The sequence below is a fragment of the Podarcis tiliguerta genome (genome assembly GCF_965153285.1).
Source record: "Podarcis tiliguerta genome assembly, chromosome: 11".
NCBI lineage: Eukaryota > Metazoa > Chordata > Lepidosauria > Squamata > Lacertidae > Podarcis > Podarcis tiliguerta.
Window position 1 is genome coordinate 12,375,114 of NC_139544.1, and position 72,089 is coordinate 12,447,202.

Below are 72,089 nucleotides of genomic sequence, written 5' to 3' on the forward strand. Positions count from 1 at the left end.
GCACCCAAAAAAGATATATGGATGGGTGTGGGGCTTAATGGAATAAGCTAAAGCGATTCAGTTAGGTAAAGGAAATGAAGGTGCTTAAATCACTTTGCAACCTGGAAGTGCTAGAAATTTGCATCACTTTGGAGAATGGTGATTCCCATGCGAACAAATTCCACCAAAATGAGCGAGATTAAGGCTGCAATTTTATTTGGGAGGAATCCCCCTTGAGCTCAATGATGCTCACTTTTGAGTGGACTTGTATGGAACCGCCTTTTCCTATCGATAGCCTGGTTTAAATCCTGTTCTGATTTTTGCAATGAGAAACCTCCCCGCATAGCCTCTTTTCCTTCACCACCTGCACCACTGATCTTTGGAGCCTCCTGAGCTATTAACCTTAATATTCCATGCCCAAAGCAAACTTATTATTTGTGGGCATCTTGGCTTGCAAATGCTGGTTTAATAGAAGAGCTGCTTTCTCTGTATGTGTGCATGCAGACGTGTGCCCTATTTGCACATTTGTCTATGTGATGGATGGCCTCTCCCCGGTCAGCTGGGTCTCTCTCTCTCTCTCTCTCTCTCTCTCTCTCTCTCTCTCTCTCCAGACCTGCTCTTCCTGGATGTCGGCGTTGAAGCTGTTCACAGTCCAGGCGCATGGCTGCAGTCCGGCATGCAAATGAGCTGAAATGCTTTTGCCCTCTGGCCCTTGGAGCTGCTGGCTCCCGCAGAGCCATTCAGCAGGTGCTAAGCAGAGGGCAGGTGTACTGTTCACCATATGTTGCACTCGGGAGACAATTTCCTTCAAGTTCTTGAAATTACAAGCCAGGTGAAGAGGAAGCAAGTAAAAACATGTGCGCTTTGCAGAGCAGGGCAAGCCACCTGCTTTCTACAGACTGGCAAGGTTTGCTTGTTACAAGTCCTGATTAATATTGCTCCATACTGAAATGATTTCCTAAAGGGAACAGCTGTGGAAAGGAATCCTTTTTTTCATTTGCTCCCTTACCTGGTGTATGCATAAGCTACAGAGTTGTCGTGCACACTTATCTTGGGCCTGAGATTATGAAGGGCCTGTGCCTCTTCCCAAGCACTGAAACATCCCAAACAGTAGCATGCAGTGGAATACCATGGCCCCATAACACTTTCCACAGAGGCACTTAAATGGTGTGCGGGGTTTGAAGAGAGCCACACTTACACTATGTCTTAGAAGCTGAAAAAGGATTGCTTGCATCCAAGCGTTTTGCCTGTGGAGTTTGTCAAACAGCCATGCTCAAAGTCCCCAAAGGAGACTGGTTGCTGAATGGTGTGCTTACGAGCTTTTCTGAACAGAACAAAACCGAGCCACCGAGGCAAATGTGTCGGGTTTTGCGTACTTTCCACACCCTGCAAGCTGAACTGTCCCAAAGGCTCAGGGGAGTCTCCTTTGATCTTTGCGCAGCTGCTCTCAGAGGCTGCCAACCCAGAGCTTGACAGAGACAGATTGCAGAAAAGCCACATAGAGCTCTCTCTCTCTCTCTCTCTCTCTCTCTCTCTCTCTCTCTCTCTCTCTCTCTCACACACACACACACACACGGAAAAAATGCATATTAAATCCTGTATCTACTTACTTGGGAGTAAACCCTATTGAACTAAGTGGGATTACTTCTGCACTGCTAAAAGCTTCCTTTGCTTTCCTGCTTACTGCAGCTTTCAATAGATTAGGTTCCAGCCCTATACAAACTTTTACCAGGGAGTAAGTCCCACTAAACTTGGTGGCACTTGTTTCTGAATAGACATTGCTATTCTTTCTGGTATTGAAATAAATAAAATAAAATAAAAAAATTGTCCAGTAGCACCTTAGAGACCAACTAAGTTTGTTCTGGATTTTGTGTGCATGCACACTTCTTCAGATACCTGGTATCATTACTGTTGCATACCCTCCAGCATTTCTCTGACGACAATAGGGAAGTCCAATATAAAATAACAACAACAATTTTATTATTTATACCGTGTTTATCTAACTGGGTTGCCCCAGCCACTCTGGGTAGCTTCCAACATATATAAAAACATGATCAAACACAAAACACTTAAGAAAACATCCCTATGCAGGGCTGTCTTGGGATGTCTTCTAAAAGTTGTCTTATCTTATCTTATCTCCTTGGCTTGGGGGCTTCTGTAAATCTGGGACTGTCCCTGGAACATAAGGACACTTGGAGGGGCTGCTTTTGCATGTGCAGCAATTTGCAAAGGTGCGTGTGCATATGTGCATGGGACTATTTATGCAATGGCAAACCTATAGATGGTTTCGTGCTTTATAAATTACACTCCTAGCACATACAGTGGTACCTTGGGTTGCATACGCTTCAGGTTACATATGCTTCAGGTTACAGATTCCGCTAACCCAGAAATAGTGCTTCGGGTTAAGACCTTTGCTTCAGGATGAGAACAGAAATCGTGCTCCAGTGGCGCAGTGGCAGCAGGAGGCCTCATTAGGTAAAGTGGTGCTTCAGGTTAAGAACAGTTTCAGGTTAAGAACGGACCTCTGGAACAAATTAAGTACTTAACCTGAGGTACCACTGTACTTGTTTAGTTATATTTCAAATTTCTTGTATGACGGATGTCCAAAAGAGTTGGATTTTGGGACATTCCCACCACATGTGGAGGTATGTGCCTGTGGAGGTGCATCCTCTCCAGCATTTTGGTGAGGGCCCTGGGCATATCAGCGCTAGTTTCCAAGGGTGAGACTTAGTTCTTGAGTAAAAATGCTTAGGATCGCGTGCAAGGCTGCACAATCTTTATCCAGTTACCTGGGAGTAAACTCTATTGAAGATAGTGGGACTTCTCAGTAGACAGTGTAAGGCTCCATTTACAATAAAGGAATAAACACCCCACACATTTCCTTATAAAAGGGCTTTCTGCTGAAGCATTGCAAGCGGATTGGGGAAATTTTCCTTCAAAATTTAGGAAGGGCTTCACATGCCAGATTCACCATTCCCTTCATTTGGTGCAGGAATTTTATTTTCAGTATAAACAGGACTCTGTTTTTGCACCCACACCCACCCACCACTTTTAATTGTTCTCTGAGACATGGAGGGGAGGAAAAAGGAAAACTGGGGCATTCTGGGATCAAATCAAATTCTGTAATTTCGGGACTTTCTCTGGAAAATAGGGACACTGGAAGGGCATGAGGGAGCAAATTGGGTTTGAAATGGCCCCGACTCTGCAGAGTTACAAATATAAATGACCTTATATCAAACACTTGAACTTTTTTGTTGTCCTAGGCTGGATCTAGACATGTCAAAGAAGCAATTCAGTTAAACACGTTGTAAACTCATACAGGGAAATCCGGTAGGGAAAGACGGGACTCCACAGCGCCATCTGGTGTCACAGTGTTATATTGCATATACAGAGTATATAAAACGCTTTTTCTTTTCTAATCTAGCTGAGTCCCTAGGAGCCTCACCACCCAGACAAGGAGAAACTGCGAACCTTGAGATGATATTTATGCCCAGCCTCTCTCACTGCACCTAATTCTGCCACTTGTAACTGAAGAGTGTGATCGGAGGCACAGGCGAAAGGCAGAAGGAAGCACACCCCTCAATCTACTGGCTGCTTGTCTCCATCCTACCCTGTAATCTTTGCAGTTGATCATTTCGGTGGCAAAGGGATAATAGAGCCGAGCCAGGGTGCCCTGCCCTTTGAAGCCCAAAGTGTTATTCTTCCTGCTTCTTTTTCAGGGAAAGTTGAAGCGAACATGCCTGTGTGTGGCAAGGGGTGCAGGGAAAGCGAGTGCCGTGGGGGTCAGATTGCTGGACAATGCGGCGTTGCAGAGCACGTGCTGCCAACTGTTGAAAATATACATAGATGTATATATTACGTCTCCTCCGCTTTGCTCCTTCCTTCCTTCCCCATTGTGCAGCCTGAGTAGGCAGCAGGCCCCAGCTGACAGCTGTGCCCTGTGCGGTTCACGAACAGCTGCTTTTTCCTGGGGTGAAATTAAAAGATTAGGGGGATGTGGGCACGTGCTGGCTTCTGGAGCCCGAGACAATGCTTGATTTAGGGTGGAACTTGTCTGCAGCGGCTGACAAAAGGGGTAGGTTTGCGCTAGCCAAGGGGTCAAAGGGGGAGCACGCTTTGACAGAGACAAAAGGCGAGGAGGGAGAGGGGGAGAGAGAAAGAAAGAGAGGGGGAGAGAGAGAAGGGGGGCCCTTCAGTGAGCCTCTGAAAAGGCCGCTTTAGCTCCAGCAACAGCTGCTACTGCACAAGAAATCTGAGACACTCCTTTCACAAAACACAAGAGGCTGGAGAAAAGAAGCGGAGGCCACACTTTGCTCAAATGCAATTGTCTGGAGTTGAAAAGGAGGGAGTCGAGAGCTTCTAGCAGTATGAAAAGTTTTGCACCTTAGAGGGCTAAGAGGAGATCAGCAAATATAAGCCACACAACAGTGCGAAAGTGTGCCACAGACTACATGGGGGGAGGGAGGGGGGGAGAAATGATCTCCTTTCCTGCAGTGAAATGTGTTCACAGCAATGATTGTTCATTACCATAAATGTCTAACTATCTAATTTCATTTTGCCCGTGTTTATTGATGATGCAGGGCTTGTAAGCATGAAAACTGGTACCAGCATGCTAGTAGAAGCTGGCCTGAAGAAATGTGCATTCTTAGTTATCCTGCTTATATTTCCTTATGGCAAATTAGATGTTTCAGGTTCGCAATTGCATAGGTCCCTTATTTGTCATAAACACATCTAACCGTTATTTAAGCAGAGTGTTTAAGGGTCACTTCTGATATTCCTTTGTATAGTTTACTTGGAATAATAAGAATGGAATTGCCCCAAAAAGATGTTAGATTATTTTTGGATGCCACTACAGTGGCAAGACTGCTATTAGCTAAAAATTGGAAATCTCAAGAAATACCAACAGTAGAAGAATGGCAGATGAAGATGTTGGAGTTTTTGGAGCTGGCCGACCTGACTGGAAGAATCCGCGATCAGAAAGAAGAGGAATACCAAGAAGATTGGAAGAAATTTAAAGATTATCTAGCTAAATATTGTAATATAAGATAATTAGAAGATACTTGAAAGTATCTGATAGGCCTAGGACTAGAATAAGAATGTTGTAGAGTAATATGGATTTAAGTCAAAAAAGAAAACAGATGAATATAGTTAGTTGAAGGAGTTAATTGTATTAGAAAGAGGATTTTGGAGAATTGTTACAAAGGAGATACAATGAAATTCAGTTGGGGGAATCGAGGAAGTCAGACTACAATGAAAGTTAACTTGGATTTTGGAAGTAATGACTGTTTATACTCTTTTTTCTTTTTCTTTCTTTCTCTTAGTACTGTAAGATTTTTGTTTTATTTTTTTATATGTTATATTTGGTATAAATGTGGAAAATCAATATATATTTTTTTAATTTTTTTAAAATAGCGGTTGGTAAATGGGTTTGGTGTCTTGTTTCATTTTTCCATCCATTGGGAGCTTTATATTGCCCATAGCAGTGCTTATCTGATAAAGAGCTAGCAGAGGGGTGTCATTAAGCAACACACAGAATGATCGTCACCACTAAAATGTTGATAGTCATACAACCGGTCAATTTTACTCAATTTGGCCAAGCGGTTTTTTAAAAAAAACATAGCTTGCTCTAAGAGTGTCCCAGCCCTGCTCTGGCTTAGACAAAACAATGTTAAAGGTATGATAAGGGGAATGGGAACAAATAAGGAGAATGCAGCTGAAAGACTTTACAATCTACATGCATTGTGCTTTTCATAAGGCGCTGCTCAGTTATCATAGCTGCTGAGTAAAGCTGAAATGTCGCGGCAAAAGAAAGACAGATGGGCATTGTATGGGAATTCTAGTTGCTGTACAATAAACGAAATGGCAAAGAAATTAATTAGAGCTGCACTGGAAGCAGACCCTGAATTTTGACTGATTTCAAGTTCTTGGCACTGCAAATGTGATTTTATAAACTTGTAAAACACATTGCATATAATGTGTATTTTTGAATTTCTTTAACCTTGGCATTCTACCTGTCATCAGAGTGATTCAAGTAGTGGAGAAAAGGCAGGTAGAAAAGGTATATTGTTTAGATAATGCACATAGCACTCTGTGTACGGTGTTCAATCACAAAATTTTATAGTGGGCAATTGATGGGGTGTACCCTAGAAGTGATGAATGGTGTTTGTGAATAATTCTTGAGTAGTATTTTGTTATCCAGCTACAGAAAACTCACCTTGTTCAAAGGAACAGAGCTGTAGCTACAAACCTCAAATCATTTCCTTTGTGTATTTCCATGGCATTCAGTGAGATCACGAATGGCATCAAGGACAGCGGCCAGATATGAGGAATTTTATCAGGGCAGCTCAAAGGATGGCAACCATTAGGAATGTTTACAAGCTCCCAATGGACACAAATAGAATTCCTAAATGTGGATAAGCAAGGAGAAGATTAGTTAATAAAGCAACTTCCTTTCCTTTTGTATGAATTTTACGACTCAAGCTGTTCCACCGTTAAAACTGTTCCTGGCACCAACCGCCATCTTGTTTATTTTCTAAAAGCCCAACCAAAACCAGACGCGTATATTAAGTTCAGAGTGCCCTATGCCATCTTTATTATCCTATATTTGTCACTGAAAGTACTGGAGGAGTCAAGAATTTCTCTTTACTTGAGAGAGATTAAAGCAGAGCTTTCTGATGGCATGCCTTACATTTGATCTGAGATTTGCAGAAGACCCAGTGATGATATTTTCTTGCAAGCCAGAGCTAAGCAAGGTGAACAGAACCGTGCATTTATATGTCCCTTTCCTTTTTCACTCCTACCATCATTGTATTATTCCCCCTGATACAGTGGCTTTGCCCCAACGCTGGGAGACCAAGCCTACCTAAACGACCCTTTGCATGTCAACAGACTGTTGGTGGTCCCGTCTTCCTCTTTACACCCCCTCCCCACTTTCCTTTCTCCTTTCCTACCCCAAGACTTGCGCAACAGAACTGAGCCGAGCCTGGAGGAAGCACAATAGCACCAGCTGCTGCTGTGTCTGCAAATAACAGTGTGTGACCCCCACTCTGCAGAAGTTGCTCAGTGCCTTTGCATGAGGCTGGTAAGGTTGGCTTGCTAGCTTGATTTACCCGGAGCCATTTGCTCGACACCAACCTTTCTGCAGTCAGTGCAAGGCATAGTATCAGGGCCGGATTTAGGTTTGATGAGGCCTTAAGCTACTGAAGGTAATGGGGCCCTTTATATGTCCAGCTGTCCTTTGTCAACAACAAATTGTCGCTGTTTTTTTGTGTTGAATATATGCTGGATGGTAATTTACGGACCTAACAGGTATCTAAAGCCATTTGTACATAACAAAATATGTATTTTATCAAAGTAATTGTTGAACTGCAATACAATTAAGAAGAAGTATATTAACAGTGAAGTACAATTAAGAAGAAGTTTTGGAACACTTTGGTTTTGGAACAGACTTCCAGAATGGATTAAGTTTGAGAACCAAGCTACCACTGTATATACGAATGAGCAAACCAGTGATATTTTAGGAAGCAGGCTAGCAGGCCATGACTTACATCATAGGAGCCTACACAACACAAAACACTGTTGCTGTATGTACATTTTATTTTATTCATTTTTTATCTTATATTTTGGAAATATACATTCAGTTTTCCCCCTTTAGTGAGGCCCCCAAGAGAGTGGGGCCCTAAGCTATAGCTTGTTTAGCTTACACGTAATTCTGGCACTGCATAGAATGAATTGGTCTGTGCAGGGCTGATCTTTTCATCCTAAAGCAGAGGTTTTCAACCTTTCTGAGTCCATGGCTCCCTTGACCAACTGCATTCTGTCTGCGGCACCTCTGTGGGGCTCAAGAGTCCAGTTATGTCACCCCTTGCCTGCAGAGCTGGCAGCCTCTTGCCCTTTTTCGAACACCCTCCCTTGTGGAGTGTTCCCTCAGCCTCCTCTTCTCTCCCCTCTCCTTGGAGGTTCTCCAGGCAGCCGCTGCTGCCACCCCTGGTCTCTGAGCAAACCATCCCCTACCCCAAAGAGAGGTGCCTCCTCACACTGTCCATTCCCAACAGCAAGGGCTGGTGGACTGGCTGGGCTCCCTTGCCTGCTTGCTTGCTTACTCCGAGGCCGCCTCAGCTCCTGGCAACCAGCCAGTCAGCCCCAGAGGAACCATTCACCTGGGGAGCTTGTAGCCAGGGTGGCTGCAACAAACAGCTGCACAAGCCTTTGGGAGGCAGAGACACAAGAGGGCATCAGAGGAGGGAGGGAATGACAGAGGGAGAGAGGCCAGTGTTGCCTGCGGCACCCCTGACCATCATTCAAGGCACCCCAAGGTGCCATAGTGCACTGGTTGAAAACCACTGTCCCAAAGGATTCATGCGTTTCCCTCTCCCTCTGATTTGATGATGCTGCAGTTAATCAGCAAAAGCTCATCTGTAGCACAGGACAACCCTCGAACAGTAGGATTAGAGATTTAGGTCTGGTGCTGAATCAGAACTGGCATTTGCCTTTTACACTGCAATTAACTGGAGGGCTAGGATGTGGGTGTTAAGCAGTAACATCACTTGCTGTAGGAGCTGAACTGGCTGTTCCACCATTGTCAGTAATAATAGATGAGAAGCTGCGCTGGCGATCAAGCAGGCTGACGCTATGTACAAGCACCCTTTTATTGTTTCGTTACCCCAGTGCCCAGGCTTTTGGCAATTGCTGGTACTTTGGCATCACTGCTTCAAGAAGCCAAATCCACGCTGGTAATTAAGAACGGGGAGTTCTTTGCCATGTGGTAGGAGGATGCAGGGAATCCGCCACTGACAGTTGCAAATTGTGGCTTTCTCCCTTTCCAGCACAAAAGGCAGCTGCCTACATCAGTTCATCCATGTGGGAATCCCATTTGTTTCTGCCTGCCTCCTGCGTGTCTCACTGTGGAGCAGGTGACTACCAGCTGGCTAGAGCTGCTTGACCTTCATGGCTTGCCCCAAAGGGGTCTCTGTTGCCAAATGACGCTCGTACCTCTTTTGCAATCAGGTGTGGCTGAATGAAATCTGGAAGGACTCCCATTTCCTCCTGCATAGGGACCAGACTATGTTCTTAAACATCTGGAGAGATAAAATGATTATTGCTTTGGCCATCACAAGCTCACTAGTGCAATAAAGTACCCAGTGCAGTTCAGCTTGAACGGTGGTTGGGATTCCCATTTCTCTCCATTTGGTTTCAGAAAGAAAGTTGCTGATCTAGTTCTGCGAAGTACCATACTGAGCTCTCCAAATTCCCCATAAACAGGCATCATTATTTTTCAGCGTAGCCCTCGTGGGGACGTGTCTCAAAGGCAGTTTATTATGGCTTCCAGTCTCCAACAGCTACTCACAAATAATATTTGGGAAGCTTTTGATAGGCAGCTTGCCTCGAGGCAAAGGAAGACAGTGCCTAATTATAAAATGGAGGGCAAACTTTGCATCTTTAGCAAAGTACTGGCTTCCTGGACAAGAAAAAAATTAAAGCAGAGTCCTGATCGGAACCATCTTCTGGGGTGGGGAACTCAACCAACGGTCTCTGATGTTGATGTGACTTGAATTTGGATTAACACTTCCAGGGTTAATTGCACACAAATCCCAGGCCAGGTTAACTTGTTATGTCATCCGTATTTTCTCTTTAGCGGTCGCTATCTTTTATATATCAGCCTAAACCAAAGGAGGAAAGTACTTCACTTGTATTTTTATATCCATCCCTTTTTGTTTTTCTTTCATTGCTTTTGTCTCCACCTGCCAAAATATTCTGTTACCAAACAAGGCTCACAAACTATCTGATCTGAGCAAGAGAGCCCTAAATCACCAAAATATTCCAGATGGAAGGCATGCCACAAAATCTGCCGAGGCAAGGCTGAGCCTCATTGACTCCTTCACCCGCTCGTCTCTTCCCCTGTTTAGATTGGTGGCATTCTGTGCTTTGACTGACTGTTTTGTTTCCCACTGGTTGCAATGATCTGCAAGTGTCCTAACCCTTAATAACTTTTCCCTTTCACTTCTTTCAAAGCCATAATCTCTGCAAGCGGACCAGGGGGAAAGAAAAGCCCAAAGGCTGCTTTGGAGAAGGATACAGACACTGTTGTAGCAACTTGTGAGTTACTGCATGAAAACCCATCAGTGATGCCTAAACTGTTCTATCAAGTGACTAAACAGCCTTGACAGCAGCGAAGTGAAGGGGGGGGGGGGAGGAAAGAGAGAGAGCCATAATTCATCAGCAGTCCTTTAGAGCTGTGATGTTATCTCCTTCTCCCTGCACAAAAGCCACAGCTGTCCGGTGATAACATCAGAGAAAGAGGAGAGTCCCATCTGTTTCCACCTTCCTTGCTCGGGGAGCAGGTGACTGCCAGCTGACAGAATCGGCTTGACCCTCTGTGGCTAGCCCCTGGAGAGGCACAACTCACAGAACCAAACAATGCATTGCTTGCTACCCAAATATGTCTGAATGGCCAGACAAACCCCAAATGCGGAGAGTGCAAACATGAACAGGGATTGTCAGGTTCTATTCAGCAGAGCGCCCCTGTGAGTTCCCTTCCCCATACACACTCGTTATGTGCCTGGTGACAGGCAAAAGCTTATCTGGTGATTTCCCTCAAAAGTGCAGCAGTGATCACAAAAGCAACACCTAACCAACATCCCCTGGAAGGCATCCTCTGAGGAATTAGTATCCCTACGGGACTCTGAATGAGACTGTAATTTCATTTGCTTCTCTATAATCACAGGCCACATTCCCATAGGCCATACATTTAAAGCACCGTGATGCCACTTTGAACAGTCATGGCTTCCCTCAAGGAATTCTGGGAGCTTGGAAGGAAGGATTAAAATTTACTGCGTACAATGCTTTGAAAGAAAATGTGATGAAAATGATGTATAGGTGGTATATCACCCCTGTGAAATTAGCTAAAATGTATAAAATAAGTAACAAATGTTGGAAATGTACAGATAAGGAAGGAACTTTTTATCACTTGTGGCGGGAATGTAAAAAAGTGAAAGGCTTCTGGGAAATGATATATAATGAGATGAAAAAGATGTTGAAATATACATTTCTTAAGAAACCAGAAGCATTTTTACTTGGCATTGTAGGAGATGATATTAACAGACAGGACTGTAAATTGTTCTTATATGCAACGACAGCAGCAAGAATATTACTGGCACAAAAATGGAAGCAAGAAGAATTACCGACGAAAGAAGAATGGAGGATGAAGTTGATGGACTATGCAGAATTAGATAAATTAACAGGAAGGATTCGAAACCTGCAGGATCAGAGATTCTTAGAGGACTGGAGTAAATATATGAACTATTTGAAAAGTAATTGTGATGAACAGATTATGCTACTATGTTTGCAAGAAGTTTTGTAAGGTGGATTACTTGAAATATTACAAGAAAGACTATGAAAAGAATTATTAGTTAAGGACAATTAAATGCAATATGGAAATTAAAAAATGCAGAATAAGTGATAAAGAACGGAAAATCATCAGAGGTGTTGACGGAAGTCTAAAATATTGTATAAGATGAGAAGATATGTTGTATGACTGTTGGAACCGATATGTTAAAAAATCAATAAAAACGTGTATATATAAAAAAAGAAATTCTGGGAGCTGTAGTTTGTTAAGGTTGCTGAGAGTTCTCAGGAGTCCCCTAGTTCCCTCCCAGAGCTTCAGTTGCTTTAGCTTGTTTCCAATGCAAAGGCTCTATTCTATGAAAGATGAAGCAATAATGGCAGAAATGCTTGGGCCTTGCAAAACCACTGGCATTTTTTCTGAGCATTCGGTCATCAAGTCCATCTCATGTACAACTGTTTTCTGTCTGTGACAGGAGACAGAATGACCTTCTTTAGGGGTAAATCATCAGGTGTGAGTCTGGAATACTAATGTACCCTGGAGATAACTATGGGTAAATTGCTTCAATCAGCGTTGCCCTGATTGAGCAAAAAAATATTTTCCAGTTGCATTCTTAGTTGGAATTTTGTTCTTCTCAGCATGCTGATGGAGTGGAGTATAAATCTGGATTTTAAACCCAGTCAACCTGTTACATAAGGAATAGACGGAGACCTTGAGGAAACAACAGTTGCTCTGAAGCTTATTTATAGCCAGGGTAAAATTTAATATGACTACAAGGAGAACAATTCTGAGGCAGGGCTTGAAAGCAGGGAGATGGAGTAAGGGTGAAGATGGATGTTTTCTAGCATGGCGGAAGTGACACACGCACACTTTAAACCCTTTCAGACATTTGAGAGATGTCCTGTCTTAGCGGAATAGAATCCACAGGCAGGTCGAGAGGGTACAAATTGAGCAAGAAGTCTGGAGGCGAGATGGGGCTGAAAAGAAGCAGGCAAGTTAGGGTGCCTAAAGGGAAGGATCTTTCAGAACCTCAGACAGAGCTCAGGGAGCGGACAACTTGTTTGGAGCTGAGCCTTTTTATGATCTCTGAGGCTGCCTAGACTTTTCTGGCTCCACGCCATGACTGGTGAGTGGGAAGCCTTGAAGGGGCAGCTGTTTGCCTGGAGCAGGCATAGGTAAATTCCGGCCCTCCAGATGTTTGGGACTACAATTCCCATCATCCCTAGCTAACAGGACCAGTGGTCAGGGATGATGGGAATTGTAGTCGCAAACATCTGAAGGGCTGGAGATTGCCTATGCCTGGCCTGGAGCCTATTCCCATGCTTCGTTAACCTACCTAACAATGGGACTTAATATTCTGTACCAGTCTGTCACCCCCCTTTGTTTATTAACCTACACATGTGAGTCTGTAGAGGATTAAATATAATTAATATATCCTCTTACCGATTCCCATCAGTGTCTACCTGCTGAATAAATGCCCAATAGACGCAGTGTTGTTCACCACCCAGGGAGATACAATTTGTCACAGCGATAGACACATAGTGAAAAATGCTTCAGTTGTCAAACGTGGACCAGAGGTTCTCCATACTGACTCTGTCAAGTGCTCTTCACCAGAGTAACCTGACTTTTGTTTTAGAAGGCTGTATATCATTTTCCAGAAAATAAAGAGCTACGTCACACTTGTTGCTATCTTCTGCTTAATATTTTTGGTATTTGGGCGTAGAGCCAGTTTGATGCCTTTTTAGAATCTTGGCATTGATTTTATGAGGGTGTTGAGCTGTTGCTGAGCACAGAAGCTAATCCGCTTTTGAGAACTGAAATGTGTCAATCTAAACCCACTGATTTTCATGACTTTCGGCAATTATCTTAATATGGGGAAAGTATGGGCGAGACGAGGTTGCTATTAGCCATGTTAGGCAACGATGGCCTGTTGTCCTCAGTAATAAATGTCTCCTACCTCAAAGGTTTGTCAAGATGTGGTGAAAATTATTTAAGAGCAGTTTTGCTGGAGAGTCCTGCTTGCGTCAAGGCATTTTTCCCCCTGAGGGAGGTTTAGCTGTCATTGTGAAGGGAAAGCCAATAAAAATCTTAATCTAATCTAGCCCAAGGGTGGTGTTTTAAGGAGGCTAATAATTTTTTTTCTTTACTATTAAATGGACCATTTCTGAATCAAAAGCAGGAAGAACCAATGAACATTTTCAGTAAAAAGCATGTAATGACCTTGGCCTTTGAGAACCACAGTAGCTATTGGGTTGTGATCAACTGAGCCCTGCTCAGAGTAGACCCATCGAAATTAACAAAACTAAGTTAGCCATGTTCATTATCTTCAATGGGTCGGCTCTGAGTATTGGGTAGATGGGACATTTGTCATGGAAGAGGTCTCTACCACGCAGCCATACTGTTTAGGGTTGGCACCATTTTGAGTTTATATCTATTGATATATGTGGCAGCATATAGAGCCCTATATTACACCGATCTTGGTCCAACTGCACTGGCTACCAATTAGTTTCCGGGCCCACTTTATAGGTTTTGACCTATAAAGCTTTAAACGGCTCAGGACCGCAATACCTCAAGGTACCGCCTCTTTCTATATGAACCTACCTGGACCCTGAGATCATCTTCTGAGGCCCTCCTTTGTGTGCCTCTTCCTCGAGAGGTTCGGAGGGTGGCAACATGAGAACAGGGCCTTCTCTTTTGGGGAGGTGAGTGTAAACGTACTAGTTGCCACCTCGTGAGCAAGGGGACATTTAGGGGAAAGACTTCAAGAGTGCCAGGGCAATTTTGTCATTACATCCATGGGCAACCATGTGGTGGACTTGGTGGTGTTAAGGTGGAGCGAAGTGTTCCTTTTTGCTGTTTTGTTCTTCTTTGTAGAGAATTGATAAGGCCTGTTTCCTGACTAGTATGGCTTCTGAGCCTTCCATTACAAGGTTCTAGGTTCTTCCCTTCAGAGGGACAGTGGAGAAAGAAGAGCAGGTGCATTCAAGGGGTGGCTGAGGAGAAAGACACAAGTCTGAAGTAGCAGCCACCATTCCACTGATCTGCAGGTTCCTCTGGCTTCTGACAGTTGATGACACAGTCCAGATATCAGGCATTTTTTTGTTCATTTATTGACCACCTTTATCTCCCAAGGAGCTCAAGGTGGTATATGTGGTTCCTCTCCTTCTCATTTCATCCTCCCGACAACCCTGTGAGGTAGGTTAGGCTCAGAGATGTTGGCTGGCCCAAGGTCGCCCAGTGAGCTTCATGGCTGGGTGGGAATTTGTAAAATAATTTTTTTGGTTTTTCAAATTAAAGTTTTTCAACTACATATCCAAAATACAACATACAATCAAGATTCCAAAGAATCTCCTGGACTTCCCTCCTTCCCTTTGTGGGTACCATTGTTAATCATGTCCTCCTGCATCTTTTATAATAATCCAAACCTTTTACATCTCCATTATATCCAAAATTCACCATTAAACTACAAGTGTTATTCCAATCCTACTAACGATTTTAACTGTTTACAATGGTTTTTAAGATAAATTGTACAATTTCCTCATTCCTTATTAACATTTTGGTCTTCCTGATTTCTGATTCTTCCGTTCATTTTTGCCATTTCGGCACAATCCATCAACTTAACGGTAATCTGCCTTTCTTCTCTGGTCGGGACTTTATCGTCTTTCCATCTCTGGGCCAATAACATTTGTGCAGCCGTGGTCATATACAGAAACAGTCTTTTCTGCTCCCTTGGGATTTGAACCCTGGTCTCCCAGGTCATAGTCCAGCACTCTAACCATCACACCACACTGGCTCTTCCCTCTTGGTAGTGTGAGGAGGTGACAGCAGGTGCTGTAGGTCGGGCATAGGCAAACTTGGCCCTCCAGATGTTTTGAGACTACAATTCCCATCATCCCTGACCACTGGTTCTGTTAGCTAGGGATGATGGGAGTCCCAAAACATCGGGAGGGCCGAGTTTGCCTATGCCTGCTGTAGGTGGATTCAGAGACAGGTTTATGAATAAGAAGCTGGGAATTGCATGGGGGGCAAGAGTACTCTTGCTCTCAGGTCCTGTTTGTGAATAGCATCTGGTTGGCCACTGTGAGAACAGGATATTGGACTAGATGAGCCTTTCACCTGACCCAGCAGCTGGTGCAGATTCTTCTACTGCAGAGCTATAGCCTGTTTGAAAGTAGGAACTGCTACAGCAAAAATGAAAGCAATGCTCTATCTGTACGCATCTCTCTCTCTTTCCTCCATGTTGTTCATTCATTTGGACCCCAGCCTTTGCTTGGCCGTTTTAATCAAGCCAAACCATGTTGTATTTTCAAGTTAGCTTCTATCCATCTAAGGATACCTGGGATAACATTATGTAACAATCTAATCACATCACGGCTTAAAGTCCTTTCCAGATTGTTGACTCAATTGATAGATTTCCCCAGATGGCTATTATATAATTAACTCTCACTGGTATTATAATTAGCACTGTGAAAACGACAACCGGACTTTTCAGCAGATTTTCTATGGCTTTTTAAAAAGAATATTCAAACACACAAACACAAAACCCCTCAGTGGCCTCAGTGGAAGTGCATTTAGAGTCCCCACGTCCTCTGTGAGTTATTTATTTATTTATTGCTTTGGCTAAATACACACTATATCTTTGAAGCACATTCAAAGTCCATTTCCCCCCTCAAAGAATTCTGGGCGCTGCAGCTGTTTTAAGATTGTATGTGACAGGTAAACTACAAGAGCAATGGGTCTTGCACCTGAGATTTGTTCAAGGCAACATTAGGAAATATCAGTCCAAATGAAAATTGTACCACATTGAATTGGAATGTTAATGGGCAAAATGAATTAAAGCTAGTGGACATTGTTCTTCAGCTCACATAGGCAATGTCAAGCGTGAATTATCGTTTTGTTTGCTTGCAGAAGGAGAAAAGTCATATTTCTATTAAATGAAAAAAAATGCGTCAACCCGCCCCCAAACTGGCACAATTTGGCATGCATAAGTGTCCTGAGAGATGTAAAAGCAGCTTGCATACAAATCATCGTGTTTCCTAGCTCCACGTTCTGAATGAACAGAATCAATTAATGGGGAGTGGGGAGAAGCTTCTTTCCAAATAGCTGAGAAAGACACAAATAAAATGGTCACAATCTGATCTATATGGCAGTATTGGCGAACGCCCAGAACTTTGAAATAATAGTTGAACTGGCTGTCCAGCTCTGAAAGAGCCATACATTTCTAATAATGAAATGAAAAGAACACCAAATGATCACTTCACCGTGGGTGGCCTTAAATTTGGATGCCACAGCCACAGAAGGAAATTCATAGCAGTTCATGTCAGGTCAGTACCCTGCTAGAAATATATTGTTACAAAAATTGGGAGCCTCCCTTTCTTTCTGCCAAGAGGCAACAAAAAACCATTGGGTTCCAGGCACACACCAAGCCTTTGTGTTCCTTTGGAGAATTGAGACATGGTGGAGACTGTCATAGCTTTCAGAAATATGGTTAATTTACCTATTCACACTTTCAGTCTGCCTGAAGGGAGTCCAGATCTTTCAGCATGATCCTTTCTAGTGGGGCTTTCCCCCCCAGAAATGCAGCCCTGGAATCCAAGGCATCTCTCCCAGCCAGCCTTCAGCCAACCTGCCCAAAATGGATCCCAGTCTCTCCTCTTCCTTCTCCTTCTTCCCAGAACACTTTGCTAAAAAACCTCTCTTTTCCTGTCACCTCAAACACATACCCCATCACCTTGGCAACATCTGTCTCCCCAGGCCAAAGGATTCATCTCAGATGACCCATCAACCCCCTTTGGCATGCTAAGAGATTTGTTCTTTGCTAGGCCAGCCAGGCTGGCTTGCAGAAGCCAGCCCAGGGACTCGTCTGGCACAGCTCTGCAGCTTAGATTTTCATCCACACCCTAATTAATCAAAAGCCCACCATTTATTAATTTCTAGGGTTTAGCCCCCCCCAATCTATAACAATATGAAGCCCAAATGTCTGTTGACAGGCTTTTTCAAGTCTCTCAAAATTGAAGTAACTCAGCCAGCAGCAACCAGCAGGGCTGGATTTAGGTTTGATGAGGGCCTAAGCTACTGAAAGGGACGCAGGTGGCGCTGTGGTTTAAACCACAGAGCCTAGGACTTGCCGATCAGAAGGTCGGCGGTTCGAATCCCCATGAGGGGGTGAGCTCCTGTTGCTCGGTCCCTGCTTCTGCCAACCTTGCAGTTCGAAAGCACATCAAAATGCAAGTAGATAAATAGGTACTGCTCCAGTGGGAAGGTAAACGGTGTTTCCGTGCACTGCTCTGGTTTGCAGAAGCGGCTTAGTCATGCTGGCCACATGACCTGGAAGCTGTACGCCGGCTCCCTCGGCCAGTAAAGCGAGATGAGTGCCGCAACCCCAGAGTCGGCCACAACTGGACCTAATGGTCAGGGGTCTCTTTACCTTAAGCTACTGAAGGTAATAGGGCCCTTTATATGTCCAGCTGTCCTTTGTCCACAACAAAACGATGCTGTTTTTTGTGTTAAATATATGCTACAGTATATGGTAATTTGTGACGCGGGTGGCGCTGTGGGTTAAAGCCTCAGTGCCTAGGGCTTGCCGATCGAAAGGTCGGCGGTTTGAATCCCCGTGGCGGGGTGCGCTCCCGCTGTTCGGTCCCAGCGCCTGCCAACCTAGCAGTTCGAAAGCACTCTCGGGTGCAAGTAGATAAATAGGGACCGCTTACTAGCGGGAAGGTAAACGGTGTTTCCGTGTGCAGCTCTGGCTCGCCAGAGCAGCGATGTCATGCTGGCCACGTGACCCGGAAGTGTCTTCGGACAGCACTGGCCCTTGGCCTCTTTGAGTGAGATGGGCGCACAACCCTAGAGTCTGTCAAGACTGGCCCGTACGGGCAGGGGTACCTTTACCTTTTTATATGGTAATTTATGGACCTAATCGGTATCTAAAGCCATTTGCACACAATAAAATATGTATTTTATCAAAGTAATTGTTGAACTTATCTTAGATTTTGGAAATGCACATCTAGGTTTTTTTCCTTTAAATTTTTTTGGGGGCCCCAAGGGAGTGGAGCCCTAAGCTATAGCTTGTTCAGCTTATACGTAAATCTGGCATTGGCACCAGTGACCCTTAGGATTACAGTAGCTCAGCCAATGGAGATAAAAGGCTCTGTTGTAGGGTGGCCATGTGTCCTACTTTACAGAAACAGCCCTCTACTTAAAGGGCTGTCCAGTCTAAGCCTGGTTCAGAGAAAGAACGAGAAGGGTTAGGGTTAGGGCATATTAGAAAGTGCATATTAGAAAGAGAGTTGGAAACAGTTGAGGCAATTTGTCAGCTTTGCCCTACATCTATTGTGATGAAAACAGGTTCTAGTGCTAAACATTTTGTCTTTCGTACAAGTGGATGGTTTGTCCAAGGAAAGCAACAGACCAAGCAGAGTCAGGCAGGAGGCCAAACCTCCTTCCATGCATATCAGAAACAATAAATCACACTTTGTCACACTGCCATCACTGCACGTCCGAGTGCTCACTCTGAGCTTTCTTTAGCTTATAACTAGCATTGGCAGTGACTTATTTTCCACATATTGGTCAACTTCTAATGCTGGAGCTTTAAGGGAGTGGAAGCTGGACTTTGCTAGGATCAAGGTCGATATGGAGAGACGAAACCCTGCAATCAAGTGGCTGTGAATGTGTAGATTTTAACGCACATGAACGTACATTTTAGCAAACAGAAAGGAACTTGGGCTAACTCCAGAATAGTAGTAGAGAGCCCTGAGTCTTCATATCATCATAGAATTTTAGTTGTCCAACCCATTGCAATGCATCCAGTCTCTGCTTAAAAGCCTCCAGGAAAGGAGTCCACAAACTTTCAAGGGAGTCTGTTGAACTGTCAAACAGCTCTTACTGTCAGAAGGTCCTTCCTGATGTTTAGTCGGAATCTCCTTTCTTGGAACTTGAAGCCATTGGTTTGAGTCCTAACCTCCACAGCAGGACCAAACAAGCTTCTTTCCTCTTCCATGTGATACCCCTTGAGCTATTTGAAGATGGCTATCATATCATATCTTTGCTGCCAAGGAGTGTGGTGGAGTCTCCTTCTTTGGAGGTCTTTAAGCAGAGGCTTGACAACCATATGTCAGGAGTGCTCTGATGGTGTTTCCTGCTTGGCAGGGGGTTGGACTCGATGGCCCTTGTGGTCTCTTCCAACTCTATGATTCTATGATTCTCCTCTCAGTCTCCTCTTTTCTAGGCTAAACATACCCACCTCCTTCAACCATTCCTCATAAGGCTGCGTTTCCAGACCCTCACCAATCTTGGTTGCCCTCCTCTGCACACGTTCCAGCGTGTCAATATCCTTCTTAAATTGCGGCACCCGGAACTGGACACAGTATGCCAGATGCCTTGTCGACTGGGCATACAGCTTGCCTGTGCACTTATCTGTCCTTAAGTGGAAAGCCTTCTGAAAATATCGAGTATTGATTGACCTATGAATTGTAAAGGGATCTATCACAGGAATGGGGAACCTGTGGCCCTCTAAAGTGTTATTGGACTCAAACTACCATCAGGTCGAGCCAGCATGCTCAATGGTTAGGGATAATGGGAGACCAACAACACCTAGACTTGGTTCTCCATCCCTGAAGTGTTAATTTAAAGAAAAGTAAATCTATGAAAGGGACGTGGGTGGCGCTGTGGTCTAAACCACAGAGCCTAGGGCTTGCCGATCAGAAGGTGAGCAGTTTGAATCCCTGCAATGGGGTGAGCTCCCGTGGTTCGGTCCCAGCTTCTGCCCACCTAGCAGTTCAAAAGCACATCAAGTGCAAGTAGATAAATAGGTACCACTCTGGTGGGAAGGTAAATGGTGTTTCTGTGCCCTGCTCTGGTTCGTCAGAAGCAGCTTAGTCCTGCTGGCCACATGACCCGGAAGCTGTCTGTGGACAAACACCAGCTCCCTCGGCCCATAGAGCGAGATGAGCACGCAACCCCAGAGTTGTTAGCGACTGGATCTAATGGTCAGGGGTACCTTTACCTTTAAATCTTAATGAAGTGTCCAACTAAGGTGTCATCATTATTATAGATGCAATAGATGCAAGATCATTTTAAGCAAAATGTGTGATTGACACTGCTGATCCCTTTAATACAACTGTTTAAGTGCTCAGTTATCATGCATGTTATACTGTATGGGAGCATCATCTGATTTTATGCGCATATGTGGTTGTTTTCTTTTAAAAAACCTCCCCCTTCTATATTTAGTGAAAGCTGTGTGTTATCACTGATCCTTAACTACAAACCTGTTAGACAGGTTGTGCCTCTGTTACACAAGAGATCTGAAGGCTGAGAGACAGAAGCTTATTCAAAGTTATTCCACCCGGTTGTGCCATTACTGAAATTTGAATGGCGTCCTGGCATGTTTTGTACCATTAGGCCATGCTGGGGCATGGGTTGCCATGTTGTGCACTAAATCGCTGAATTTTTTTTCATGAGGGTTTTTAAAAAAAGAAAAGGAAAAACCTACAAATCTCAACAGCAATGTGGAGAACTGAATTGAAGAAACTGAGAGAAGCAAAATGGACAGATCCTTCCATCCCTTATAATAAAAAGTAATATATCAAAAAAGGAGGAAAATAAAGCAAAAGAAAAGAATGCTCATGAGGAAACGAGAGCCAGTGTGGTGTAGTGGTTAAGAGCGGTAGTCACATAATCTGGGGAACCGGGTTCGCGTCTCCGCTCCTCCACATGCAGCTGCTGGGTGACCTTGGGCCAGTCACACTTCTTTGAAGTCTCTCAGCCCCACTCACCTCACAGAGTGTTTGTTGTGGGGGAGGAAGGGAAAGGAGAATGTTAGCCGCTTTGAGACTCCTTAAAGGGAGTGAAAGGCGGGATATCAAATCCAAACTCTTCTTCTTCTTCTTCTTCTTCTTCTTACAAAACACAGTTGTATAAAAAAGAGAAAGAAAAATGAACAGAGAAAAAATAACTGGAAGAAATGGAAAATTGATAAAAGGAACTCCCGCCTCCCTATCTGACAATTGGATTGGATAACAATTGGATTACAGATAACAACAATTATTCAAAGTGTTTAACAGATGCACTCCAGAAGAGTTTCCCCCCTTCTGCAGGATGTAACTTTTCCAAATTTCCCTCCTAAGCCCAGGCTTTAACCTTTAGTCACTCGGACAGCACAATATGACTATTCTAATGTCCTTCTAGTAATCCAAATAGATATCCCTTATCTTGGCAGAGTGAGTGATTTTGCTTAGGATTAGCCTACAGCATCCATAAAATGGGAATTTTTGTTGTTGTCTCCTTCAGTCAGCAGTGGCCAAGTGTATAACTAAATGGGGCGATGCCAGGGATTTGGCTCATGGGAGCTGGATGAAAAAGGCACCTGGAAGGAGTGGGAAGAACGGGAAATGCTGAAATTACAGGGTTCAGGAGGAAGAGATACACAGCCAGCATCTGTTCAAGTCCCTGTTGATTAAAAGCAGTCTTCCTCTTGTTTTTATTTTGTGCAGGCATTCTCTTTCTCTTTCTCGTTCCCTCTCTCTCTCTCACACACACACACAGAGACGCACACCCATTAACTAGTCATTAGGGAAATTGAATTTCCTAGTGCATTTGGAAACAAACTGAGGGCCAGCAATTAGCAGTTCTGAGTAAAACAGCGCAGGGTTTTTCTGCTCTGTCATTGCTCACTTGCATATTACATATCCACTCATTGTCACAGTAACCTACTATCTGACAGAAGGCAGATGACGTTGCACAGGAAACGGAGATATGGAGAGGAAACGTTTTGCTGATAGGCCACCCAGGCATGCAGCCCCTACATGGACTGGCATGCTGGGAAGCTGCTGCCCAGAATGGAATGTTCCAACCGAGGGATTTTTCAGTATTGTGAGATTCTCCTGTGCAGAGGGGAAAGGTGCGTTTTTTCTTTCTTTTAATTTACTGAAAACATTTCTAGGCCACTTTCCCATACTTGCTCAGCAAGGGGTTACACGGAATAACCGCACAGCTAAAATAACAATAAAAACACACACAATCCAGTTTAAGGCGTTTCAGTTACCCCAGGCATTCTAATTTGTGTTATGCTTTTTGCTGCTGCTTCACATATTATTGTTATTTTTTTTCTATGCATATCTTTATTGTTTTAAAATAGATACACTTATGCCAGGAAAGCAAACCAACCAACCAACCAACCAACCAACCAACCAACAAACATACAATCAAATAAACAAACTATAAACTGACAAACAGACAATAGCAATATATGAAACAACACAATTCTTATAACTAACATCCTTCACATATTATTGTTAATGCAATTGTTCCATTGCATATTTTAGTGCAAGGGTTAGGAACTTGCAGCCTTCTGAACGTCGTTGGGACTCAGAGAATCATAGAGTTGGAAGAGACCACAAGGGCCATCGAGTTCAACCCCCTGCCAAGCAGGAAACACCATCAGAGCACTCCTGACATATGGTTGTCAAGCCTCTGCTTAAAGACCTCCAAAGAAGGAGACTCCACCACACTCCTTGGCAGCAAATTCCACTGTCGAACAGCTCTTACTGTCAGGAAGTTCTTCCTAATGTTTAGGTGGAATCTTCTTTCTTGTAGTTTGGATCCATTGCTCCATGTCCGCTTCTCTGGAGCAGCAGAAAACAACCTTTCTCCCTCCTCTATGTGACATCCTTTTATATATTTGAACATGGCTATCATATCACCCCTTAACCTCCTCTTCTCCAGGCTAAACATGCCCAGCTCCCTTAGCCGTTCCTCATAAGGCATCGTTTCCAGGCCTTTGACCATTTTGGTTACCCTCCTCTGGACACGTTCCAGTTTGTCAGTGTCCTTCTTGAACTGTGGTGCCTAGAACTGGACACAGTACTCCAGGTGAGGTCTGACCAGAGCAGAATACAGTGGCACTATTACTTCCCTTGATCTAGATGCTATACTCCTATTGATGCAGCCCATCAGTTGCAATCATTGTGGCCAATGGTTAGGAATTATGGGAGCCTGGAGTCCAACAATATCTTCAGGGCCACAGGTTCATCATTCCCAGTCATGGACTGGCTGGACACAGAAGAATGGTGGGAGGCACCAGATGGGAGAACCCCCAAGGGAAGAAGGCTCGGAGCCAGGAGATTGGAGGTGGGATGATGACGAGTCAGTGTGGGATGTAAAACTGCAGTCAAGTACAACTTTCCTACAGTGGACATGTTAGGGGATGTTTTCTACCATTCAGGAGAAGACTTCCTGTTTCCTCCTGAGCTGGGAGAGACTTCCACTACATGTGACTTGAAGAGGGTGTGGTCTGTTGTATTTCGATGGAGGCGCACATGGCCTCCATGTTCTGATCAGTGTGTGTTCTCCAGTTTGCATGTTGCTGTGTGCTTGGAGAAGTGACTGCTTAGTCGCAGTCATAGAATCATAGAATCATAGAGTTGGAAGAGACCACAAGGGCCATCGAGTCCAACCCCCTGCCAAGCAGGAAACACCATCAGAGCACTCCTGACATATGGTTGTCAAGCCTCTGCTTAAAGACCTCCAAAGAAGGAGACTCCACCACACTCCTTGGCAGCAAATTCCACTGTCGAACAGCTCTTACTGTCAGGAAGTTCTTCCTAATGTTTAGGTGGGATCTTCTTTCTTGTAGTTTGGATCAATTGCTCCGTGTCCGCTTGTCTGGAGCAGCAGAAAACAACCTTTCTCCTTCCTCTATATGACATCCTTTTATATATTTGAACATGGCTATCATATCACCCCTTAACCTCCTCTTCTCCAGGCTAAACATGCCCAGCTCCCTTAGCCGTTCCTCATAAGGCATCGTTTCCAGGCCTTTGACCATTTTGGTTGCCCTCCTCTGGACACGTTCCAGTTTGTCAGTGTCCTTCTTGAACTGTGGTGCCTAGAACTGGACACAGTACTCCAGGTGAGGTCTGACCAGAGCAGAATACAGTGGCACTATTACTTTCCTTGATCTAGATGCTATACTCCTATTGATGCAGTCACTTGGGACTAACTTCTTTATGAAATAGTTCTACAGTGGAACCTTGGGTTGCAAACATGAGCCGTGCGGGAGGCACGTTCACAACCTCCAGCGCCGCTTCTGCGTACGTGCGGGTCACGATTCGGCGCTTCTGTGCATGCGCAAAGCATGATTTAGCGCTTCTGCGCATGCACGAGACCAAAACCTGGAAGTAACCTGTTCCGGTACTTCCGGGTTTGGCGTGGTGTGCAACCCAAAATCGCATAACCTGAAGCGTCTGTAACCCGAGGTACCACTGTAGTTGTTATGTAACCTAAGCCTGCCTTCAGTGATATGTCTGTGAATCTGAATGAATCTGTGAGTAAACTACTTTTATATTAACGTTAATCAGATTCTTGTGCTTATTCTTTTTAAGTGGGATTAGAAGGGATTTTACCAGGAAGGAATCTTTAATGGTAAGACTCCGATGAGTCAGCAACAAGCTGATCGCTGCATAATTTAAAAAGGGGGATGTTTGATATGGAACTTGCTAGTGCAAGTTAGGAAGGATATTGCTAAATAATATATCCTCTCCTGCCTCCCTAATCATCCCCACAGTCAGAGGGAGAAGAGGGAGACGACTGGAAAGAGGAGGTGGCAGATGCTGAAGGAGTAATAGGGCTTAGTGAGCTAGGAGAGTCTGTGGCAGAATCAGAGGCAGATGCTGAAACAAGAGAGGAGGCAGACCAAGAGGCAGAGAGATGAGTCAGGTTGCTGAAGAAGCCAGGGTGTCTCCTGCTGCAACAAGCTTCCCTTCCATCAGCCTCCCAGGACTCAAAGAGGGATGAAGAGGGAGGAGCAGAGACAGAGGCATTGGCATAGTCTCAGATTGCTTGGAAAGGGCCCAGGGGAGGAGGAGATTTAGGCATCTGTGAGAAGGCTTCAGAGCAGAAAGAATGGTGATTGTTCTTTTCATAACATCATAAAGAGAGTTGGAGAGTTTTAAGGTCACAATACATGGCTCCTTCCTGGCTCCTTCCTTGTCTTTCTGCTAGCAGGTGAAGACTTTCTTGCTCCAACAGGCTTTTGGGAATGGACTGCTTTTAATTAATGGGCTGGTGCCATACTGTTTTTACTGTGATTATTGGGGTGGTTTTAATAGATTTTTAAAATATGTATATCATTTTAATCATTTCAATGTTTAATTGTTTGTTTAAATTATTTTTCCCTACCATTTCAGCATTTTTATTTTTGTGTTTAAGCTACCTTCAGTCCCATCAGGTATAAATAAATTTCTCCTCCTCATAATCACCGGACTTTCTCTTGAACTTCTATGTGCAATGGCTCACTATGGGAGAATAAACTGGCCCATCTGTCAAGGGTCTATAATGATGCTATAACAAATGTGATACTTAAACAAAATTTTGCTGTAATGCACACGATGTTTTGCTCACTCAGGCTCTGCCTTTGCTGCTCACTAGTCAATCTGATCTCTCCCCTTCTCATACTAAATACATTTCATTAGATACGTACCACACACAAGGGTGTCATTTGTAAATTTAGCAAACATCTTTACTACATTCTTTGCTCATAGGCACCCCATAGTGCCAAACTGCAATTAAAAAGCCATAACACTCCATCACAGCATATTCAAAACCAAAGGAAAAACAAACAAACCATGCTATAACAGTGGTAGTAACATTGCTTTTTTCTTAAACAATGTTTAGGAGTACTCTCATTTTGACTCAAGAATATCACCATTTTACAGTTCTAATCGGGGGACATTGTTGTTGTTGTTAGTCATTTAGTCGTGTCCGACTCTTTGTGACCCCATGGACCAGAGCACGACAGGCACTTCTGTCTTCCACTGCCTCCTGCAATTTGGTCAAACTCATGCTGGTAGCTTCGAGAACACTATCCAACCATTTCGTCCTCTGTCGTCCCCTTCTCCTTGTGCCCTCCATCTTTCCCAACATCAGGGTCTTTTCCAGGGAGTCTTCTCTTCTCATGAGGTGGCCAAAGTATTGGAGCCTCAGCTTCAGGATCTGTCCTTCCAGTGAGCACTCAGGGCTGATTTCCTTCAGAATGGATCGGTTTGATCTTCTTGCAGACCATGGGACTCTCAAGAGTCTCCTCCAGCACCATAATTCAAAAGCATCAATTCTTCGGCGATCAGCCTTCTTTATGGTCCAGCTCTCACTTCCATACATCACTACTGGGAAAACCATAGCTTTTACTATACGGACCTTTGTTGGTAAGGTGATGTCTCTACTTTTTAAGATGCTGGCTAGGTTTGAATCGGGGGAAATAAATACCATAAATGGACAAAAGTACAAAGATTCACAAAATGTTGAGGGGTATGCGTACCCCTGCGCACCCCCAGAAAAAAAGCACTGGGTGGTAATAATAAAACAACAACACAAAGTTCCACCCAGCTGACATTAAAAAACTGACCTTCAGACAGAACAGCCCACTCAACTACAAGCACAAACATTAACAACGAAAAAGGGAATACGATTCGCTTGCCATGCTATAGGTTTAAAAGGTCAAACTGATTTAGTTAAAAGGTACAATTATGCTCATTCCTGGAATTCAGCTATAATATTACTGCCTGCAATAAAGAGGATTCTACAGAAAACACATAAAAAAAATGACCAGTGATTCCCCCCCCCCCATTAATTGATGAGGAATCCCAGGATGTCCTGAAAACAAACAAGCATAAGGCAACCCCCAAACCCTTCAATTAGAAGGGGGTGGGTGGAAATCCATCTCTTTTCTAAAGACTTTTAAAGCTTTTTAAAAAGAGGGATTGCTTTATTATGATATATCCAGGGTTAGTTTGCAGCCCAGATAAAAGCTTCTGAGCCTCCGAGTTTCCACATCGTATTTTTACTTAGTGTGTCTAAACCTCTTTGTCCATTTCCGCATCACTAGCTACTCAGAACAGCATCATCTGTCCTGAGCCACCTGGTGAGAGGAGAGGCCTATCAGGCCGTTGTATCTTTCCTTGCTTATGCTGCCAGGATCATGCCCTGCTCCTTTCTTCTGTGCTAGTTTCAGCGAGCGTTTGATGTGGGGTACTTTTAATGAAAGAAAAGGGATCCCCAAACCAGAATGACAGAACGCAGGCAAAGGAAACGAAAGGAAATAGTAGCACGGGTGGTTGAAAAAGTAGAAAGAGATGTTCAAAAAGGTACTAACTTCCTGTTATGGCAAGCTTCTGTGTACACAAGCCCACTTAAAGAAGAGATTTTATAGACTGGAAAAGACTTTGAAGAAAGCATTCTTTTTTTTTTTAAATGTTTGCTTTCTCTTCCTCCGAGTAGTAACCACATCCTCTCTTCGGCTCTCTCCAGCTGCTCTCCTTCATTTTGGTTACGCCAAGTGGGTCACATGGGATACATGAGCATTCAGAACGGCAATGTGTCATTTGGCAGTTAAAGAGGAAGTGCCTTCCGATGACCTCGCTATCGGTAAATGTGGAGTAATTCATCATTTTTTAAAAAGTTTGCTCAGCTGTTAACTTTCAGTGCACATGCTCCTTTTCAGCCTAAATCTGTTGAAAGCAAAGAGAACACATAAATATATCTACATCTATCCATCCATCCATTGATTCTTACATTAAGATAGATAGATAGATGATAGATAGATAGATAGATAGATAGATAGACAGATAGACAGACAGACAGACAGACATAGGGACATGGGTGGCGCTGTGGTCTAAACCACTGAGCCTCTTGGGCTTGCCGATCAGAAGGTCGGTGGTTTGAATCCCTGCAATGGGGTAAGCTCCCATTGCTCTGTCCCAGCTCCTGCCAACCTAGCAGTTCAAAAGCATGCCAGTGCAAGTAGATAAATAGGTACCTCTGCAGCGGGAAGGGAATCGGCGTTTCCGTGCACTCTGGTTTCCACCATGGTGCCCCATTGTGCCAGAAGCAACTGTTAGGTCCATCATGAGACGTCCGCCAGCTTCTAATCACAGATACCAGCAGCCTTCAAGCAAGCAAACTTGCCTTATTATCGCTCCCTGGCATCCCACTGCCAGAGGATTTCCTCCTTCCATTCACCACTTTGCCTCCTCCAAGTGGAAGAAATCTGGGCAGTGCTGAATGTCACATCCATTGCCAGGTGTGTCCTACTGGAAATAGAAAAGGGCTTTCCTCCTGGCCTGCCTTTATATCCACTCAGTTGCCAAGGGTGTTTGTGACATCACAAGAAACCCACAGCCAATGGCAACAGCTGGGGAGGCATCATCTTCATTGCTTTGAGCCTCACAATGGCAGGTGGACCTATCAGTGATTGTGTGCTTGTTTATTCAGGACATGGGTGGCGTTATGGTCTAAACCACTGAGCCTCTTGGGCTTGCCGATCGGAAGGTTGTCAGTTCGAAACCCCTTGATAGGGTGAGCTCCCGTTGCTCTGTCCCAGCTCCTGCCAACCTAGCAGTTCAAAAGCATGCCAGTGCAAGTACTGTAGATAAATAGGTACCACTGTGGCAGAAAGGTAAATGGTGTTTCCGTGCACTCTGGTTTCTGTCACGGTGTCCCATTGCGCCAGAATTGGTTTAGTCACGCTGGCCATATGACCCAGAAAGCTGTCTGCAGACAAACACTCGCTCCCTCGGCCTGAAAGCGAGATGAGCTCCGCAACCCCATAGTCGCCTTTGACTGGACTTTACCGTCCAGGGGTCCTTTACCTTTTAACTTACATAGCACTCTCTTTGTGTAGATATAAATATAAAATCTTAGACCAGGACCTTTCTTCCTTTTATTTTTCCTAGCATTATCCTGACCCCATTTAAGGATTTTCCCCATTTGATCCTTAGAACAGATTTACAAAGCCCTCAGCCACTTTGGTCCAGGTTACCTCAGGGATCACCTGAAATCCCAGCTTGATCACTGAGATCATTGCCAGGAGGATTTCTCATCAATCCTCCAGCTGGTGAGACTAATTTGACAACAATGAGAAACTGAACATTTAGTGTGTGCCCTACCATTCAGTCGTGGCCTTTTCCAAGTGATTGTTCAAAGATACCCAGTGAATTTTGTGGCTGAGCAGAGACTGTAATTCAACATCTCTCTGGCCCAAGTACAAAGCATTATCCAAATGGCTCTCGGAAAAGTATCTCAGCATGACTTGCAGCAATTCTACATGCTAGCTCTTCCATGGCTACCCAAACCTATTATGTTGTAACAGCTATGTGGGTGTTTTTCTTTCCATTCAGCATTTTTCCAGCACTTTGCAGCCTCCCCAGCTGTCTGTGCTGCCTGATTTGAAAAGCCCCACGGGAGAAGTTACTGCCTATTCTCTTGCCCTGAGCTTTACTTGAAATGTGGGAAGCCAGGGAGACTGGCTAAAACACACTTGAGATTGGTGGAGCCACTGATTTTGTTTTTAAGGAAAGTCATTCCTCTTATCTTTTTTTAAAAAAGCGTCTCCTCTCTCATTTTTTAAAAGCAAAAAGGCTTCACTTAAAAGAACAACAACAAAAACTGGCTAGACAAACAGCAAACTGCCTTCCCGTCACCACAAGTTTACTAGAAAGCTCAGCTGAGACTATCGTTTCAGGAAAGATGATCGTCCATCACAGCACTGCAGAAGAAGAAAGTCGCATCTGGCTTAAAACTTTGCTCTGCAAATTTGTATCAATCTCAATGTCCTACCTCAAGGATGATTAATCCACAAGCTCTGGGCTGCATGTGTCTACCAAGACCTTTCTGTGCTTTTTATCCATTAGTTACTAGCATTTTAAAAAATGTAATCTGCTAGTCCTTATTCTGCAGAGATATATTATAAAAACGAGGGAAACTTTTTTTAAAGGGCTCAAATAATTATTCTACAATTTCATGGTTATATCAAAGGATCCTTCCAGATGATTGGATATTTTTGAATTTGCAAGCGATATGATTTGTCAGTTGCTTTTACCCCTGGAAGTTAGTAGTGTTATGAGTTTCTGAGTGCCAGACCACTTTCATCCCAGGATCCAGCAAGTGTTAGAATTTAATTAAGGCTTGAGGTGCTGAGCTGTGTGTTGGACACTGGTAGTGCATGGATCTAACAAGTGGTAAAAGCTAATTAAGCCAGGCTAGCCTCTTGTGTTGAGGTGATTGCCTGGGTGATGGGTTATTAAGAGAACATTCAATCAAAGGGACTTGGCATGAGATGCCAAATAGCCCATAACAGATAAAGCCAGAGCTTAGAGGATAGAGAGTTAGGAGCAATGTGAACTAGAACCTTAAAGTTAGGCGTTGTGGGACCGAGAAGCAAAGCAGTAGGCAGAGCACGATGCTTGATTTCTGTTTGGCTGTGGCTATTGGGGTGTTGATGCCGTGAACGCCTTCGTTGTAGGCTCAGGTTGCAGATATGTGTAAATAAACCATATATCATAAGGACACCACAGTCTCCGCTTTGCCTTATTTCCAAAAGGAAACATGGACCCTGGGTTAGTGCCTGGAACACTTGAAATCTTGCACTGCCTGGAGACGGGTTACATGCAAGAGTATGTTTAAGAACACCGGGGCAATTTAGCTGATGGGTAGGAAGAATCCTAGGAAGGTCAGAGGCCACTGGTTTTTAGTATTTGCAAACCCTGAAGGAGCATCTCCATCCCCGTCATTCAGCCTGGACACTGAGGTCCACCTCCGAGAGCCTTCAGCCGATTCCCTCCCTGCGAGAAGTGAGGTTACAGGGAATCAGGCAGAGGGCCTTCTTGGTAGTGGCACCTGTCCTGTGGAATGACCTCCCATCTGATGTCAAGGAAATAAACAACCACCTGACTTTTAGAAGGCATCTGAAGGAAACGCTGTTTAAGGAAGTTTTTAATGTTTGATGTTTTATCGTGTTTTTAATATTCTGTTGGAAGCTGCCCAGAGTGGCTGGGGAAACTCAGCCAGATGGGCGCGGAAGGAAGGACTATATATATATATATATATATATATATATATATATATGCTTTCGTAATATATATATATATTATTAAGGCTCTAGCCTGGCCTGACATTATGTAAATGAACATGAAATCTAAATATATGAAAATGGCATGCAACTAAAATATGCAACTATAACGGCAGCCCTTCAAATTCTGATATGCTTACAGGAGGTGGTAGTTCTTGGTGTGGAACAGGTTCCCTGACCCTGTCCTGCTGGGAATAGGAAATGAGACTAAATACGAATCTTTAATATGCCCTAGGTCTTGGCATGCAAAATGTAGCTTTGGATATAGAAAATCTGAAGTAAGCTTTGTAAATAAGCAACATCCTGCAATTTTCTGCTTTTGAGTCATGTTGGACTCTTTCTCTCTTTCTTCCTGAAAGCAAGCTCCTTCTTTGAAATCTGTTGTGGAAGGGGGAAAAAAAAATCCCAAACGCTGTGAAGGTTATTTGCATAGCTGCCAGTTCTTGTGAGTAATCTCCCCACATTAGAAGGGAAATTATTTTTGTGGTGATTCAAGGGATATTCTGTCTGTTTTGGTTAAGCACCTCCGTGTGTTTTTCCTTTCAAGTCTCAGGCTTTTTCATGAGCTCACAGGTGGTTTTAAAAAAAATGTAGCACTTCCTTTTAACTCCCCCCCCTCCATCGCCCATCTATGAAGAAAGGAAACCTAGAATCTTTTCTAAACAGCAGTTTAAAAAAAAGAAGAAGAAAAGCTTGATTTTTTAATATATATTTTTTCGCCTGAAAAAACATAATCAAAGACCGTCCTGGGTACATAATGTATTTGGCAGATTGCCTTCTGTTTGGAAATTCCAACTACTGTTTAATGGCTGAATGCAACCTTTTACTTGATAATGTTTACAGGCAAAATTTAATAGTGCTCCTGAGGTCAGGGGCAACTCCAGGTCCCAGAATTAAACCCTTACCCTTTCTGACTCAAACCCTTTCTGTTGGTTGATTTTCACTTCAACTTCCAGTAAAGCAGTGTTTCCTGAACTTGGGTCCCAAGCTGTTTTTTGGACTACAACTCCCATCATTCCAGCCAGCAAGACCTAGGGCAGGGGCCTACAACCTTTAAGACAAAAAGAGCCACTTGGACCCGTTTGCGAAGAAAAAAAAACTGGGAGCCGCAAAACTCGTCATTATAAAAATAACTTTTTGTCACTTTTTTATTATTTCTTTGTTTGACCCCTCAGAATTACTCCTCCTCATAGAAATAAACGTTAAATTAACAAGTTACCTTTGTGTGTGTGTTCTTCACTCCCCTTCAAAACAGTGACCAGCGTTCATGCCCCCTTTCAATGCAGTGACCAGCGTACATGCCCCTTACAATGTAGCGGGCGGGCAAGTGACGTCGGGACGGTGCGTGACTAACGCACGCACCGCCCCCATGCGACGTCACAGCCAGTACAGCACCCGCCACAGTGGGGAGTGTCGGGGTGCACAATGCGCCTCCTCCCCTCGCTAGTATCCGCCCCAGAGCCGTGGCAAAGGTGTAAAAGAGCCACATGCGGCTCCGGAGCCGCGGGTTGCAGACCCCTGACCTAGGGCATATTAAAGATTTGTATTTAGTCCCATTTGCTTCTCCCAGCAGGACAGGGTCAGGGAACCTGTTCCATATCAAGGACTACCTGCTGTAAACATACCCGAATTTGAAGGCCTGCCATTATAGTTGCATATTTTAGTTGCATGCTATTTTCATATATTTAGATGCCATGTTCATTTATATAATGTCAGGCGAGGCTAGAGTAATACTACTACTACTACTACTACTACTACTATATTATTTATACCCCGCCCATCGGGCTGGGTTTCCCCAGCCACTCTGGGTGGCTTCCAACAGAATATTAAAAACACGATAAAACATCAAACATTAAAAACTTCCCTAAACAGGGCTGCCTTCAGGTGCCTTCTAAAAGTCAGGTGGTTGTTTATTTCCTTGACATCAAATGGGAGGTCATTCTACAGGACAGGTGCCACTACCAAGAAGGCCCTCTGCCTAGTTCCTTGTAACCTCACTTCTTGCAGGGAGTGAATCGGCAGAAGGCTCTCGGAGCTGGACCTCAGTGTCTGGGCTGAATGATGGGGGTGGAGACGCTCCTTCAGGATTTGCAAATACTAGAAACCAGTGGCCTCTGACCTTCGTAGGATTCTTCCTACCCATCAGCTAAATTGCCCCGGTGTTCTTAAACATACTCTTGCATGCAACCCCAATCTCCAAGCAGTGCAAGATTTCAAGGGTTCCAGGTCAGGGATGATGGAAGCTGTAGTTCAAAAACAGCTGGAGACCCAAGTTTGGAAAACACTGCAGTAGAGGTGTGCACCATTACTGCTTCTTAGACTTTGGGGCTGATCCCAGAAGAATTAAGCCATGGTTTTGTGGTCTAGTAATTTCTATGAAGCTTCCTAGGCATTGGGGTAAACGATAAGTTCATATGAGAAATATAGAATAACAGAGTTGGAAGGGACTGCTAGGATCATTCTAGTACAACCCCCTGCAATGCAGGAATATTTTGCCCTATGTTTGGCTCGAACCCACGGCCTTGAGATTAAGAGCCTCATGCTCTACTGACTGAGCTATCTCACAGCTATCGCACTGCCTGTCAGTTACCTGGCACTAAGGCATTGCTTGGCAACTGTCCGCAGGTATAAGCCAGTCCTGTCCTGTCCTGTTCCCCAGTCCTGTCCTTGAATTGTAACCTTGCAGGATGTACTTTCTGAATGAACATCGAGTGGCTAAGTCTCTTCCTTTAAGTCTTAAGTAAAAGCAACACTACGAAAAGGGCAAACAGCATCTGCTAAGTTCAGGACATTGGGGGAAGAAACCCGATGTTACTGACTTACAAGGATGAATTGTGTGCTAAATGAAGGACAAGAAATAGCTAATGAACAGATCATATTGTGCCGTAGGTAAGGAACTGGAGGTCAAAAGAACACAACATTTGAAGGAAAGAGAACGTGCAGTGCAATGGTGTGCTACGCATCTTTACTCCAAAGGAAGTCACACTTCAAGGCCATTTGGCTTATTTTTTGGTAAATGGTGTAGAATTGCAGTCATCATTTATGACAAGCTGTTAATATCCTATAGTTGGAGTCATGGTCATTACAGTCAGGCAACTCCCAGTCTCCTATGATTGGATTTTTGGAATGTTATTACCTTGCATCATTACCTGCTGATTTTTATTTTTATTTTTGCATCAATTATGCATTAGGTACTCACATTTTAGCATTGGTTCTTTATTTAGCCATCTCCCCCCCCCCCCCAATTTTCATTTTAGTTTGTGCTACCTTTTCATCCCTCAAGTGCTGCCCTGGAAGCTGAGAGCAGCCACTGAACAACAGATTATGAATACTGCTGCTGTTAGTAGAAAGATATCTCTGGCAGCTGGGGTGGTTTTCAGTTGGATTGAGTCAGGAAGTTGCCAGGAGATGTGCAAATGATGCCTAAAGTGGAAAGCAGCTGCAAGAGTCAGGACATGCTGCTGGAGACACTTCAAATATTAGAAGAACGTCGGTGAGGTCTAAGCTAGTTGATCTTTTCCAGCTAACTTGTGCAAAGGGCATTTTCGGCAGCCTCTCCCAGAGGCCCTTTGCTGCTTCATCTGGCAGCCTTAAATGGCTTTCTGGCAACTGTCCAGGGCCAGGGCAATTCAGCGGCCACCTGGATTCTGTGTTCAAGGGTAAGTGGGAGTGGAATTCTCCCTGAGAAGGCTTCAGTCTGTAATGAAAAAAGAGAGAAAAGTTTCTTTGCACTGGGAAATGAAAGGAAGTACAGCTGAGATGCAGCTGCCTGAGAGCGATGCGTGTCCGCAGATGTGGCCATGAACTCATTTCTAATCTACGTAAACGCTACCTGCCCCTGATCCCATATCCGTATGCTTGTAAAAAATCCATGTGGCTTGACTCCATAAAACAGAGCTGACAACGTCATTATCTCTTAAGCCTGGGGCAGTGGCGTAGCGTGGGTTGTCAGCACCCGGGGCAAGGCAAGTAATTTGCACCCCCTAAGCCGTGGATTTGTGCCCCCTAACCCTAACCCCCAGATGTTGCGCCCGGTGCGGCCGGCCCCCCTGCACCCCCCACGCTATGCCACTGGCCTGGGGTAGGCAACCTAAGGCCCGGGGGCCGGATGCAGCCCATTCGCCTTCTCAATCTGGCCTGCGGGTGGCCCGGGAATCAGCGTGTTTTTACATGAGTAGAAGAAGGGTTTGGATTTGATATCGTCCCCCACAACAAACCCTCTGTGAGGTGAGTGGGGCTGAGAGACTTCAAGAAGTGTGACTAGCCCAAGGTCTCCCAGCAGCTGCATGTGGAGGAGCGGAGACGCAAACCCGGTTCACCAGATTACGAGTCTACTGCTCTTAACCACTACACCGCACTGGCTCTCTGTGTCCTTTTATTTAAAATGCATCTCTGGGTTATTGGTGGGGCATAGGAATTTGTTCATTCCCCCCCTTCAAAATATTGTCCGGCCCCCCACAAGGTCTGAGGGACAGTGGACCAGCCCACGGCTGAAAAAGGTTGCTGACCCCTGTTTAAGACAAGGCAAAACAGAGGAGTGAATAACCACCCAGCATGCATTGTCCTTACCGAAAGGGACTGCTTCAATCGCCCTTACTCACAGTGAATCACACTTCACTTCAAGTACAGTAGCTGGGGGTGGGGGGGAGAAACCCCTTTGATTTAAATGCCTGACTGCCCAGATTGCATCATAATGAAGCATGCCGGTGTCCTTGGTGAAAAACCCTGTGGGTGATGCCAGTGTTAAGGTGTTGAAGGGCACCTTAGCTGCATGTCTGTTGGTCTTCAATGGGATCTTGCTGCTCATCCTTCTCTTTTGCTGGAGTATCCTTTGTAAACAGCTGCTGTGACACTAGTGAAGCTCTACTGACTCAGCATAAGTGGGAGCAGCGTCTGACTCAGGCAGATATTACAACCGTAACTTTAACAAATGAGAGCTAGGGACACTCTGAATGCACAACCCCCTCCTGATACTGGTAATGTTACCAATTATTATTATTATTATTATTATTATTATTATTATTATTATTATTCAGTTTATATACCACCCTTTAACAGAAGATCCCAGGGTGGTGTACAAAATTAAAAACATATTACAGTGGTACCTCGGGTTACATACGCTTCAGGTTATAGACACTTCAGTTTACAGACTCCGCTAACCCAGAAATATTACCTTGGGTTAAGAACTTTGCTTCAGGATGAGAACAGAAATCGTGTTCTGGCAGCGCGGAAGCAGCAGGAGGCCCCATTAGCTAAAGTGTTGCTTCAGGTTACGAACAGTTTCAGGTTAAGAATGGACCTCCAGAATGAATTAAGTTCTTCACCTGAGGTAGCACTGTACAGAGCATCGACGTTAAAAAACATAATAAAAAGCATGCTGATAGACAGCCTAATACAGGGGTCCCCAAACTAAGGTCCACGGGCCAGATAAGGCCTGTCTGTGGTGACCCCCACTGCCCGCTGCCACCACCCACTCTTACTGCCGCGGTGCGGCTGACCACTTCTGGGTTGGAGGAGCACCGGAAATAGCTTGTGCGCATACGCAAGCGTTATTTCCAGTGCACATCCGGGTCGGAAGAGGCCCGTGCACATGCACACAAGCTATTTCTGGTGCTCCTCCGACCCGGAAGTGCGCCGGAAATAGCGTGTGCACACGAGTATGGGCACGTGCTCCCTGGCCCTCTGGCGCACCGCGCGATCAGCGCTGGAGACACCGGCCCGAGGCACGGTAAGTTTGCTGACCCCTGGCCTAATAATAAAGTAGTCATCATAATAACAGTCCTCTCTGCCATGCTTTTACAAGCCATAGATTACAGTGATACCTCGGGTTAAGTACTTAATTCGTTTCGGAGGTCCATTCTTAACCTGAAATTGTTCTTAACCTGAAGCACCACTTTAGCTAATGGGGCCTCCTGCTGCCGCTGTGCCGCTGGAGCACAATTTCTGTTCTCGTCCTGAAGCAAAGTTCTTTTTCTATTTCTGGGTTAGCGGAGTCTGTAACCTGAAGCATATGTAACCCGAAGCGTATGTAACCCAAGGTACCACTGTACTTAATAGCCATAGGCCTGGGTAAAAAGGAATGCTTTTGCCTGGCACCTAAAGATATGTAGCGATGGCGCCAGGTGAGCCTCTCTGGGGAGAGGATTTTGCAATCGGGAAGCCACCACAGAAAAGGCCCGTTCTCTTGTTATTAACATTTATTAATATAGCACCATCAGTGTACATGGTTCTGTACAAAATTATAATAATAAATTTGCAGCCTTTTAAAATATGTATATTTTATTGAAATAATTTCAGTTATAAAAAAATTAATAGATACAGAAAAAAGAAGGAAAAGTGAGTGGGAGTAAGAACAAAGATGTGTATAAGAAACACACACACACACACAGACACAAAATGCAATCTAAGATGCTCCCATACATTCATATATAAATTGACATTGTGTTATTATCCTAATACTTTCGTATATGTTAACAGCCTACTGCGTTCTGTATTAACTCATTCCAAATGTTATCATATATATCCAAACAAAGTCTGTGCCTGTAAGTGGTCTGTTCATAAGTTGTGAGTGTTGTCATATTGTTAATCCATTGATTAAAGGGTATCATATCTTTAGTCTTTCAATCCACCATACCTGTGATCAGTGATACTGGGATTCTGAAACTGCTATCAAAATGGCCTCTATAGGCAGGACTTCTGTCTTTGAGACAACAATCATTCCAAAGCAGCTATTATGTGTGATAGCTAGCAAGTGTGATAGATGTGTTTCTTCAATTATAAAATCATAGTTTCCAGATTAACAAAGCAGGAGGTCATTACATTATGAGTCAAAATGGCATCATTAGGATTGCAAAGTGTCATCAGTAGGATGCAGACATCACAGAGCAAAATCAGAGGTTAAGAAGCATTGCTCCTATTCCAAACAGGATTTTTGGGAAGGTTTCCTGAAGATGGCAAGAAGCCACTTCGATCTGGCTTATATGCTAATATCACAAAATCAAATCAGAGTGAAGGAAATGTTTCCTGTCTGTATTCTAAATCCCACTTTGAAAAACTGTCGATTGTACATTCCACAGCGCATGATTTTTTTAATTGAATAATGTCTCAAACACACACGATTTGGCTCAGTCCCAATCACCACTACTGAGCTATAAACAGGAATCAAATCACAGAATGGACCAGAAAACACCAGATTGGTTGTATGCCAGACACAACTGGCAAAAACTTACTTGATGTCCAGGTTTGTCCAAGCATTGAAATGTTTCAAATGACAACTCTGTATCCTTCCACAGATTATCAGTGGAAAGAACTTGTGTGTCATGGCACAGCACTGTTAACACAGTTTAATCAAGGAAAGTGCTCAGAAAAGGCTGGTGGTTAATTAATTCATTTGCTACTCCTGCGCTCTGACTCAAAAGCAAAGGATAGGAGAATTATAGTCCATATTGATCATAGATCAATGTCGGCACATGTTAATGACTATCAAGCCCTTATTCAGCCCACAAAGGTGGCTCTCAGTAATTTTTATTGATGAGTAAAAGCAGGAATCATTGATTAAATACATGAAGGAGCAGAGGGTTCTTAAACAAGGAACAACATTTCATTAGAGACCCCGATAAGTCATTTTCTTATAATGACTTTTATTAAGAAACTCCACCTATTCCTTCTCATTTGTGGCTGGAATAAATACAAGAATAACCATTCACTGCTTGGCTAACTCATTCCGGTTTGAATGTTGCTCTGAATGACACTAAAAGACATTGCAAGTTTAAAATGAGCCCGAGCTACTGCTTGGAAAGAGGCAATGCTGTGACTGGTTCCAGCATGAGATGATAAAGGTAAAGGTAAAGGTACCCCTGCCCGTATGGGCCAGTCTTGACAGACTCTAGGGTTGTGCGCCCATCTCACTCAAGAGGCCGGGGGCCAGCGCTGTCCAGAGACACTTCCGGGTCACGTGGCCAACATGACATTGCTGCTCTGGCGAGCCAGAGACGCACACGGAAACGCCGTTTACCTTCCCGCTAGTAAGCGGTCCCTATTTATCTACTTGCACCCGAGAGTGCTTTCGAACTGCTAGGTTGGCAGGCGCTGGGACCGAACGACGGGAGCGCACCCCGCCGCGGGGATTCGAACCGCCGACCTTTCAATCAGCAAGCCCTAGGCGCTGAGGCTTTTACCCACAGCGCCACCCGCGTCCCAGCATGAGATGATACCTGGTTCTAAACTGATCTGTATTCTGTTCTTGGCTACAGCTTTCTGGTACATGCACAGGCAGTGAAACAGATGCATTGGGCATGCGAATATGTGATCTTCTGCGCGGGCTGGGGAACTGTGATAAGCCGGTGGGCCACATTTGCTCATAGGCAACTTGCCAAGGGCCACATGCTAGCAATGGGTGGAATTGAGCTTAAGCAATGGATGTGAGTCTTGTTTTTGCAGATCTTCCAAGTGTCCCTATCTTCCAGGGATGCCCCTGATTTAGAGAAGCTGTCCTGGTTTCTGATTTGATCCCAGAATATCCTGCTTTTCCTTAGGATGCTCCTATTTTTATTGGAGAAATGTTGAGGGCATGGAGTTATTTGACCCCCAAGCTGCCTGAAGGCAATCCTATATTGTTATTGTTGTTTGGTCATGTCCAGCTCTTCATGACCCCCTGGACCAGAGCACGCCAGGCACTCCTGTCTTCTACTGCCTCCCACAGTTTGGCCAAACTCATGCTGGTAGCTTCGAGAACACTGTCCACCATCTCGTCCTCTGTCGTCCCCTTCTCCTTGTGCCCTCAATCTTTCCCAACATAAGGGTCTTTTCCAGGGAGTCTTCTTTTCTCATAAGGTGGCCAAGTACTGGAACCTCAGCTTCAGGATCTGTCCTTCCAGTGAGCACTCAGGGCTGATTTCCTTCAGAATGGATAGATTTGATCTTTTTGCAGTCCATGGGACTCTCAAAGAGTCTCCTCCAGCACCATAATTGCAAAGCATCAATTCTTCGGCGATCAGCCTTCTTTATGGTCCAGCTCTCACTTCCATATATCCATATATGGGAAAACCATACCTTTAACTATACGGGCCTTTGTCGGCAAGGTGATGTCTCTGCTTTTTAAGATGCTGTCTAGGTTTGTCATTGCTTTTCTCCCAAGAAGTTTCGTGACTGCTGTCACCATCTGCAGTGATCATAGAAGCCAAGAAAGTAAAATCTCTCACTGCCTCCATTTCTTCCCCTTCTGTTTGCCAGGAGGTGATGGGAGCAGTGGCCATGATCTTAGTTTTTTTGATGTTGAACTTCAGACCATATTTTGCGCTCTCCTGTTTTTTTATTTTGTTTTTATATATGTTGAAAGCTACCCAGAGTGGCTGGGGCAACCCAGTAAGATGTATGGGGTATAAATAGTAAAACTATCATGAAGGAACGGACATCCCTATTTTCATTGGAGAAATGTTGGAGGGCATGCTTTTGTACAGTAGGCTACCTTTCAGCCATGCAAAAGTCGGAGGCTCACATGAGCCTCTCCCTTCAGGCAAGGAAGAGGAAATGTCACATTCTGAACAGGTTTGGTGATGACACATTCCTTCTGGCCACAGCACCCAAGGAGAGGACCCTCTGGTGAGGGGAGTGGCCAGGGAGAGTTCTTAGGGTCAGGTGGAGAGGGCTGGGGTCTACATTCAACTCCCAGACCTGAGGTTCCCTACCCCTTGTTTGCTTTTGCATTTTAAGTCCACTCATTTTACTTAACTTCTGCTTAACTATGTGTGATGGCCTGGGATTCGGACTTGGATGCTGAACCTGAGGGCTCCCAGCCTGCACAGGAGTCCCCGCCTCCAGAACCAGCTGAGCCAGGGCTGGGGCATGAGCCTGAAGGGTCCTCACCTGTGCTGGACCCTCAGGTGCAGGCATCAATTGAGTCTGCTCTGGCTCCTGAGGTGATGGACCCATTGCCTGCAGGTGCTCCACTCTCAGCCCCGTCAGAGGAGGCTGAGGTTGCCTCTGGGTCCGGTAACCCTCCAGCCTCTCCTGAGCTGTAGAGGCTCAGGGCAGAGAGGTGGAGGGAACTAAGTTCCCGCAGGAGGAGTGCTCGCCTCCAGGCCAGGAGAGGCGAGTCACCAGAGGATTGGGGCCACCCTATGCCTCGGGGCAAATAAAAGCCAGCCAGCCCTAGTCCCAAGTTGTGGGAGCAACATTGTTGGTTGCTAGTTCCTGCCTGAACCCTGTCCTGCTTTCCTGCCTGAGCTCCCGACCTGCCCTGGCTCCCTGCTTGCAAGCCTGTTCCTGACTTCACCCAACTCCCTGCCCTGCACCCAGCTTCAGCTACTACGGACTGCCTCCACATTGCACCTTTGACCATGGACCGGACTTGGACTTTGGCTCTCGGGTAACCCACGGGACCAGCACACTATGTTTTGATCTAGTTTACTATTTAGAAGTTCTGTCACCTGTCAAAGCCTCCTCCTGCCTGCAGCCTCATTATTGAGTTTCTTTTGTACAAACATAGGTGGGTATGAAGAGCAGGGGATAATTAAAGATGGTGTGCATGGAATGATGTGAGTGGACGCTTCTGGAGCCCCAAGGCTTTCCTTCCTGCCTGGTTCATAAATAAAAAGTTTGGGTTGTCCGTGCGAAAGCTGGTTAAGCACCCAGCTTCCATTGTGTCTCAACAGCCACCCCAGCTTGGTTCCGCAAGCAATAAATAAATGCACAGGTATTTGGGTCATGACAATGATCCATTCATACAACATGTGGCACTTCAATGTTTTCTGCACACTATGGAATCACATTGCGTGACCAGGCTGGGAGAGTAGAATTGGCAAGTGTCTCCCAGATTGTCTCGGATTGCTTTTCCATCCACTGGGAAGTTCTTCTGTGCATTAAAGTGAACGGGAGCTGTATGAGAGAACTTTCCAGTAGATTGCAGTTTGGTTATTATTTCCTCTGTGTTGCCCTTTTCTCTTTCACGATGCCGAATCCATTTGGTCTGAGTGTAATTCTCGAATGCCGCTTTAACCATCAATCCATTCAGTGTGGAATGGAATTCTGAGAACATTTTTTTAAAAAAACCAACATCATTTAATTGACACTCTTGACAAACAACGTAACAGGCTAATTGGGAATAAACACTGTGAAATAAATTTAGTGCAGGAGATTTCACGATTCTCAACCACGGGTTGTCAGCTAATTTATTCGGTAAAATAGCAAATGGCATGAATTAATTGGCACTTGCCTTCAATACTTACTCTGTGGCTGCTTCTTTTCTGCTACCGTATTCACTGGAAAATTGGAGCTGTGCACAGCCGTATTGTTACTGCGTTCACCAAATGATTACCTGTAACTGCTCCTGACTGCTATCTTAGCTCCAGTCCTATGCATCATTATCTATTAAAGCCCTATTGTACTCAGTGCCAGATTTACATATAGGCTAAACAAGCAATCGCTTAGGGCCCCACTCTCTTGGGGCACCCCCCCCAAAATTCACTATTAATATACTTCTTCTTAATTGTATTTCAGTTCAACAATTACTTTGATAAAAATACATATTTTGTTATGTGCAAATGGCTTTAGATTCCTATTTGGTCCACAAATCACCATATAGCATATATTCAACACAAAAAAACAGCGACAATTTGTTGTTGACAAAGGACAGCTGAGCATATAAAGGGCCCCATTACCTTCAGTAGCTTAGGGCCTCATCAAACCTAAATCCAGCCCTGATTGTATTTGAACTTAAAAAGGTAAAGGTAAAGGGACTCCTGACCATTAGGTCCAGTCGTGGCCGACTCTGGGGTTGTGGCTCTCATCTCACTTTATTGGCCAAGACAACCAGTGTACAGCTTCCGGGTCATGTGGCCAGCATGACTAAGCCGCTTCTGGTGAACCAGGGCAGCACACGGAAACACCGTTTACCTTCCCGCCGGAGTGGTACCTATTTATCTACTTGCATTTTGACGTGCTTTCAAACTGCTAGGTTGACAGGAGCAGGGACCGAGCAATGGGAGCTCACCCCGTTGCAGGGATTCAAACCGCCGACCTTCTGATCGGCAAGCCCTAGGCTCTGTGGTTTAGCCCACAGCGCCACCCGCGCCTCACTTGAACTTACTTCCAAGTAAATATGCATAGGATAGGGATGCCCCCTCCCCCTTTGGTCAACATAGAATAACCTTGAGCCCCACAAAATCTATTTTGTTAGGATAGGTTTGGCCTGCACTGGCCAAGCTGATAGCCTCATAAGCTGAAACTTTTTAATATTGAGAGTGCTTTTCATTCTCTGGTGACAACATCATTGGATCTGATAAGGGTGATGTACAAAAGCAGCAGTAAGAAATTTAGTCCACTGGTCAATTAAGATGTTCTTTCTCCTAAAGGCTAGGCTCTTGTGACCATAGAAGCTATCCCTGTGACATCAGCATGTGTGAAAGGGGCCAAGAACATCTTAGCACCGCAAAGGTACATCCTTTGTTTCCTCTTGCACTCTTAATTTTGATTAGCGAGGCAGGGCCAGATAATGACAAAATGGTGAGACCTTTTATTTTGCACATGTATCAGGATTAAAAAAGCATGGAGAGCAATTTATAAAATCCAGAAGCTCACACTATATTTTTGCAACTTTGCCAGTACTGTACATAATTATACCAGTAAGGAAGGCAGAGCCACGCGAGAAACAAATCTCTTAAAAATTGATTCGGCACAAAATAACCCACCCACTTCTTTTAATACTATTATTTTGATGCTTCTTATGTACTTTTGCCTCTCTGGCAGAATTAAGTAGGATAATGGGCTATCTGCTAGATTTTCTGGCAGAAAAGCTCAGGGTTTAAGTAAAAAAGGGGAGATTTGGCTGTGGCATTCCATCAAAGAATATCCTTCAATATTCATAAAAGCTATTTCATTCCTAGTTCAGCTACTGTGTAGAAGAAGGGTGATATTTTCTTCATTTAAAAGCAACAAAGTACCTTTCTAATAAGTATTAATGCTCATCCTAGGCTTTATGACTGCTTCATTTAGAATGAAAAGCAAATACAAGATTAGTTGGCCAAGTCTCAAAGCTGCCAGGATTCTATGCTTTTACTTTCTTGATGGCATGGAAAGAGCAACAGCAACAACAAAATGTCTAAATCCTAGATGTTAAAATTAAATAGAACAGAGACAGTTGCAGTAAGTGTGGGGTGTGTTTCTGATATGTGGATGGTGATCTTAGACACCGTATTGGCCTGAATATAAGCCTCACTCCCCCCCCCCCCCATTCCGACCGTGAAAAGTTAAAGTGTGGCTTAAATTCGCGACCTTACAAAAATTGGCTTTTATGATATTGCTGCTGAAACAGACATGCAGTAAAACCAAATGGGTGTGAGTGCCTGCACAATTTTAAGGGAGTGGCTTATTTCTGGGTATTCTCTCTCCCCTCCCCCCCGAATGTTAAAGGTGTGGCTTATATTCAGGTGTGGCTTATATTCAGGCCAATACGGTATGTCCAATAACTTGGGTGTACCAAGTGGGATTTTTGACTTTTTTTTAGAAGTATCCAATGTCCTTTCAGGAGCTGCTTTTTTGAAGGCCTTCTCAGCTTCAACAGCAGTTTCACAGGCAACATGATAAGAAATACTTGAAATACAAATTGAAAGCCCCCTTGAATGCATGAAACTAGCTGTGTGGTTCTTGCTTCCCAGTATTCTAAGACCCAAGCCAAAGGTGATCAAATGAATTAACCTCAACTAATGAATTATCAAAAGGGTGGACTTAACAAAATATATCCTCCGCATTGAATTTGCATCTCCTGCTGTTGCCAAATGAAATACAGATAAAAGCCTTTCTCTGCCATTCAATATGTGCTCAGGATTCCAGCGCATGGGGGACAACCTACACACTTCTGATAGGCTGCGCTTCTCCAAACAAGGTGTCAAATGCATGGATAGCATTGGGGAAGAGGCAAGCACAGATAATGGAAATAGCTGCAAGGACAAAGTTGTGAAGCCCCTGCTTTCCTAACTCATGTCAAGCGTTTGGGGAATCTAAAATCCTTCTGAGGTCCAGCTCTGAGGACCTTCTGGCGGTTCCCTTACTGTGAGAAGTGAGGTTATAGGGAACCAGGCAGAGGGCCTTCTCAGTAGTGGCACCCACCCTGTGGAACACCCTCCCATCAGATGTCAAGGAAGTAAACAACTATCTGACTTTTAGAAGACATCTGAAGGCAGCCCTGTTTAGGGAAGTTTTTAATGTTTGATGTTTTATCATGTTTTAAATATTCTGTTGTGAGCTGCCCAGAGTGACTGGGGAAACCCAGCCAGATGAGCGGGATATAAATAATAAACAACTTCTTCTTCTTCTTCTTCTTCTTCTTCTTCTTCTTCTTCTTCTTCTTCTTCTTCTTCTTCTCATTGGGGTGGCATGCAACAATATCTTTGATTGGTGGCCAAGGTAACAGTGCTGACAGGCTGGATGTAGTCCACTTTTCTTCAGTTGGTGCATGTTTTGAGAGCCAGACTTAGGGCAGACTTTAAGCACACCAGCAAGAGCCATGGACAGTGCCAGAGGGAGGAAATTGCCCCCCCCCCCCCGGAAACAGCCTTCCCCACTTGCCTCCTCAATTGCTGGACTCCTGTCCTTAATGTATACTATTATTTTTCGTTGCAGGGTCATAACATGTGGGACACAACTCACTCACCTGTAAATAAAATTTGCCTTTCTGTGCCCCTCATTTTTCTAGTATGGCCACTGGCAGCAGCACCCGTAAGTTTCTAGTATTACTATCAATTTTATCATTTTAAAGAAGAGGAAGAAAGTGGATGAGAGAGAGCAGGATAAAAAGAATCAAGGAGAGGAAGTAGGAAAAAAGAAATGGGGGGCAGTGTAAAAATACTAAAAGCGATATCAACATTGGAGGATGAGACTGAACATAGGTGGGGGTGGTTGGTTGGAGGAGAGGTGGAAAGAAGAGCTAATTTCTCCATGGCTAGGGGTGCAATCTGGACAGTTCTGTCAGGGGCGCAAGATCACCTCACTACGGCTCTGCTGACATGAGAGGCAAGTGGTCCAATCAGGAAAAGGACCCCTGGATGGTTAAGTCCAGTCAAAGGTGCTCATCTTGCTTTCAGGCCGAGGGAGCCCACATTTGTCCACAAACAGCTTTCCAGGTCATGTGACCAGCAGGACTAAACCGCTTCTGGCACAACGGGACACCGTGACAGAAACCAGAATGCATGGAAACACTGTTTACCTTCCCGCCACAGCAGTAGCTATTTATCTACTTGCACTGGAGTGCTTTCGAAATGCTAGGTTGGCAGGAACTGGGACAGAGCAACAGGAGCTCATTCCGTTGCGGGGATTCAAACTGCCAATCTTCTGATTGGGAAGCCCAAGAGGCTTGGTGGTTTAGACCACAGCACCACCCGTGTTCTGAATAAAGAAGCTCACAATCACTGATAGGTCTACCTGCCATTGTGAGGCTCAAAGCAATGAAGATGATGCCTCCCCAACTGTTGCCACTGGCTGTGGGTTTCTTGTGATGTCACAAAGCACTTGGCAACTGAGTGGATATAAAGGCAGGCCAAGGGGAAAGCCCTTTTTTGTTTCCAGCAGGACACACCTGGCAATGGATGTGACATTCAGCACTGCCCAGGAGGAGGCAAACTGATGAATGGAAGGAGGCAATCCTCTGGCAATGGGATGCTAGGGAGTGATAATAAGTCAAGTTTGCTTGCTTGAAGGCTGCTGGTATCCATGGTTGGAAGCTGGCGGACGTCTCATGATGGACCTGAGAGAAGCTGGCGGATGTTGGTGAAAACATTGTCTGGAGAGCTCATCTCAGGCTGCAGCAAGCAGATGAAAGGTGAAGGTGAAGGTGAAGGACCCCTGGACTGTTAAGTTCAGTCAACGCTGACTATGGGGTTGTGGTGTTCATCTTGCTTTCAGGCCGAGGGAGCCAACGTTTGTCCACAGACAGCTTTCCGGGTCATGTGGCCAGCATGACTAAACCGCTTCTAGCACAAAGGGACACCGTGATGGAAGCCAGAGTACATGAAACGCCGTTTACCTTCCTGCCGCAGCAGTACCTATTTATCTACTTGCACTGGTATGATTTTGAACTGCTAGGTTGGCAGAAACTGGGGCAGAGCAACGGGAGCTTACCCCATTGCACTGATTTGAATCTCCAACCTTCTGATTGGCAAGCGCCAACCTGCGTCTCTCAAGCACCCAGCATCCTTATGTTAGCTCTTCACTTTCAATTGCTGGAAACCAGGCTGTTGGTTTTATTTCTTTTAAAGCCACCGTACTGTACGTATATATTTATTTAATAAAGTGTATAAAGAGGCAGCCAGTCTATGACATACCTACTGGGCATGTGACAGGATTTAAAGTGTTACACAATATCTGAGTCTATTCCTGCTGTGCTGTGTTGGACAGAATGATCCTGCCTTGTTATCGCAAAGGCTTATCAGAAGCTTCCTCTGTTCTGTTAGCTAATTAGCAACCTGGCCAGCAGCACATAACTTATTGGGATGAACTGTAATGAATTCATTGTGGAGAATGCTCCTTTCAAGCTGCTGTACTGAGACGTGTCACTTCCCCTCTTTTAAAGAAATACCACTACAGTGGTACCTCGGGTTAAGAACTTAATTCGTTCCAGAGGTCCGTTCTTAACCTGAAACTGTTCTTAACCTGAGGTACCACTTTAGCTAATGGGGCCTCCCGCTGCTGCCATCCCGCTGGCACACGATTTCTTTTCTCATCCTGAGGTAAAGTTCTTAACCCTAGTTATTACTTACAGGTTAGCAGAGTCTGTAACCCAAAGTGTCTGTAACCCGAGGTGTTTGTAACCCGAGGTACCACTGTAGTCTAGTTGAAACTGGGAATTTCACCACAGCAGGAACCCCCAAAATTTGTCATAATGTTTCACTGGGGGCTAAGTTGGGTGGCAGTTTAAGGAGGCAACAAATGCTTGGGATATTATCGATTGCCTTGTCAAAACTCTCCCCCCCCCCCCTTAGGGTGCATGATTCATGCTCTTGGATTTGCACCACCACCAAGCAGTGATAAAGTGAAGGTCTGAGGTAATTTTCTGCAGGGAAATGGTGGACAGGCAGGGGCCTTCTTCCACCCACAGGTGCCCAAGCAGGTGTATGATGTGACCCATGGGGGCAGCCAAAGAATAATGATGATGATGATGATGATACTACAGTGGTACCTTGGTTTACAAACTTAATCCATTCTGGAAGTCCTTTCGTAAACCAAAGTGTTCTTAAACCAAGGCATGATTCCCCAAAGCAGTGGGGGATTCAATTTACAAATGGAACACACTCAACAGGAAGCAAAACATGTTCTTATTCCAAGGCAGATTTCACAAACCAAAACACCTACTTCTGGGTTTGCAGCGTTCTTCATCCAAGTTGTTCATAAACTATGTTCTTAAACCAAGGTACAGCTGTAATAATAATAATAATAATAATAATAATACTGCTGTAATAATTTTATTTATACCCCACTCATTTGGCTGGGTTTCCTCAGCCACTCTGGGTGGCTTAGAAGACATAAAAAATGGCAAAACATTAGACATTAAAAATTTCCCAATACAGTGGTACCTCGCAAGACGAAAAACTCGCAAGACGAAAGAGTTTTTCGTTTTCTGAGTTGCTTCGCAAGATGGATTTCCCTATGGGCTTGCTTCGCAAGACGAAACGTCTTGCGCCTTTGCCTTTTTTTAAAAACCGCCAATGCATTCCTATGGGAAACTGTCAATACACAGTGGTGCTTCGCAAGATGAAAAAACTCGCAGAACGAATTAATTTCGTCTTGCGAGGCACCACTGTACAGGGTTGCCTTCAGATGTCTTCTAAAAGTCAGATAGTTGTTTATTTTCTTGAGAACTGATGGGAGGGCGTTCCACAGGGCGGAAGAGAAGAGTTACATCTGAGCAGCTATCAAGCTATTATCAACTCTTGAGTGCTAGATCAGAGCTTGTGTTTTGGTAGCAGTAAAGGGGAACACACACCTCAGATAAACAATGGCTTGCATGCTCAGAGGGATTATCTGTGTATATTCCTGTGTTTAAAAGGTGCTTCTCATTCCCTTATTCTGAAAATGCTTAAACTCTCACTATAACTTCTTTAGAGCAAGGTATTGACTGCATTCACATAAACTGTGGTTTACTGGGCACGAGTCAAATCTTGCCCGCTTCACTCTTCCCCACCCCCCTCAGCTCGCCCTTGGAGGAAATAAATAATGACATTTGATTTATGACTTACTGTGGTGTACAAACATGAGCATTTTCTTCTTTTTATTTATTTAATATATCTTCTGATAAGTCTTCCTTTAGTATGGGAACACTTTCAAATGCATTCCAAAGTGGGAAGTACTTTTGGATCAACAAAACTCTCTTTGCTCTGTATAATCAAAAGATAAAGTGTGTTTTTTTTTAAAAAATATTTATTGAAAAAGAAAGAAGTATAAAATTATAAGTGCACATGGTAAAATTGGCAATTTAGGGTGTAGTCAAGCCAGGCCTCACATTTTTGAATTGATGGTTTAGGAAAAATACTTAAATTTTGTCTAGGACCAGGCACTTTGATTCCTCTTTCAATTGACTGTGGAAATATTTTCATATGGGATCTTCATTCAGATTGTTAAAGGTTTGGGGCCATTTTCAGATTGAGGCTGTAAACCTAACCCCTCTTGCCTGGAAGAGACCCCCATTGAACTCAGTGGGACTTACTTCTGAGAAGAAAAGATTACAATTGCGCTACAAATGTATAGCTGCCTGGTTTGTGACTTAGCCCATATCTGTGTACTTTGAGGAAGAACCTCTTGAAAGTTGAAATGGAGCTTAATTTTAGGAAATCTGTAAAAAGTACCAAAGGAATGTAAAACCTCCCCGTCATTGACCAATGTGAATAGGCTGCTCAGTTGTTTAGAGCATGGTGCTAATAGCGCCAATGTTGCAGGTTCGATCCCCGTTGCGGACTGCTGCATATTTTTGCATTGCAGAGGGCTGGGCTAGATGATCCTCAGGGTTCCTTCCAACTCTACAATCCTAGGATTCTGTTCTTCTTCCCACTATCTTTCCATTCACCACTTTGCCTCCTCCAAGTGGAAGAAACCTGGGCAGCGCTGTATGTCACATCCATTGCCAGGTGTGTCCTGCTGGAAACAGAAAAGGGCTTTCCCCTTGTCCTGGCTGTATATCCACTCAGTTGCCAAGTGCTTTTGTGACATCACAAGAAACCCACAGCCAATGGCAACAGCTGGGGAGGCATCATCTTCATTGCTTTGAGCCTCACAATAGCGGGGGGACCTATCAGTGACTGTGTGCTTGTTTATTCAGGACACTGGTGGCGCTATGGTCTAAACCACCAAGCCTCTTGGGCTTGCCGATTGGAAGGCTGGCAGTTCAAATCCCCGTGATGGAGTGAGCTCCCATTGCTCTGTCCCAGCTCCTGCCAACCTAGCCATTCCAAGCATGCCAGTGCAAGTAGATAAATAGGTACCACTGTGGCGGGAAAGTAAACGGTGTTTCTGTGCACTCTGGTTTCTGTCATGGTGTTCTGTTGCGCCAGAAGCAGTTTAGTCATGCTGGCCACATGACCCAGAAGCTGTCTGTGGACAAAGGCCGGCTCCCTCGGCCTGAAAGAGAGATGAGTGCTGCACCCCATAGTCGCCTTTGACTGGACTTAACCAGTCCACGGATCCTTTACCTTTACCTTATGTTTGCAGTGATGAAATTCTAACCGCTGTCCCTGGGAGTAAGTTCCATTGAATTAAGGGCCATTTTCTGATTAAACATATGTAGACTTGGGCTGTCTGTGAACTAGACTTTTGATTTCCACCATGACAGCAGACAGGACCCAAGTGAATGTACACAGGCATAAGCAACTGGGAAAGAATTGTGGAAATATTTCACAAAGGCACTGAGGTAACAGTTACACAGGACCTTCCACCAAAATGAAATACATTTTGCTCCAAATAATTGTGCTACATGCAGTGCCGGATTTACTAATCAAGCTATAGCTTAGGGTCCCACTCTCTTGGGGCCCCCCAAAAAAAATTAAAGGAAAAAATAAACCTGGATGTACTTTGATAAAATACATATTTTGTTATGTGCAAATGGCTTTAGATACCTATTAGGTCCATAAATTATCATATAGCGTATATTCAACACAAAAAAGAGTGACAATTTGTTGTTGACAAAGGACAGCTGGACATATAAAGGGTCCCATTACCTCTAGTAGCTTAGGGCCTCATCAAACCTAAATCCGGTTCTGGCTACATGTGTGGGCTGTGGGGGATAGCCAGATGCAACAGAAGTAATGGATCCTGAATCCTTTATCATTGTGTAGAGGAGGAATTTTCAGCCAATGTTGCTTGTCCTGCAAACTACGCCTGCTGAAATTTCCTGATCTCTTTTGAATCTGGTCACTCAGTGCATGTGTCCTAATGTCTTTCTAACCTCCAAGAAACTCTTCTGGCCTAGCCAGTTCAGAGAAATGTCTGAAAATAAATTCTCTGTATTGCATCGAATAGAATGCACTTGGAGTTCTGTGAAACTCAATGTGCAAAGAAGGCAAATGTGAAATGACTGAAGATGGGATGCAATTAAAACTAGATAAGACACACCACCTAATTAGTGCTTGTTTCCAGGTACTCAATTTGTTGGAAGTGAATGCAAAACATCAGCCTGGCTGGTACAGGAGGTCTTTTTAGGGCTTCTCAAGTTTTGCAATTGCTGTAGTCCTTGTCTAATGCTAGCAGGGCAATATTTTGTTCTCCTGTAAAAGGATGTGAGGGGGCGGTTATATATAAAAAAAGCAGGAGAGATTTGTGCTTCAGCCCCAAAGACGTAGCAGGCTTAGCCTACAAGAACTGAATATGAAAGCGATATGAAGGGACTCAAGATGTTTAGGGATAAATGCAGCAAGGGAACAGATAAGCTTGCTGGTGTTTAGAGGGTTTCATGAGAGTTTGTGCCATTGTGTGGTCAGTTTTTGGAGAAGCAAAGCGACAGCAATAATAACAATTAATAATGCAGTTTAAAAAGCCAGTGGCAAAATATGTCAAGTTTTCTACAACAGAAGTACTACCTGAAGAGAAGATATTGGGACAATCAGTGCCGGATTTACGTATAAACTAAGCAAGCTATAGCTTAGGACCCCACTCTCTTGGGGGCTCCAAAAAAAACTAAAGAAAAAAACACCTGGATGTACATTTTCAAAATATAAGATAAAAAACAAATAAAATAAAACCTACATGCAGCAACAGTGTTTTGTGTTGTGTAGGCTCCTATGATGTAAGTCGCCTTTGACTGGACTTAACCGTCCAGGGGTCCCTTACCTTTACTTTTACCTTGGGGTGATGGATGCTACAACAGCTACTAGATGGCACTCCCTGGGCTGCACTTCACTGAACCTAACCAGTAAGCCACTCAGATAAACAAAGCTCTACAAGATCACAAATATTTAGCCATTGCTATTCTACCTGTTGAACATTTGCCCTTCCTGTCAAACATATCTCTGTAGTTAATATGTATGTTTGAATGTTCGGCATGTTTGTCGGGAAGACTGATATTCAAGGTGGCTAATTTAACTTTAGGGAACATAACGTCCTGTTGTGTTTTAATCTTGCTGGATGCTTTTATTTTGTTGGTTTTAGGTTGGATCGGATTTAGTTGAATGTGTTTTTGTATTTTTTATTAGTTTATGGCTTCTGAGCCACCGTGGACACCTTATTAAAGCAGGAGGGTGAGGTCTAACTATCTTAAACAAGCCATTATTTTAAAAGATAAATGATAAGATATGTCATGTCCAATAGATATCATTTTACTTTATCCTGTTCTGTAGGGTCCTGTTAAGGAAACATGTTCCCCCTTTTTTTTCTGCAGCTCAGCCCTATGCAGGTTTGTTCAGATGTAAATCCTATTATGTTCAATGGATCCTACTCCCTTGTACAGCCTTTGCCAACTAGGGGGGGGGCCTCCAGAGGTATTGGACTACCACTCCTATCAGCACCAGGCAGTGTGGATGTGCTTGCTGGGGCTGATGGGAGTTGTAGTTTAAGGCATCCAGAGGGTACTGGCAAGGATTGCAGCTTTAGTTCAGTTGTTTCTCAAGCATTGTCCCCAGGGCCAGATTTAGGTTTGAAGAGGCCCTAAGCTACTGAAGGTAACAGGGCCATTTATATGTCCAGCTGTCCTTTGTCAACAACAAAGTGTCAGTTTTTTGTGTTGAATATATGCTATCTAGTAATTTATGGACCTAATAGGTATCTAAAGCCATTTGCACATGCAGAATGTAGACACCCTATATATAGAAATGAGCAAACCAGTGATATTTTAGGGAGCATTACTTACATCATGTAAGGACACCGTGACAGAAACCAGAATGCATGGAAACACTGTTTACCTTCCCGCCACAGCGGTACCTATTTATCTACTTGCACTGGCGTGCATTCGAAATGCTAGGTTGGCAGGAGCTGGGAGAGAGAAACAGGAGCTCACCCCATTGCAGGGATTCAAACCGCCAATCTTCTGATTGGGAAACCCAAGAGGCTAAGTGGTTTAGACCACAGCGCCACCCATGTCCCCTGACAGCTGGCCAAGCAGCCTGGGGCTGATGGGATTTGGGTGTCCAGAGCATCTGGAGGCAGTGGAGAAGAAAGCCATGGGAACCCATCCTGGATAAATGTTGCAAAATGGAATCTGAAGAGGAAGAAGCAGGAAATATGCCAATCCTGGAAGACCTGCTCCCTGATTTACAGGTCTTTTCCCACCTGGCCTGGAAGGGTGGGGCCCTGACTGACTCCAGCTACAAAACTGAGGCTGCTGAACAGACTCTGGGGTTGGGGGATTGCTTACGGGGTTATGTTGGGGACAGGGGTTGTTGTTTTTGATGTTACTTTTTGTATCTTTATTTTATATACAAAATAGCAGATGAGGGGGAAAGCTGGGAAATAATGGGAGAGGAGGAGGAAGAAGAAGCACCAGGCAAGACACTGTTAGCTCCCAAGGAGAGGAAGAGTTGGAAGTCGGCCAAAGTGTTGCCAGGCAACCAGCAGATAAGCCAGAATCAGAGGATGTGTATTCTGGGGGAAGAGACAGGCCAGCCATCTAGTCCCAGGATGAGGAGGTTAGAAGTTCAGAGAGCAACGGAAGGGAAGTTGAAGAAAGGCGGGATTTTGGCATCCTTCCTGTTGGGGGAGGGACGATGAGTCAGACTGAGCAACTAAGCTTAATGAGGCTCCGGATGTGTTTTTCTTGTAAATAAATTTACATAAAATTGATGGAGAGTCCTTGCTGCTTATTGGCAGCTTGCCTGCCAGAGATCATTATATGTCAGGCTAGGGAGGTCGACTCCACCATTCCTCCTCTGCCCAGGTCCTGACAGCATTGCTCATCATATAAGTAAAAAATATTTATCCTGGCTTATGGTCTGTATCTATTATCACAATCACAGCTGAAGTCTAGGAAAGGCAGTGTGTCCCTTATCCCACCAATGAAAGCAATCAAATGTCTTCCTCGAGCTCTACACCTTAGTCACATTTTACACTGTGTAATATTCCACTAACCTTTACCTAATTACCTCCTGATGAGACAATGGCTTGAGAGAGCTTCCGTCATGTTTAATAAATACCTTGTTACTTTATAGACTTCTCTTTTTTGATTATACATATTGTAGTTTTTCTGTTGATTTTTTCTGTCAAGCGCCCTGAGACCTCCGGGTATAGGGCAGTATAGAAATTCAATAAATAATAATAATAATAATAAATCTCTCTCCACATGAGCTGCAGATTACGACAACAATCGGGCTTGTAAGTTTTGTGATGAGGGTGGCCACCGGCACCGGCGGGGGGTGGGAGGCAGAAGAGACGGCAGACGAGGTGTTCATCCTGACCCAACCCACTTCAGTCAAATTGTTCTGCTGGCAGCTTCGCAGGTTTCAGTGAACGCAGGGAGTTTTCCCATTGTGGCTGTTGCTCACTCAGCCTTTGTGCTTTCCAGCTGTCGAAACAGCAGCCTCAGCCCCTGTCAGCGCTGACACCAGGCCTGGCAGCAGCAGCAGCAGCAGCAGCAGCAGCAGCAGTTTATCTCCGAGTCATTTGTCTCATGTCAAACATGTGTTTGTGTCTGCTAAGCTGAAGCCAGGCGCTGCTGGCGGGCGGCGAGAGGCTTAATTGCGAGAGATCTTGTTCGGCAGCCTTCGCCGTTACAGAAGGACTTGTGCCCTTTTGCCAGCCCCCGCATGATAGGAAGGGTGTTTGTGTGTAGTGGGGAGGCCAGGAAGACTCCCTCTAACAACAGGACCCCTGGCTGCTTTCTGCACACTTTGCCGTACCTCAACACAACCCTCCCTCCAGCCAGCACCTCCAGCTGCTGTGCACTTACAGAGACACATGGCCTTCCGCAAGGGCTGAGGTTGGTATGGCAACAAAATTCTGCATCACTGCCTGATGCCAGTTCAAACAGGATGAAAACTTTTGCTAACCCATTCATTTTTTGTTGTTGTTGCTTAAATCTTCAGCTCCGCTCTTTTCTATTGCCATCTCCTCTTTTACACATATGCAGGGCAGGATATTGTCTGTTGATAGGGATATATGTGTGTACCATATTTGTCTGTGGATAAGACACCCCCATGTATAAGACAACCCCCTTTTTTGAGCTCACAATTAAGAAATAAATCATTGCAACATTCCATGCATAAGAAGACCCCCAATTTTAAACTTAGAAAAAAAATGGGGGAAAATATAGTCTTATACACGGAAATATACAGTATTTCCCCCCCAAAAGATGCCATGATAACCAGTTGATTTGTACCTTGGTCTGATAGAGATATTTAAGACAGTTAAGTCCAGTTGTGAACGACTCTGGGGTTGTGGCGCTCATCTCGCTTTACTGGCCAAGGGAGCTGACGTTTGTCCACAGACAGTTTTTCTGGGTTATGTGGCCAGCATGACTAAGCCGCTTCTGGTGAAACTGGAGCAGTGCATGGAAACGCCGTTTACCTTCCTGCCAGAGTGTTACCTATTTATGTACTTGCACTTTTTGGCTTGCTTTCGAGCTGCTAAGTTGGCAGGAGCTGGGACCAAGCAACGGGAGCTCATCCCATTGCGGGGATTTGAACCACTGACCTTCTGATCGGCAAGCCCAAGGCTCAGTGGTTTACACCACAGCGCCACCCATGCCCCTTACATACTATACATCCCTGCATATTTTACATGAACTAAACCATTCAGTATTCCATTGTTACATCCATCAACACTTATTTACACTGTTGAATTTACAGTGGTGCCCCGCAAGACGAAATTAATTCGTTCTGCGAGTTTTTTCGCTCTACGAGTTTTTTCGTCTTGCGAAGCACCAATGTGTATTGACGGTTTCCCATAGGAATGCATTGGCGGTTTAAAAAAAAAAGGTGCAAGACGTTTTTGTCTTGCGAAGCAAGCCCATGGGGAAATTTGTCTTGCGAAGCAACTCAGAAAACGGAAAATCCTTTCGTCTAGCGAGTTTTTCGTCTTGCGAGCCATTCGTCTTGCGGGGTAGCACTGTATCTTAATGCTACCAGAATTTTTAAATGCACACAATTTTCACCCATATAACATTTTCCAGTCTTCTTTAAACATATGTTCTTCTTGTTCTCTTATTCTGTATGTTAAATCTGCAACCTGCACGTATTCCATCAGTTTAAGTTGCCATTCTTCTATGGTTGGGACCTTGCTCGTTTTCCATTTTTGGGCTTGCAAAACATGGTAGTGGCATACATAATTTTACAATTTTTAAATTATTATTAATTTTACCATTAATAATCTTTTAATTGTAGTGTTCTCAACCGGAACAGGAGCTCCTGTCGTTCTTTCGACAAAGCCAGTAATTAAGCAGTGCGTGACACTGTTTTTGCTCAAATTGGCTTTGGGTGGCATAAGCCAGAAAGTGAAATGGTTTATTTAGAAAAGCACTGCTCCACAAAAAGTTGGCGGCGGTAAGCCGGGAAGCAGTCAATAGGATTTAGAACCAGAGAACAAAGCCAGAGAAGTGAAACCTATCAAAAGGACAGCCTGAGGGAGATTCACCTGCTCTGTCAGATGGGACTTGTCAAAGGTAAAATGGCCCCCTTTGAGTTGGAAGGAAGAAAGCAAGCTGGGAGGAGGGGAGAACCAACAGGCAATATGACACCTGCAACATGCACAGGTATAGGCCTCAACAGCTGGCTTCTCAGCCCCATTTCGGCTTCCCATCTGGCCAAAAAACTTGACATGAAAGGTAGGCGGGGCACACATGCACACACACGCACGCATGCACACACACACACACTCAGCAAGTTTTATTTTCTGATTCATAACCCCAGAGGACTGAAAAACAATCTAAGCAGAACAGGACATAGATTAATAGTCACAGGATGACTTCAGAGTTGGTGCGCATGATCCCTGAAAACAATAAAAGAGTGAGAGAGACAAATAGCAGGTCACACTGGCATGTTTTAAGGGGCATAGGAGCCAACTTCTAGGGGCCATGGTCCCTTCGGCCTCCCAAATAAAATATTTGAGAGGACAGGGCCTCAAATATTGTTGAATATTGCCATCACGTCATGTGATCGATTTTTGCAGAGCAGAGCTTAACTGCCCGCCCCTCATACAGTGGTACCTCGGGTTACATACGCTTCAGGTTACATACGCTACAGGTTACAGACTCCGCTAACCCAGAAATAGTACCTCGAGTTAAGAACTTTGCTTCAGGATGGGAACAGAAATCGTGCTCCGGCGGTGCGGCAGCAGCAGGAGGCCCCATTAACTAAAGTGGTGCTTTAGGTTAAGAACAGTTTCAGGTTAAGAACGGACCTCCGGAACGAATTAAGTACTTAACCCGAGGTACCACTGTATTGTATTCAAGTTGGCACCCCTGCTAAGGAGCAAAGGCTGCCACAAAATTGCCAAGTGTCTCATGGTCTAAGGCAGTGATGTCCAACCGGTCGATCACGATCTACCGGTAGATCGCCTGGTGTGATCCTGGTAGATCACTTAGGATCCTGGTCGGCCGTGGGGACATTACTGCCAGTGCTAGTCTGTCCTTTGGCTCTGCAGTGATTGTTGTGTAATGTGGAAAGCAGAAGTAGTATTTGATGTAGCACTGCGTGCAATCATTATTGCTGCATTTAATGGTGAGCGGCTTTTCTCATTCCCCCCCAAAAGCTCAACAACTCTGCAACTCTGGCCAACCCCACCCTAAAAACCCAATGACAATGGGTAGATCACTGCCAGATATTTTATACTGGCAGTAGATCCCTGCCTCTTGGGAGGTGGACATCCCTGCTCTAAGGCTTGTGGCAGGATAAGGAAAAGTGTCTACTGACCTAATAATGCAGGTACGCATCAACATAAATTCTAAACGTCCGCAAAGTCTTCTCTCTCTTTCTAAGTTAGCCTCTCTCTGAGGTTAAGAGAATACCCAGATGCTCTGTCTCGTGATGATACTGATACAATTCTGGTTACATCATAAATGACATCATACAGCTATCTAGATTCCTGGGAGCACCTGACACCTAGTTAAAGCAACAATAGAGACAGACAAAGTAATCAAGAAGAGGAGATGAATGTCATTCTCAGCTGTAACTTCAGTGAACGGCAGTCATAAGAGTTCATGGAGACTATTGTTTGACTTTGCCAGCAATGTAAATGTTTGCTTTAAGAAGATATGTGGCTATCAATATATTCTATACTCTTATTTGAAGACCACCCCCGTTTTTGTTTCTTTTTAATAGAGGTTGTGCATATTTAGATTTCACTTGTGCTCATCACATGAGTAAAGCAAATAAATTTGGGTCACCTGAGAATGTAGGAAGAAACTTGCATCTCAGAGAAAGGTCTAATAAAATGCTATCTTAAAATGGTTATCACTGTACAGTGGTACCTCAGGTTAAGTACTTAATTCATTCCGGAGGTCCGTTCTTAACCTGAAACTGTTCTTAACCTGAAGCACCACTTTAGCTAATGGGGCCTGCTGCTGCTGCCACGCTGCCGGAGCACGATTTCTGTTCTCATCCTGAAGCAAAGTTCTTAACCTGAGGTAATATTTCTGGGTTAGCGGAGTCTGTAACCTGAAGCGTATGTAACCCGAGGTACCACTGTACAGCAATGAATGAAGTACAGCATTTAGACACTACTGGTTACTGTGTATAGATCTTATGACATGCGACACTGTAAAACTACAGGTGTTACTGTTCAACCAAAACAGTCTTTTATTGGATTTCTTTTTTGCTGATTCACGTTTGCTTGCAGTTTGACTAAAGCAGCCCACTTGTAGTCTAGCCTTCCCCGGTTCCAGTATCTGAAGCTTATTAGCTGCACAGTGGACTGGAAGTACTAATTCCTCTGCGGATCGTGTAATTAAATCCACAGCTGCTTGAAAGGAAAATAATTAGCACTAGAGAGATCATCTGCGAATCTATCAACCCATGACCTTCTTCAAGAACTTGGCTGAACTCAACGGAACATCCAACTGATGTTGCAAGTTGGGAGAGCAACAATCACTGAGCGCTGGGCTCTACCTGCTCTGCGCAGGGCAAAGGTCAAGAGAAATGTGGTTATTCAGTAATAAAAGCCTTTGGAGATCCAAGGGTATGTGATTCTGAGCCTCTTCTTCCAGGGTTGTACCTTTGAAAAATACGGATTTCTCCTGAGGAAGGTCCATCTTTGACTGGAAATGCATGGGGTTTTCCTTGGGAACCCTGAAACTGGTGACCCCCCCTCCCCAAATAATTAGACTTGAAAACAGCTTCGTATTGAGGCCAATACTACAGTACTAATTGCTGAATATTTTGGGGGAGGGAGGGTTAATATTATCCCCCGCCCTGCCAAATGACCCCTCCACGCAGCATTTAGCTTTGAAAACAGTCTTCCATTGGTTCCAATAGGGGGAAGCAACATGGGCTGCATCTGCCTTACAGCCTGGTGTTTTCCATCATTGTGTTAGCAATTGGAGTTACTCTGCGACAAGGCATGGCAGACTTCACTTGTTGCCTCTGGTACCTGTTGCTGTAGTAATGTATCCTGGCTTTGTTCATCTGGTATCACCTGCTTCTCTCCATTGTTTCTGTTGCCTTTTCAGGGATCGGATTGTTTACCCTAGCCTCTTGAAACCAAAATGTCAAATGCAATGAAGAGAGAGGAAGAAGGGTGAGCGTCCAACTGAAATTTTGATTGTAGAATTGTCAAAGCCTACTCTAGCAGGATGTGGGCAGTGCTGTGGGTTAAACCACAGAGCCTAGGGCTTGCCGATCAGAAGGTGGGCTGTTCGAATCCCTGTGACGGGGTGAGCTCCTGTTGCTCGGTCCCTGCTCCTGCCAACCTAGCAGTTCGAAAGCACGAAGTGCAAGTAGACAAATAGGTACTGCTCCGGCGGGAAGGTAAACAGCATTTCCGTGTGCTGCTCTGATTTGCCAGTAGCAGCTTAGTCATGCTAGCCACATGACCCGGAAGCTGTATGCCGGCTCCTTCGGCCAGTAAAGCAAGATGAGTGCCACAACCCCAGAGTCGTCCGCAACTGGACCTAATGGTCAGGGGTCCCTTTACCCTTTACCTTACTCTAGCAGAGCCTACTTGCCCTGTGCATTGATGCCAGCCAACCCCAAATTCAGGGCTGAACTACAGTATTGCTGCATACTAGGATGGAGGAGGCAGTACTGAGGCCAGTGTGGTGATAGAAATATAAAATTCAATAGAGAAACTAAAATGCAAACTAATTGGCACCAGTATAAATATTTTTGCACTCTAAAAGCTGGAGATTGGAGACATATATTAGGGCTGCCATATGTCCAGGAATTCCCAGACATGTCTCCTCCCCCCCAACTGAATATTGTATGTAATACTAATGTCTCAAAACAAATGAAACTATATTGTAGAAATCACAATTTGAAAAAAAAGGCAACACAAGTGTTTTCCCCCAATAATAAATCTTTAATAAAAAAAATTAAAACAACAACTGTATTATTTATATGCCACCCGCCTGACTTGTTTGCCCCAGCAACTCTGGGCAGCTTCCAGCAAAATATACACAATAAAACACCAAACATTAAAAACTTCCCTATGCAGGGCTATATAATGCAGCTGTCAGGTGTCCAGAAGCTTTTGCTTCTAATTTAGATTAACCACAGCACCCCATGTAGTCTAAACCTGGACATACTGTTGTTGTAACAAGTCAGATTCAAACCATATGAAGGTGACTTGTTTAAACAACTATAACTATAGTTAAGATTAGCCACAGTGCATGACTTGGACAATATGCTAAACTGTCGGTAATCGAAAGCAGAACTGGAAGCTTCTAATTTCCTTGTGGCCACATTGTGGAAAGAGGGGAGGTCGGGGACTATGCATGTCTGAGACTTTCACATGCCCGTTCTGGTGACCCTCAATAACAGTCAGAGGTGTCTTGCCCATAGAGGCAAGTGGCGTGAGGTGCCAGGGCGCCAAGTTCTAGAGAGCGCCAGGGAAGAGGCGGAGGCTGGACGCAGCGCCTGCCGGCATCAGCTCGCCGCCCTCGCCCGCCTCCGCCATGCCACGCCGAAGCATGCCGTGTCCGGAGCCTCCGCCTGCTGTGGCCACCACAGCACAAAGCTGTCAGGTGTGCGTGCAGGAGCCAGGGCCTGTGACCAATAGGACTTTGCAGGACTGGGGCCTTCCTAAGTTTGTTCTGAAGAGGCAAGGCGCGGCCACATAGGTGAGGCTGCTTGGTAACTCACAGCACCTGGTGGCAAGAGCCGGGAAGGGGTATAAGGTCAGCATTTGCCCTTCGGCTCTTTGCTGCAGCAACATATTCCCTGCCTTGCTGCTTTTGACTACTTGACTCCTTGCTTCTTGATCCTCAGACCCCTGACTTTGTGACTCCTTGCTTCTTGATCCTCGGACCCTTGATTTCGTGACTCCTTGCTTTCTTACCCTCGGACTCTTGGCTTTCTGACTCCTGGCTTCTGGACTCCCGTTCCTGCTCCCCCCCCCCATCTTACCCCTGGTCCCGATGTCCCCAGCCAGGACTTTGATCGCCAATTAACCAGACCATGACAAAAGCAGCCAGCTGGGCCGGGAGCCGCTGCGTCCAGCCTCCGCCTCTTCCAGAGGAGCTGCCCTCCAGCCGTTGCCCACTTCCTCCAGCCCCACAAAGCTGGGGGCAGCGCTGTCCTCCCTAAAAAAGGTCGGCAACTCTGGGAAAAGGGGGGTGCGCCGGAGGGATCTTTGCACCACGGCGCCGGATATGCTTAAGATGGCCCTGATAACAGTCCTGCAGCCACAGATGCCATCGTCTTGTGTACCTGCCGGATAGTTTAGCCTTTAGCATTGCATGCAAAAGCAGCCACTGCAAACTGTGTTTTCGACTGGAAGCCCAACTGGATTTGGCTTGCTTGAGACGCTGCTGAACAGACATCAAACGGAGCTATAAGCAGCTTCTTCAACAGCCTTCAAAAAGAAAGGCACACCAAGAGCTCATGCCTTACAGCAAATTATGAAATAAAAGTGGTAACTCAAATTATGAATTACAAATGCTGTGGTGAGACTTCAAGGGGGGAAACAGGAGGGCAATTTCACTATGTTTAAAAGGTGGTTTGCCTTTGGCAAAAGAACAGAAAAATGTTGGTTTTCTGCAGGGTTTGAAAGGGTTTTCTTGCAACTACTTAAAGCTCATTGATGGTTTATGACCTCTTGCTTACAGCTATCCTAAAACTAACAATCTTCAGCAATGGGGAATGTACTTTCCACAATCAACAGGAGGCTTGAGAATAGGATTGCAACCTATTTCCTGCAAGGTAGAGAGGAAATTGCTGGATTCCACTTGGTTGATAAGTATTAGAAAATTGTTAGCAATAGAACATCTTTGTGGCCCCACTGAAATTTTCTTGGTCAGGATTGAAAGCTACAGATGACACAAAACTGGGCAGGGTAGCTAATGCCTTGGAAGACAGATTCAGGAGATTCAATATGAATTTAATAGACTCGAGAACTGGACCAAAACTAATAAAATGAATCTCAATAGGGACAAATCTAAGGTTCTGCACTTAGGCAGTAATAATCAGATGCACAAATATAGGTTGAACACCTGGCTTGACAGCAGTTCTGGCCACCACATTTTAAGAAGGATATTGACAAAATTGGTGGCGGCGGTGGGCAGCAGCGCTTCCACAGGGTCAGCACCACCGTGGCCCCCTGACGGGATGGGTGGAGAGAGGGGGCGGCTGGTGGATTCACACACTCCTCGGCATGCTCAAGCCAGACACCACCTCAGGCTAGCACCAGTTCCAGCACACTGACTGCACCTCCTGTTCCCCCTCCCAGCAGACCTTCTTGCTCTCTCGCTCTCTCGTCCATGCTCCTCCCTCCCTCCCTCCCTCTCCTTGCCACCTTCTCTCAGGGACCCTCTTACCGCAAAGCCATCTTGGGAGCTGGCCCGGCCGAAAACAGGCAACGCCAGGGAACAAGCCAGTTCCAAGCCAATTTTTGTAAGGTCACAAATATAAGCTGCACTCAGGGGCAAACGAAGCCTAACCGACATCTGGGGCAGGGCAAACCGCCGGCTGTGCATGCATGGCACTGTTACGTACGACGCATGTGTGGCATCTCTATATAGGGCGCATATATGGCGTCGCTACATATGACGCATGTGATGTACGTAGCGATGCTGCACATGCGCCGTACATAGCAGTTTGCCACCGGTGCCACCTAAGTGCCATATGGACCGTGGCGGGATCCTTTGCTCCTGGCTGCAGCGGTGGCGGAGGGATCCTCCGTTTGTGGCTGTAGCAGCGGTGGAGGGATCCCACCGCCGTCCATACAGCGCTCAAGCGGTGCCAGCGTCAAACCGCTATATACAGCGCATGTGCAGCATCGCTACGTACAGCACATGCATGTGGCACCGTGCATGCATTGTACGTAGCAGTTTGCCACATGGGCTGCTCAAGCGCCGTAAGGACAGTGGCAGGATCCTCTGCTTGCGGCTGCGGCGGCGCGATGGCTGCTCATGCCACTGCGCCCGGGGACGGCGGGGTGAACACCCTGTGGGGTGCCTTCTTGTCACCCCATGACATGGCACACGGGGTGAAACACCTCCCCACCCTGCCCCCTTGCGACACCACTGGCCGCACTTTAACTTTTTTTTTAAAAAAAAGATATTTATTGATTTATTCAACATATTACAAAATTAAAAAAGAATAAAAAGAAAAAGAAAATACAAAATAAACACAATTAAAAACAAATCAGTCTTTCCATATCTTATCTTTCATTTGCTTGTTTCCCTGACCTCCTCACACCTCCCTTTCTTGTATTCCAGTTCAGTTGGTTAATTCAGCAAATCCTTTCCCTCTTTAATTTTATCTTAATCTTTTATCTTAATATATTATAGCTTTAGATTATCACCCGTTAACAATCCATTTTTACATGTTCCTTAACATTGCTGCTAAAAACCCCCCACTTAACTTCAATCCAGCTGCATTAATTTTGCAGTGTTTCTGTAAATAGTCTTTAAATTTCTTCCAATCTTCTTCCACTGACTCTTCTCCCTGGTCTGAGATTCTGCCGGTCATTTCCGCCAATTCCATGTAGTTCATCACCTTCATCTGCCATTCTTCCAGAGTGGGTAATTCTTGTGTCTTCCAACGCACTTTAACTTTTCATGGTCAGAATTTGGAAAAAAAAGGGCGGCTTATATTTGGCCCAATACGGTACGTCGGAAGATGGTGGACTCTCCTTCCTTGGAGCTTTTCAAAGAGAGGTTGAGTGGCCATCTGTCAGGAATTCTTTAGCTGTGATTCCTGCATTGCAAGGAGTTCAAACCCATTGGGTTTGCCTCCAACTCTACCATGCTGTGATTGTATGATTCATACACAGGTTTGGACTTTAGAACACATCTTTACTCAAGAAAAGGTTGCAAGGCTCATTCTCCCTACTTGCCAGAGTCACAGTAACATTGAAACAGGTGGAGTAACATGATAACCCAGCCCAGGAGATTGGGCATTCCAGAGTGTGTGAGTCCTTTGGCTGTTTGCTCAAAGGCTGTATATCTTGCTCACCCCCCCCCCAAAAAAAAATTGATTCATTTTAAAACAAAAGACATGATTAATTACACTAATATCATCCTCTGGGAGGAGGGCCGTTTTACTATGACTTGAAGGAGAAGCATTGAAAATGGTTCATATTTCAACTATGATCTTTGGTGCCAAGAGTCTCTGTGCTCCGAATGATATCAAACAACGAGGATTTTCCTTGGAGTGTGTCTTGGAAACCTGATCTGTTCTCTAAAGCATTGATATCCCACTTGCCCCGACATCCTTTATAGTGTTTTATGACATTTTTTGAGTCCGTACCTTCGTATAGTCGTAAGCTTTGGGTTTTGAGGCCTTTGAAAGAGATTAAACTATTTTCCAACCAGCTGCTGTCAACTGATGTCTGACATATGGACCGTGGATAGAGTTGCCAGTTTGCAAGGGACTCGGAAAGCCCTCTGTCAGAGCTGGCTCCTGGTCCCAGCTCACAAAGGACCAACGCTAGCCAGTAGTAAAGTATCAAAGTCTTTATTGAAGAATAGTTTCCATTTCCAATCCTCAGCGTCCCAGCTCTACGTCTGGAGTTTAGACCGGCGAAGCTCCGTCTGAGTCTTCGCCCCCTGTACACCAGTTTAAGACTCTAATCTTACTCCACCTCTTCCTTCTCTCTCTCTTCCTCTGGGTCCTACTACCCCCCGGGGTCTCCTCCCTCCTGGACTCTTCCGACGCAGAGCTTGACCCCTCTGACTCCTCCCCCTCTCTTCGGCGGGCTTTAGGACCTGGCTCCCTACCCGGGCTGCCCACCGTGCCGCCCTCCTGTACATTTGAACTTGGCGCGCGCGCGCATTTAACTTTCCTGATGACCGTTTCCTCGCTCCCTGACGAGGGTGTGGTCACTCCTGCCTCATGTTCTCCCGCTGCCCGCGCGCCACCTGATCCCGATGCCTGGGACTCCTCCCCCCTACTGCACTCTGGGGGGGACGCTGGTCCTGATTTCCAGCTGCTACTCTCTGAGTCCCCTCTGGCCCCTTCTTCCCGAGGTGTCCCCCTGGGCACTCCTCTTGCCCTGACTATGGGGGCCCCTTTCTGTGAATCCTCCGAGTCACTGGAGAGACTCAGAGACCTCGGATTGCTGTCATCGCTGACATTTCCTTCGGACTCCTCCTCCTCGCTCTCCATTTCCTCCCTCTCCTGTGCCTCTGCTCCTGAACCCCTGACACCCTCGAATGCCCTCCAGCCATGATAATACAAGGAGAGAGATTGAGGGGGTGGGAGATGAATTTAGCTCAAATTTCTTCTGTTTTGGAATTACCCAGTGCTCTAGCTGAATTCCCCCCCCAAAAAAAGCCCTTTGGAAAATATCAGGTTAATTCTTACAGTGCTACCAATAAGTTAAATATGTAAAATAGAATCCTCCATATATGGTTAATTCAGATTATGAAGAATTTACCTTGATGGGAAATAATGTTAGATATGGGATTATGTAGCCTAGTAGGATGCAAGCTGGGACGCAGGTGGCGCTGTGGGTTAAACCACAGCTCCTAGGACTTGCCGATCGGAAGGTTGGCAGTTCGAATCCCCGCGACGGGGTGAGCTCCCGTTGCTCGGTCCCTGCTCCTGCCAACCTAGCATTTCGAAAGCACGTCAAAGTGCAAGTAGATAAATAGGTACCGCTCTGGCGGGAAGGTAAATGGCGTTTCCGTGCGCTGCTCTGGTTCGCCAGAAGCGGCTGAGTCATGCTGGTCACATGACCCAGAAAAACTGTCTGCAGAAGCGGACAAACGGCGGCTCCCTTGGCCAATAAAGCGAGATGAGCACCGCAACCCCAGAGTCGGTCACGATTGGACCTAACGGTCAGGGTTCCCTTTACCTTTACCTTTAGGGTGCAAGCTGGATGAATGGGTTGGAAGTAGTTACGATGGGAAGGACAATAAATATATCATATGGCAACAAATACGTGTACAGATTACATATTGATCTGCTTATTGGCACTTGCCTTGCCTACTAATTTCAGAAGGACCCAAGCTGTTTTATTATAGCTGTTAAGCTACCAAGGTTCTCCAATAAGTGACATAAGGAGATAACTGCTTCCAGAGTAATATGTTGCATTGTGAGATTTTTTATAAAAATATGCATATTGTAGGCTGAATAAGTGACGTTTGCTTTGTGCAAAATAGAGAGAGGGAGGATGCTGCGCTGACGACGTTCTTTTTAAAAAATTTAAATATACTCTGTCAAGTGGGTTCCAGAATTGTTTTAAAAGGTACTTCATGTTTTTCCGATGCTTTCAAAGCTAAAATAACCCAAGCTGTTCAGAGCTCTCTTTTTTTATGGTGGGCGTGTAGAAGCTTTCTATTAATATGATTTATAATTTTTCTTCAAAAATGTCGTAACAGGATTGTTTCGGGCCCTTTCCAGCTCCAAATCAGAACAAGTGCCGGCCCTAAATAAAGATGTGATGTCAGACAAGAGTTTAATAACTATTTTAAGTGCCTTTAGAAATGTCATTTGTTTTAAAATGCCTGCTGATCTCACCTTGTAGATTGGTTTGCTTTCATAGCAGCACATCTGACCCGATTCTGTCTTTACGCTTCCTTTTAGCAGGATTTATCTTCAGGTAAAAAGACTTCAGGCACTCCTCTTTACATTTACGAGCACATTCTCCCAGGTTCAACATCACTTGAATTAGCCCTGAAATAGATGTCAGAAACAGTGTGAAAATATGGAGATTGGATTTCAGCATTGCTTTGAAACAGCCAGCTGAGTCTCTGACTTTTAGTTTCTAGTTTCTTTTGATGGGAAAGAGAGGCACGTGCTTCAGTTTCTTGTATTTAATCATTCTGCCTTAAATAAGCTTAACTTGATGTGTTAATTGATTTACTGTGATTAATTCATTAATGTGCTCTGTTGTGCTATCCAGCTACCACTAGCAACACACTCTTTCTCTGTTTGATCCAGAAAGTAGATCAGCAAACTGAGCTCAACAACTTTAGGCACAACTAAAAAAAGCTGGATTTTCACTTTTTGAAATATGGCAGCCCTATCGTATCTGTGTGCGTTGGTAACATACATATGCAGGCAACTCCAAATTTATGTGGTGCTGTGGTCTAAACCACTGAGCCTAGGGCTTGCTGATTGGAAGGTTGGCGGTTTGAATCCCCGTGATGGGGTGAGCTCCCATTGCTCAGTCCCAGCTCTTGCAAACCTAGCAGTTTGAAAGCATGCCAGTGCAAGTAGATAAATAGGTACCATTGCAGCAGGAAGGTAAATGGCGTTTCCATGCACTGCTCTGGTTTCACCAGAATTGGCTTAGTCATGCTGGCCACATGACCTGGAAAACCTGTCTGCGGACAAATGTTGGCTCCCTCAGCCAGTAAAGCGAGATGAGCGCCACAACCCCAGAGTCGTCCGCGACTGGACTTAACTGTCAGGGGTCCTTTACCTTTACTATGTTCCAAGTTACCACATGTTTAAATGAAATCGCATATATTTGAAACACCATTAAAAAGCCTGCAAAGACCAATGTCTTTGGGTCGCTTCTGGGTTCAGTGTGATGCGCATATGCACAGTCGCACACATATTGAATGTGCATAAATGAGGAGTTGCTGGTATGTGTGTGTCTCTCTCTGTGTCTGTACACACACAGGCTGACACCTCTTCAGTGGCAGAGGTGGTGTGTGTTGTCTGTTATGAAATTCCAGTTCACAGACAGAGTAGCAGGATGACCTTGCATTACTGACCCAGCAAAGAATGTGACTCTAGTGAAAACTATTCCCTTCAGCTTTAAAGCTAAGCATAATTGCAGGATAGAGATGTTGGAGAGGTTTTTAAAAGGAACATATTGAAAAAGAAACATGGATATGGAGCCGAGTCGGAGGATTCACTCTTTGATGGGCTGGAGTAACCATTTTATTCTGAAAATGGATAGGCGATGCCGTTCGTCATGCATCAGCACAAATGTGAAAAGACTTTGAAGACTGGCTATCTGGTGCAGGGTAAATTCATCAACAACGATGTCAGTAAGTTATGAAAAAGTCTGGAAGCAGAAGAAGTTCAAGTCTAAGGATGCACAATGTTTAATATGATCCAGATGAGCTTCTTTCCCGGAATTTGGCTTTATGCTTTCTGAGATTTCTCACCCAGGATGGCTGCTGTTGCTGGAGTTTCCTGGCCGCTTTACAATTCTCAGCTTTGAAGCTGCGCAAGACTCTGTGACTTTCTTCCAAGTTCAGGAGCATGACTATAAAAGACTCAGTAGGTCCCAAGCTCGTTATATAAATACCGGAAGCAAAAATGAGGTAGAAATATGATTCAAACATGGATGAGTGAAGTTGTATTGCCTTGAGATTTAGCATATTTTGGTGTCAGGCACTGGACATCGGGGGGGGGGGGAGGAATGGTGGAGACACCCCCCACCCTTCTCCTGAACTTTGCCAAGAAAAGGAGGGTAGCCAGTGTGGTGTAGTGGTTAAGAGCGGTAGTCACGTAATCTGGGTAACCGGGTTCGCGTCTCCGCTCCTCCGCTCCTCCGCTCCGCTCCTCCACATGCAGCTGCTGGGTGACCTTGGGCCAGTCACAGTCTCTCAGCCCCACTCACCTCACAGAGTGTTTGTTGTGGGGGAGGAAGGGAAAGGAGAATGTTAGCCGCTTTGAGACTCCTTAAAGGGAGTGAAAGGCGGGATATCAAATCCAAACTCTTCTTCTTCTTCTTCTTCTAGTATAGATTTATAACGGTGGTTTGCAGAAGGTCATGACTCTGGGACAGAAGAGGGAAAAAGCTGGGAGATAATGGAAGGAAAGGGGAGAGAAGCAGAGCCAGAGCACCTGGTTGAAACATCATCATTAGAAAGCATTCCTGAAAGCATCATTAGAAAGCACCCCCTTCTCCTAGGACCAGTCTGGAGGATGCGGACCATTTGGATCCCTTCCAATCGGGATTCAGGCCTCATCATGGGACTGAAACCGCCTTGGTTGTGCTGGTCGATGATCTCCTGCAGGCTAGGAACAAGGGTGAAAGCTGTTTCCTAGTTCTGCTGGATCTCTCAGCAGCTTTTGATACCATCAAACATAACATCCTTCTGGACCGTCTAGAGGAGCTGGGGGCACAGTTATACAGTGGTTCTGCTCCTTTCTCCTGGGCTGTGTCCAGAAAGTGGTGTCGGGGGGATGAGTGTTTGGACCCCTGGGCTCTCACTTGTGGGGTGTCTCAGGGTTCCGTCCTCTCCCCCATGCTTTATAATATCTATATGAAGCCGCTGGAAGAGATCATCAAGGGGTTTGGGCTGGGTGTTCATCAGTATGCAGATGACACCCAGCTCTACCTCTCTTTTAAATCAGAACCAATCAAGGCGGTGAAGGTCCTGTGTGAGTGTCTGGAGGTGGTTGGAGGATGGATGGTGGCTAACAGATTGAGGTTGAATCCTGACAAGACAGAAGTACTGTTTTGGGGGGACAGGGGGCGGGCGGGTGTGGGGGACTCCTTGGTCCTGAATGGGGCAACGGTGCCCCTGAAGGAGCAGATGCACAGCCTGGGAGTCATTTTGGACTCATAGCTGTCCATGGAGGTGCTGGTCAATTCTGTATCCAGGGGAGCTGTCTTCCAGCTCCATCTGGTACGCAGGCTGAGACCCTACTTGCCTGCAGACTGTCTTGCCAGACTGTTGTATACTCTAGTTATCTCCCGCTTGGACTACTGCACTGCGCTCTACTTGAGGCTATCTTTGAGGGTGACTCAGAACCTACAACTAATCCAGAATGCAGCAGCTAGACTGGTGACTGGGAGCGGCCACCGAGACCATATAACACCGGTCTTGAAAGACCTACATTGGCTCCCAGTACTATTCCGAGCACAATTCAAAGTGTTGATGCTGACCTATAAAGCCCTAAATGGCCTTGCTCCTGTATACCTGAAGGAGCGTCTCTATCCCCATCGTTCAGCTTGGACACTGAGGTCCAGCACCGAGGGCTTTTTGGGGGTTCCCTCACTGCGGAAGTGAGGTTACAGGAAACCAGGCAGAGGGCTCCTGCCCTCGGTAGTGGCTCCTGCCCTGTGGAACACCCTTCCATCAGATGTCAAGGAAATAAACAAGTATCCAACTTTTAGAAGACACCTGAAAGCAGCCCTGTTTAGGGAAGTTTTTAATGTTTGAAGTTTTATTCTGTTTTTAATGTTCTGTTGAAAGCCGACCAGAGTGGTTGTGGAAACCTAGCCAGATGGGCGGGGTAGAAATAAAAATATTATTGTTATTGTTATTATTATTATTATTAGTAGTAGTAGTAATAGTAGTAGAACAGAAAGCTCAGAGGCAGAAAGCAGAGATCAGCCGGCACAGGGATGACATATAATAGAAGACACAGCGGTGGGGGTGGGACTTTACTCGGAGCTATGCCATTACTGGAAAGGAGAGGCACTTTTCAAGCCTCTTGCTGTGAATATTGAATACAGTGGTACCTCGGGTTACATACGCTTCAGGTTACAGACGCTTCAGGTTACAGACTCTGCTAACCCAGAAATAGTACCTCAGGTTAAGAACTTTGCTTCAGGATGAGAACAGAAATTGTGCTCTGGTGGCGCGGCAGCAGCAGGAGGCCCCAGGAGGGGCTTCAGGTTAAGAACAGTTTCAGGTTAAGAATGGACCTCCAGAATGAATTAAGTACTTAACCCGAGGTACCACTGTAAAGGACTTGGTGGTAACTTGAATTATTACCTGTTGAATTACAGTGCTACCTGGGTAGTCAAACGCCTTTGTTGTCGAACAAATCGGCAAGTCTGAAAGTGAGTGTTCCGGTTTGCAAATGTTTTTTGGAAGCCAACATGGCTGACGCGGCTTCTGATTGAGTGCAGGAAGCTCCTGCAGCCAATCGGAAGAGGTCCCTTGGTTTTCGAACCGTT

At 44.9% G+C, this 72,089-nt stretch overlaps 1 long non-coding RNA gene across 1 annotated transcript; it reads right to left on the reverse strand.

Moving 5' to 3' along the window:
- Positions 1-27,530: 27,530 nt before the first annotated feature.
- LOC310660097 lies at positions 27,531-28,386 on the reverse strand. Its single transcript, XR_014503180.1, has 2 exons — positions 28,128-28,386; positions 27,531-27,819 (listed from the first exon to the last, which is right to left on the reverse strand). It is a non-coding gene; the product is annotated as an uncharacterized lncRNA (long non-coding RNA).
- Positions 28,387-72,089: the final 43,703 nt, after the last annotated feature.